This window comes from Phocoena sinus, chromosome 18 (assembly GCF_008692025.1).
Source record: "Phocoena sinus isolate mPhoSin1 chromosome 18, mPhoSin1.pri, whole genome shotgun sequence".
Lineage (NCBI taxonomy): Eukaryota > Metazoa > Chordata > Mammalia > Artiodactyla > Phocoenidae > Phocoena > Phocoena sinus.
Window position 1 is genome coordinate 43,400,857 of NC_045780.1, and position 72,089 is coordinate 43,472,945.

The following is a 72,089-nucleotide window of genomic DNA, read 5'->3' on the forward strand; positions in this document are numbered from 1 at the left end:
AAGGGTAAACAATACACTACTTAATAATGAAGTGATCACTGAAGAAATCAAAGAGGAAATCAAAAAATACCTAGAAACAAATGACAATGGAGACACAACGACCCAAAACCTATGGGATGCAGCAAAAGCAGTTCTAAGGGGGAAGTTTATAGCAATACAAGCCCACCTTAAGAAGCAGGAAACATCTCGAATAAACAACCTAACCTTGCACCTCAAGCAATTAGAGAAAGAAGAACAAAAAAGCCCCAAAGCTAGCAGAAGGAAAGAAATCATAAAAATCAGATCAGAAATAAATGAAAAAGAAATGAAGGAAATGATAGCAAAGATCAATAAAACTAAAAGCTGGTTCTTTCAGAAGATAAACAAAATAGATAAACCACTAGCCAGACTCATCAAGAAAAAAAGGGAGAAGACTCAAATCAATAGAATTAGAAATGAGAAAGGAGAAATAACAATTGACACTGCAGAAATAAAAAAAATCATGAGAGATTACTACAAGCAACTCTATGCCAATAAAATGGACAATCTGGAAGAAATGGACAAATTCTTAGAAATGCACAACCTGCCAAGACTGAATCAGGAAGAAATAGAAAATATGAACAGACCAATCACAAGCACTGAAATTGAAACTGTGATTAAAAATCTTCCAACAAACAAAAGCCCAGGACCAGATGGCTTCACAGGTGAATTCTATCAAACGTTTAGAGAAGAGCTAACACCTATCCTTCTCGAACTCTTCCAAAATATAGCAGAGGGAGGAACACTCCCAAATTCCTTCTACGAGGCCACCATCACCTTGATACCAAAACCAGACAAGGATGTCACAAAGAAAGAAAACTACAGGCCAATATCACTGATGAACATAGATGCAAAAATCCTCAACAAAATACTAGCAAACAGAATCCAACAGCACATTAAAAGGATCATACACCATGATCAAGTGGGGTTTATTCCAGGAATGCAAGGATTCTTCAATATACGCAAATCTATCAATGTGATAAACCATATTAACAAATTGAAGGAGAAAAACCATATGATCATTTCAATAGATGCAGAGAAAGCTTTCGACAAAATTCAACACCCATTTATGATAAAAACCCTCCAGAAAGTAGGCATAGAGGGAACTTTCCTCAACATAATAAAGGCCATATATGACAAGCCCACAGCAAACATCATCCTCAATGGTGAAAAACTGAAAGCATTTCCACTAAGATCAGGAACAAGACAAGGTTGCCCACTCTCACCACTCTTATTCAACATAGTTTTGGAAGTTTTAGCCAGAGCAATCAGAGAAGAAAAGGAAATAAAAGGAATCCAAATCGGAAAAGAAGAAGTAAAGCTGTCACTGTTTGCAGATGACATGATACTATACATAGAGAATCCTAAAGATGCTACCAGAAAACTACTAGAGCTAATCAATGAATTTGGTAAAGTAGCAGGATACAAAATTAATGCACAGAAATCTCTGGCATTCCTATATACTAATGATGAAAAATCTGAAAGTGAAATCAAGAAAGCACTCCCATTTACCATTGCAACAAAAAGAATAAAATATCTAGGAATAAACCTACCTAAGGAGACAAAAGACCTGTATGCAGAAAATTATAAGACACTGATGAAAGAAATTAAAGATGATACAAATAGATGGAGAGATATACCATGTTCTTGGATGGGAAGAATCAACATTGTGAAAATGACTCTACTACCCAAAGCAATCTACAGATTCAATGCAATCCCTATCAAACTACCATTGGCATTTTTCACAGAACTAGAACAAAAAATTTCGCAATTTGTATGGAAACACAAAAGACCCCGAATAGCCAAAGCAATCTTGAGAACGAAAAAAGGAGCTGGAGGAATCAGGCTCCCTGACTTCAGACTATACTACAAAGCAACAGTAATCAAGACAGTATGGTACTGGCACAAAAACAGAAAGATAGATCAGTGGAACAGGATAGAAAGCCCAGAGATAAACCCACGCACATATGGACACCTTATCTTTGATAAAGGAGGCAGGAATGTACAGTGGAGAAAGGACAGCCTCTTCAATAAATGGTGCTGGGAAAACTGGACAGGTACATGTTAAAGTATGAGATTAGATCACTCCCTAACACCATACACAAAAATAAGCTCAAAATGGATTAAAGACCTAAATGTAAGGCCAGAAACTATCAAACTCTTAGAGGAAAACATAGGAAGAACACTCTATGACATAAATCACAGCAAGATCCTTTCTGACCCACCTCCTAGAGTAATGGAAATAAAAATAAAAATAAACAAATGGGACCTAATGAAACTTCAAAGCTTTTGCACAGCAAAGGAAACCATAATCAAGACCAAAAGACAACCTTCAGAATGGGAGAAAACATTTGCAAATGAAGCAACTGACAAAGGATTAATCTCCAAAATTTACAAGCAGCTCATGCAGCTCAATAACAAAAAAACAAACAACCCCATCCAAAAATGGGCAGAAGACCTAAACAGACATTTCTCCAAAGAAGATATACAGAATGCCAACAAACACATGAAAGAATGCTCAACATCATTAATCATTAGAGAAATGCAAATCAAAACTACAATGAGATATCATCTCACACCAGTCAGAATGGCCATCATCAAAAAATCTAGAAACAATAAATGCTGGAGAGGGTGTGGAGAAAAGGGGACACTCTTGCACTGCTGGTGGGAATGTGAATTGGTTCAGCCACTATGGAGAACAGTATGGAGGTTCCTTAAAAAACTACAAATAGAATTACCATATGACCCAGCAATCCCACTACTGGGCATATACCCTGAGAAAACCAAAATTCAAAAAGAGTCATGTACCAAAATGTTCATTGCAGCTCTATTTACAATAGCCCGGAGATGGAAAGAACCTAAGCGCCCATCATCGGACGAATGGATAAAGAAGATGTGGCACATATACACAATGGAATATTACTCAGCCTTAAAAAGAAATGAAATTGAGTTATTTGTAATGAGATGGATAGACCTAGAGTCTGTCATACAGAGTGAAGTAAGTCAGAAAGAAAAAGACAAATACCGTATGCTAACACATATATATGGAATTTAAGGGAAAAAAATGTAATGAAGAACCTAGGGATAAGACAGGAATAGAGGCGCAGACCTACTGGAGAACGGACTTGAGGATATGGGGAGGGGGAAGGGTGAGTTTTGACAGGGCGAGAGAGAGTCATGGACATATACACACTAACAAACTTAGTAAGGTAGATAGCTAGGGGGAAGCAGCCGCAAGGCACAGGAATATTAGCTCGGGGCTTTGGGACAGCCTGGAGGGGTGGGATGGGGAGAGTGGGAGGGAGGGAGACGCAAGAGGGAAGACACATGGGAGCATATGTATATGTATAGCTGATTCACTTTGTTATAAAGCAGAAACTAACACACTATTGTAAAACAATTATACCCCAATAAAGATGTTAAAAATATATATATATATATATTGTTTGCTAATAGACAATGAGATGCAGAGATTATACTAAATGGGCCCAGTATAATCACAAGGATACTTGTAAATATAAGAAGGAGGCAAAAGTGTCAGTACCAATGATTGATACATGCTATATTTCTGAAATTAAAGATGGATGAAGATTCCATGAATGAAGAAATGCAAGAACCTCTAGACACTGGAGAAGGCATAGAAACATATTCTCCCACAGAGATTCCAGAAGGAATTCCGTCCTGACAACATCTTGATTTTAGCCTAGCAAGATTCTTTTCATCTTCTGAATTCCAGAATTGTAGCTAATATATGTACATGTTTTAAGTCACGTCTGTAGGAATTTGTTACATCAGCTATAGGAAACATATTTTTCTAAATTGCCTCTTTACCGGTTCCTTAGAGAAAGTGGAATTTTGTTGAATCTTCTTTTCTTGTGGCTATTAATATTCCCAAATGCCAGCTTCTCTAGCTCCAAGTCTGGAGTATATGAGGCAAAAATAAGACCACTGAACTCTATACTGTGTCATTCCTTATGTCCTGATATCCCCAGCCAGGCTGTTCTCACCACCTTTAAGAGTCTTCTTATGTTTGTTTTACATATAATATCAACAGTTTATAGTTGAAAATGTTGGCATTAATAGAGAAAAGTATATCTACTCCTTCTTTCTAGAAGCAGAAGCCATCCTACAATTAACTATTAATAGTTAACTACTCAAAAGTCAGTAGGTTTCAATCCTGACTACAAATTTTGTCATAATATTACCAACATTTGAGTGTAAAATTTTAAATGAGAGAATGTTTTCAAGAAATCATTAGGGAGAAAAGAGGAGTCTACAAAATATAAAAAAAAAAAAAATAAATTTTACCAAAATGTAATTCTAAATATAAAGAAACATAATAAAACATACTCAAGATAGGTAGACAAAATTAATTAAGTAGGGAGAAGTGGAAAAATATAGCATCATAATGAGAGTTCTTAACATAATTCTCTTGATTATCAAAGATGAAGCCAACAAAATCTCTAATTATAAAAAAGTATTGAGCAATATGGTTAGTAAAATCCAATAAGTAGACCTATACAGAGTTTTGTATTCAACTACTAGAGAATATACATATTTCTCAAGCATACATTGGACACTATAAAATTTGATCACAGTAGTAGGCCTTAGTACAATTATTAGTAAATTAAAAAATAATTATTATGTTGAACATATCATACATAGCTTGATGAAAATGCAATCCAACTGAAGTTAAAAAGAGAAAACATTTTTTTAAAATCCCCATTTATTTGGAAATTAAGTAATACAATGTTATATGTCTATGAATCAAAAATAAATCATAATAGAATTTTTTCAAATATTTAAAACCAAAGAAGATAAAAACAATGCATATAAAACTTGTAGGATGAAGCCAAATCAACATTTTGAGGTGAGTTTATTGTCTTAAATGTTTACTTTAGAAAGAAAGCCTAAATATTAATTATTTACAATTTAAAAAGTTAAAGAACAACACAAAAATTCATGTATAATAAGAATAAGACAAAAAAGAACTGAGATCATTTTTTTATTTTGGCAGCACCCTGCCAGAACTGAGGCTATTTAAATATTAAATTATTTAATTTATATTATTAAATTAAATTATTTAATATTAAATTATTAAAATAACTGAGTTTATTTAAATATTAATTTAAATAACTGGTAATATGCTTCTTAAAGAAATGCCAAGTTCAAATTGCTTTACAGATGAATTCTGCCACGCATTATATATTTAAGCACATATTCTAATCTTATTGAAAATTGTTTGGGAAATATACTATGGAGGAATACTCCAAAATAGTTTACATAAGGCTATTATTATCTGTATTTCCAAAACACATAAAAACTGAAAGAGAAGGAATATTACAATCACATTTCTTTGTAGATGAATTCCAAATAAAATAATAGTCAGCTAATCTGAGTGTATTAAAAAGAAAACCCTTCATGAAAAATTTGAGACTAATTCAGGAATATAAGGACTATTTACTGCTGGAAAATTCAGATTTTTCACTGCATTCAAAAAGGATATGACCTATGCATTCTTTCCCACCTAAAAAAATCATATCTCCCAGGCTGCTAAAGAATATTATGATGATCTTCCATCACAATTTTTATTCTTTTCTTTCTTATTATTTTGTGTTCTGAATTACATAAATTGACTATCCATAATCCTTGTTTTATAACATACATCATAATTTTTCCATGAATGGTCTTGTTTTATCCCTGTGCTGCAATCAATGAAAATTTTGTGGTAGGATTTCATTTACACACACACAAACACACACATCTGCATATAGATTTATCATTTAAATGGTGTTTATTTTTCTTAGTTTCAAGCTTTTTATTCTCTCTTGTTCTTACCATCCATCAACCTTTATTGCCAGAAGAGTTCTCAGGACTCCACAGTTCTGGGAGAGGGAGGCACAAAGTCTTTTTTGCGAGAACTGCCTATCTATCCTCCCTCACTGCAGATGATAGAAACACAGTGTCAGGGTAGGATGGCAGATTCAGCTAGTATTTCTTTTTGAGAACAGGTGGCATGAAACAATCCCCCACATAGTGATAGCATCAGGTAAACTGCAGACTTTTAGAATGTTGTTAGGGGGGTTGAGCAAGTCTGGCTGGATCCTTTCAGAATTTCCCTTCTCCACATCCTATTCTGAGGAATGTTAATGCTTCCATTGGGCACAGTGAGTCCACTCAGGGCACAAGATGCTGTGGAATGGCTCCCAGGATGGCATCCATGACTAGATTACACAGCATTCTTCTGTGCTTTCCCTTAGCTTTTGACGTTGTTAAATTACTGTGAGACAATGCAAAATAGCCATTATAAGTTATGCTTGGAATCTAGTTAGTAATCTAGCATTCACTGTTGGCATTTTAATTTTTATTATGACTAACTAACTATTCATATTAAAGGTTTGTGAGAAGTTTTGCCATCTTTTCCCAGCCAGATAGCTTTTTAAATTGAAAATAATAATGAAATATTTGAAATTACAAAGATGTTAATGAGGTTACCTGAGTTAGCTTTGGTCACAAACCACTATTGTGACCATATTGAGGTTAGACAGCATGAACTCACTGAAATTACAGCCAGGATACTGCTAGGACTTAATTCAAATTGTTTAGCTAATCTTGGGAATAGGAGTAGGCTGATTATGTGATAAGAATTAATGAATGCTCAAAATTGGTGCACAGAAAATTTTGAAGATGTAGCAATGTTGAATTAGGTCATAATAGGGTATAAATACAAAGAAAATAAAGTGACATCAGAAGGCTAGTATAAACTAAGACATGAAGGTAAAGCAAACTGAGTAAAAGTAAAAGAGTGAGATGCACTATGATAGAGAAAGCATATGTAGATTTAGCTATGAATCAGATACCAAAGCCAAGTAACAAATTATTTGAAAATGAATTATGGAGTTCAGGCAAAAACAAAAAAAATATATGGTGAATAAATACTACAAAATGATGATGTGACTTACAGAAGAGGAAAGAATGTTTAATCATTCATTTATTCAAAAAATACTAATTGCACTTCAACAACACACAATACAGTAGGTACAGATGAATGAATGAGCCCTGCTTTCCTGATTAGGACACTAAATGAGAAAAAGAAACAATTACACATACATGTAGTAATAATAAGAATAGGGTGTGTGAGACTCTGTAAAGGAAAGGATATTTTTGTATGAGTAGAGTAGGATAAATTTTCCTAAAGAGGTGATATATAAGCAGGATAAGATAAGGAGAATAAATCAGTCATAACAGCACTTCAGGCAGAAGGTAAAAGCATCTGGAAAGAATATAAATTCTTTAAAACTACTGTGTATGGAGGTTATTAAAAGAAGGGAGAGAGTTAGACAATGTGAAATTGATGAGTTAGGCAGGATTCAGCTCATTTAGTGCTTTGTAGTTCACTTGAAGAAAACAGGATTTTGTCCCATGTGCAACAATAACCCTTGAAAAAATGCAATCAGTAAGTGGCATACAGAGTTTAACACATTAGAGAAAAACTCCTAGTTGCTGTATGAAGAAAACAGAAAAGACAGATCAAAGTGATGAGAAAAATTAGAAAGTTGTTGCATTAATCTCCACTCTATGAAGAAATAGTGAAATAGACTGAGGTAATGACATTGGTGGTATAGTAAAGATATGACTAGGAATAAGATATATTTACAGATAAAATCAACACAATTTGCTTATGGACTAGGCTACAGAGGACATAACAAAGCAATGTTAAAAACAACTTGAAGGGTTTGCGTTGAACAGTATGTATACTAAGTGAAAGAAGTTAGGCAAATAGTAAAGAAGGGCACGATAAAATTTCAAAGGTGTTGCATTTGAGACACAAAGTTGGAAAAGTTCAGATTTCACATGGTACTGTATGTGTCAGCTCAGAGGAGATACCTGCATTGAATTTCAAATGATAATTAACACATTAAAAAAATTCCAAAGCTTATAATGATAAAAGAAGTCTTAGAAAATTCCTAGAGTTCAGTAATCATTTCAAAGGAACCAGGGCAAAAGAATCTTTTTAAATTAGAAATTAGAAGGAGAAACAGCAGCTAGAGGGAAATAAGCAAACAAAAATAATATGGTGTCAAGAAAGTTATTTGGCAAATGGAAGCAGTGATATTAACATTGTGGGTCAAATTATAGGAGCTAATTTGAGCCTGAATCAGTTGAAGAGTAAATGTAAACTGATGTGGTGCTTTAGGCAAAACATCTTTAATGTACTAGCTACAAGGGAATGAGGTCTTTAACCAAAAAAAAAAAAAAAAAAAAACCCACAGAAAACAACAAAATACAAACAATATAATACAAATACAAACAAATACAATATAATACAATATAATACAAATACAAGCAAATACAAACAAAATACAAACCCTCTGTAGGGTTTTACTATAACATATTTGTGTGTTTGTGAAAACATTACACTAGAACAGGGAAAATTTGAATATGTAAGAGAGACAGAAAGAGAAGCTAAAGTACAGTCTATGTTAGGGTAACAGTAAATGATGAGCTGGTAGGTGAAAATTAGACAAGAAATAAATCGTTCATCTTTTTCTTTTTCTTTTTCTTTTTTTTTTTTGCCGTATGCAGGCCTCTCACTGTTGTGGCCTCTCCCGTTGTGGAGCACAGGCTCTGGATGCACAGGCTCAGCAGCCATGGCTCACGGGCCCAGCCACCCGGCGGCATGTGGGGTCTTCCTGGACCGGGGCACGAACCCGTGTCCCCTGCATCAGCAGGCGGACTCTCAACCACTGCGCCACCAGGGAAGCCCAAATCGTTCATCTTTACTCAGTCCTGGGAAGAGTATCAATTGCTGAAGAATGCAGTTTTATTCCTCAATTGTCTTTGAGGAGAAAATTGCAGATAACACAGGGATTTTAAGAACTGTACTTTAAGTTGAACTTGGATATCATGGAACAAAATAAGAGTTTTCATAAAATTAGTAGCTTTTATAAAAGTATACTTCTTGTGCCTTATGCTACAGTTTATTATCATTTAATATAATAAATTTATTAAATAAAATAATGATTAAAATCCATAAAAATACAAGGTTCCCAATTGTGGCAAGAATTTAAACAATACATATATATGTGTATATATATGCATACATTGTATATATATATATATATATATATATATATACATATTCAATCTGAGATACATTGATCACAAAATAACAAAATTTAGTATTTTGAAAGTAATATTTACAAATATCAAATTTTCTAAACATTTCTAATAAAAATAATAATAAATAGTTATCAAAAAGCCTATTTTCTGAATACTGAGGAGATAGTTTAATATTGAAATATTTTTTTAGAAGACAGATTAAATATAAAAAATACTATATGTACTGTTAAACATATTTTAGAATCTTGAAAAATTCCTGCCTTTTAATATGTTGGAGAGAGTATTAAAGAGAATAGATGGATACTATTTATGAAAGTTTGAGAGGATTATAAAATGTGATTTATTGTAAATAATTCATGATGCACTTTGCATTACTAAGAAATGCATTTTTTTTCAAATTCACTCTTTGGATATAAATAGCCATGCATGATAGTCAAACTTTAAGAGATAATTTAATATTTTGTGTATTTTTTTGCATCTGCTTGTCTCTACATAAACAAAACATGTAAAATTTCTCCAGAAATTTTTCATATATTTTCTGTTTTGGTTCCAAAAAAGTTATAACAATCTCTTCAAAGTTTATAGGAATTTAATTTTACTTAGAAATTATTTTATTTTATTATAGAATCAGTTTTGTTGCTTTTGGTAAATTTGTGACTAAATGGAATAAGGCAATGAAAAAAAGATAATCAGGTAAATATTAAAATCAACCAATTCAAATAGGCGATGTTATGATAAATAACTCTCCTTTCAGATCTACATAGACAGTAACACAGACAGAGGATAGAGAGGTGAGTCCAGAAAATTAAAGCTAAGAAATACTGCAATTGAAAAAATATATACGTAAGTAAGGAACAAGATAATTCAAGAGTGATAATATAAACATTTTTTAACTTTAAAATTGTGTCTTGGAGGTGAAAATATCTTGGTCTTTTTTTGAGATAATTTCTATAATGAAAGATCTTTAAAGAAGGACACAATCAGACTGCTGGTTCCCATTGTGTATTATTCTGGATAGCTAAGGTTATGTTGAGGCTTAAAAACAAACAACAGTAACAACAAAACTATACAGTAATTTCATATTATAACAAAATTTTGTTTCTATGTTTTGTTACTATGCAAAGTCAACTGTGACTCCAAACAATTTTCAGGCAGTTCAAAGACACCTGCTTGTGTTTCTACCCTTTTACTAAGAGGCATCTTACATGATTATTCCAGGAGAGAAGGAAAGTCTCACATAGGAAATCAGATCCTTGGCTTGGAAGTTGTTTACATTCACAACCAATTAGCAAGAATTTGTCATGCAGCCCCACCCAGCTGCAAGGGGACAGAGAAATGTACTTTTCTATGTATCCACAAGAGAAAGAGAATCAGATATTGTAAACCACAGAATTCCTTTAACAACCTAAAACATATGGATATGGATATGATGGTTTTCTCTGTATATTCAGTCTCTCTGGGAGTATCATGCTATAGTGCAACTACTAGCATTTATAATTTTTTTCTTAACCTGTCCTGAAAAATCTTACTATGATAATAATGATCTTTAATGTAAAGATCCATTTCTCAACACTGACCCCACCTTAGAAAAATCAGGAATTCAAATGTCATGTATAAACTTTAAAGTTGTGTGATCATGACATGAAAAGTTGCATCCTTTCACTCGCTATCACAAAGTTGAAATTGCATATTTGTCATTTCTATCATTGGATGTGTTGTTTGAACATCCTGATACTGATTACTGAGCACACTATTCCCTGTAGACTTGACCATCTAGAGTTTCTTTTCCCATTCTTTCCCATCTGTCCATCTCTCTTTTATCCACATTCAAATTTCTTTCAAACTATGTCTCAGAATCACTTTTGTATATGCAAAATTAGTGCTACGGATGAGAATGTATGGACTGCTCTGAAAATGAGGGTATTTTTTCTTCTCTTTAAAAATCATCTCACTTCCTTAGAAATCAGTTCTAGGCAACACTGTGTTAGTGTTGGGTAGTTTAAGTTTGTACCTAAATAAAATATTCTTTAAGCAGATCCTGGCATAAAACTATAAAATTTATGTTAGTTATTATTGTTGTTACAAACAAATAGCATTCCATATGCTTTTACTCTTATTCAACCCTTTATCACATGTAAAATTTTGTCAAAATTAAATTGTATTTTTTCTCAAATTTTATTGAGATTTTTATAGTAGCTTATATTTTAAGAGTTTTCAACATCTTATTGTTTCATACTTATGTTAGCACCACTTATTTAGACTTTTTGTAAATGATACCAAATTCATTGATATTCTGTGTTTATTTTACAAATATTTTTCCCATTACTGTCAATTCATATCCTGTAGTCTCTGATTTTTTCCTAAAAGGATTATAGAAATAGCATACTTTCTGACTCCTTGTGTGTCAGTGAATGCCCTTTTCTCATCTTCCCTGAACAGGTCATAACCTGTCATAGAGGGCATGCAAACATTTTCTTCACATAATGCTGATAATCAGCTCTTATCTTCTGGCATTGTGTTGAACAATCTAATGTCAACCTCACCATTTCTTCATTTTGATTGTAGGGTTTCTTCTTTCTCTTTTTTTTAAAGCGCCAGTATCTAATTACAAATTTTTCTTCTTCATTACCTATCATTGTCAACTTATTTGATCTCTTTACTAAAATCTTTGTTCAGATAGAGAACTTTTAATTTAAAAAAATGTCCATATTTCCTTGTTTATGCTAATTATTGTTTGATTACCTCTTCTAACACACTCCTTACCTATTCACTTTTTTCAGGCATTTTGGTTTTTTCTCAGACACTTCAAACACATTCTTGCCTAAAGGTCTTACGTTTACTTTTGCTTTTGTCTGTAACACTCCTCTATTTGATAGTCACATGCCCAGTTTCTGCTCCAGTGTCACTTTCAGATAACACAGATACTTTAACAAAACTAGAAGATCAACATTCATTTACACAAATATTCACACTCCCAATACTCTTTATAACCTTGCCTTTCTTAATTTCACAGAACTTCTCCTATAACGCTCCTGTTATGTGTTTATTTTAATTTTTTGTGTAATTATTCCTGCCATTGCATACACAAGATGAGCTCCTTAAGACTACGTTCATCATTTTTTTCTTCTCAAGTTTATCATGCTATCTCCAACTCTGAGAGAGGATCCTGGAATATATAAATACTTTTAGATGATAAATGAACTGATGAATGGATGTATTAATGAACAACAGATGGGTGAATGAATTATTTCCTCACTTTACACCTGACAGAATACAAATTACACAAGTGTAGGATCTCATCGTTTTTCTTCATATTTGTTCATTTTACTATCATTAAAAAATGCATTTTGGGACTTTCCTGGTGGTCCAGTGACTGGGACTCTGTGCTCCCAGTGCAGGGGACCTGGGTTCAATCCCTGGTCAGGGAACTGGATCCTACATGCTGCAACGAAGATCCCGAGTGCCATAACTGAGACCTGGCGTAGCCAAAAATAAATAAATATTTTTTAATGTATATTTTTCCTTTGGTTATGGAAAATAGCTCCACCTGGCCCTTCTCATTACTTTGTGTGTGTGTGTGTGTGTGTGTGTGTGTGTGTGTGTGGTACACGGGCGTCTCACTGTTGTGGCCTTTCCCATCACGGAGCACAGGCTCTGGACACACAGGTTCAGTGGTCATGGCTCATGGGCCCAGCTGCTCCGTGTCATGTGGGATCTTCCCGGACCAGGGCACGAAACCACGTCCCCCGCATCAGCAGGCGGACTCTCAACCGCTGTGCCACCAGGGAAGCCCTCTCATTAAATTTTATTCTCCAATTTGCTGCTGATTTATGCTAATGCATTTTCATATTTGTCTGTATGTTTTTTATCTATAGGGAATCTATCCATAACTCAAGTTATTGATTATGTAGCCTTATACTTTTACTGTGTTAATGCAATGTCTCCTTGAGCAAATTTGAAAATATGAATTAAAGTGAGATTAGAAATGAATTCAAATGGTAGAGTGAAACCTGATATAATGGATCAATCATTGCTAAAACTTTGGACTTTGTGTTTATGCTCTTTTAGAGGCCCCATCATTACTTTATTCAATAAATCTTTATCTTACAAGAGTATCCTCACAAAGAATCATCATTTACTTAGTGCATCATCAATGTTAATTTGAAAAGTCACAGAGACCACAATCGTCTAATTTCCATTAACTCCAGCACCAGAGATTTTTCTAATCAAATTAGAAAAATTTGATTTGTCTTTTTAATTAAATTTAATGCTAACTGTTAATTTGACTAACTGTTCCACAGTATACAGTAGTCTCCAACCTATGAACTTCTAAATTCAGTAATTTTGTGAGATTTTATCAAGTATTAAAATAGACTTTTCCTTTTTATATGGTACATCATCAGCTGGTTTGAAAGTTCCTGTCTCTGATCTTTCCAGTTTTGTCAAACTGACAAAATGGCCAGATTTTAAATAGAATAAGAATGTAAAATTTTTGTAATAAGAGAAGAAATTTAATATTTACCACATGTCCAGAACATAATAGGTCAAACTTTTAAAGTAGTGGCCATAGATAAAAGAGTAAAAATTTTAACAATTATAACAGCTAATATGTACTGGCCCTTAAATAAGTTACAACATTTATATGTAAAACAAAATTCACGTTTATTTTTTTCATTAAATACTTATGATAATTCCATGGAGAGTATTTTTTTGTTTGTTTGTTTTTGTTTTTTACCTTACAAAAGAGGGTAGTTAGGGTCATGAAATATAAGTAATGGGCACAAAGCACAAAGTAATGATTTTGTATCTGGCAACACCATATTTTGAATTCAGATCTGTCTCCACATAGAACCCATGTTTTATTTACTTCCACTTACCCAATTTTATCTACTATACTGTTCCATATAATCATTCATTTCTTTTACATGAGCAACAATTGTTTCAATATTGATGATATAAAATCTTACTTTTAATGTGAATGTCTTTTTTTTTTAATCATTTTTTTTACATCTTTATTGGAGTATAATTGCTTTACAATGGTGTGTTAGTTTCTGCTTCATAACAAATTGAATCAGTTATACATAAACATATGTTCCCATGTCTCTTCCCAATAGAGTCTACCTCCCTCCCATCCTCCCTATCCCACCCCTCCAGGCGGTCACAAAGCACTGAGCTGATCTCCCTGTGCTATGCGGCTGCTTCCCACTAGCTATCTACCTTATGTTTGGTAGTGTATATATGTCCATGCCTCTCTCTCGCTTTGTCACAGCTTACGCTTCCCATTCCCCATATCCTCAAGCCCATTCTCTAGTAGGTCTGTGTCTTTATTCCTGTCTTACCCCTAGGTTCTTCATGACACTTTTTTGATGAAAGTCTTCTTTTCTCTTATTTGAGTAGAAAAAATATAGAGGGAAAAATGTAGTTCCAAAAAAAGAAATTCAAGTTCTCAAATACTATGAAGGACTACTCAGGAAATGCAAACTAGTATAAGTTTTTCAATTGTTTTTCATATAAATAACAATAATAACAGCAATAATAATAATGATTTTTTCATTTATTGAGAATTTATTGTCATATATTAATCAATTATTCTAGTATATCTCCCTTTCAGCATTTAGTATACCCTTACAAGAAATTTAATATTTTATAGATTAAGAAACGCAGACACAAATGTGTGAGAGATTGTGTGTGTGAGTATTTACATTCACACATTCCCTTTTTCTTACTTATGGAATATACCAAGTTTTCTGCTTCTTAACCTGAATGGTACAAATGAGCTTATATATCTGTGTCAGCACTTTGGTGTACTATGAATAGTCCAGCAGTTAGTGGACTAACAAATTTTGGCAAATGTTTTTCTGTTGTTTTGGCTACAACTAAGAATACATTCTGACATAGGTACATCAGGGATAACGCTGCACTAAACAGATTGTATAAAGTGATAAACAGTGTAATAAAACTATAAAACTCATGTCTAGGATCAACGAAATAATGTACATTACATAGGACATAGAAAATTTTGTCTGACAATATATCAGAAATTACAGGCAGAGCAGTAAAATATTCTAGGGCATAGTTGCACAAAGCTGAAGTGCATTTAAACTAACCACAAATGCTTTAAAAAGTTTATGAAAAATCATGTTACTCTCATAATGATTATTACATGTACAGGTTGTTTTTAATATCATGCTGCACTGTTATACTCTATTTATGAATGTTTTGTTACTTTAAAGTATCCTGCAAAGTTTTTAACATTCAAAGAGGTCAAAGATGATAAAGAAGCTAAAATTTGTCACGGTGTATAATCTACAATATTCCTGATTATCTTTGAAGGGGTTTCAACATCTTAGATGGACAAGAAACTGTCTTAATCCAGTGGTTTATAAATTAACTTTTAATATTATTAAATTTGTGTATTTTTTTTCAAAGCATTGACTTTGCCAAGAACAGTTACCCTCCAGTATCTTGATTTTCAAACTCATATTCCTCACAGAAAACATAAGTAGTTTTCTTATCAATATAGAATGATGACAAAAAATTAATCAAGTCAATAAAACATTAAGTAATAGCTATTACCAAATGATTGAGATAGTCCAATCCCCGGAGACCAGTCATATTTGAAAACACTTGTTATAGCATTCACTTTCTCTTTCCAACTTAGGAGCCAATGCTTAAACCCCTCCTCATCGTCTCATTTGTTAGACTTTTATTTTGGATTCAACCCTGAGTAATCTATTGTCAAACAAATGGAATATTCAGAAAAAAAATATTTTGCAGATATGTTAATAAGTGGAAATAGGTAATGTTCTTTAAAAATCATAGTTTATTAATCACCTGGAATTTATTCAAGTCCTTTATACATCTGACAACAAAATTAGAGTTGTTCATATTATTTTTTTCTCTGAAAAATATGATATGTGCCTTTATAATAATTATTGTTAGTAGTTCCAATCATCTGAAGTTAATATAATTTCATGTATTAGTTTCCTAAAAGCTACATCTCTAAAATTAGAAATTATTTCTTTCATGAAGAAAGCGAATTTCAACAACATAATTTAACATTTTGAAATATAAAATATTAAATAATTTGGTATTATATTGGAGAAAATAGCTAACATTTGGGTAGATGTTATAATATGAGCAGTTTAATGTATCGGTTGAAATCTCAGGATTTGAATTCAAACAGATCTTGGTTTAATGTGAAGCCATATTATTTTCAATTTCCACACTTCATTCTATTCATTAATTAAATGGGAATAACTCTCCTACAATGTGAATTATTATAATAACTCACATGTATAATATGTTATTATACATTATTTGATCGTACACACATATATCCTACACAATATTCATTTATGTATTAGTTTCTTGTTACTGCTGCAGAAATTATCACAAACTTAGTGGCTTAAAACAAGACAAATTTATTATTTTATAATTCTGGTTGTCAGAAGTCCAAAATGGCTTTCACTGGGCTAAAATCAAGGTGTTGACAAGACTGTGTTTCTTTCTGGAAGCTTTAGAGAACAATCGATGTTCTTGCTTTAACTTCTAGAGGCCACCTGCATTCCCTGTCTTGTGGGTCTCTTTCATCTTTAAAATCAGCAATAGCAGGTAAAGTCTTTCTCACATTACATCACTCTGATACTGACAACACCTCTCTTGCATCCCTCTTTCATTTGTAAGGACTCTTGCAATTACACTGTGCCCATGTGGAATCCAAGTTAAACGATTATATGATCCAACTTAGATGATTAGCAACCTTAATTTTATCTGCAACCTTAGTATCTGTGATACTGTAATGACATTTTTTAATCACAGTAATGGAGCTACAAACCCCAGCATCAAACCACAATAGAATCTGTTGCTCTCATATCTGGGAGAGTTGTCAAAACAGCTCTGCTCCTCTTGGTTAAGCTCATTCAAATGCTATTAGTAAGCTATTTCTGGTCTAATCTGAAATGACTTTAGCTGGAACATTCTGGACATGTCTATTTACATGTTTTTATTCTCCATCAGACTACCTAGGGAGATTGTCACAAAAATTCCTGATAAGAAGGAGTGAGAGCAAGCCCAGTCAGATGTATGTCTATTAGTCTTCTGTTTAGGTCCTATTTACTAACATCTCATTGATAAAAAAGTGACAAGACTGAATATAAGATCAGATTAACTACAAAGTTATATGGTGAATGGTGAGAGGAAAGAAAGAATGAGGAATTAGGGCCATTTTTGCAATCTACGACTAAGGCATTTAGCTATATTAAAGACTTTTAACTTAGAAAGGTAGCATATTTAATGCAATATACATATCAGGCAATTCTAGGAAATAGGGAATCAATTGGGTTAAGAAAAAGTCATTTTAGTTAATATTACTTTATTTGGATGATTAAAACATCACTTTATTGTGTTTGATCTTTTCAAAGAACCGGTTGATTTTCTTTATTTTATGTTTCATTTATTTCTGCAGTAAACTATTATGTTTTTCCTTCTTGTTTTAGGTTTAGTTTGTTATTTATCCAATGTATTAAGGTGAAAGATGAGGTTGTTCTTTTTAAATCTCTCTCTTTCTCTCTCTCTCTCTCTTTCTCTCTCTCTCTACATAGATGTTCACAGCTATAATTTTCTCTCTAAGCATTGATTTTATACTGTATTCCATAATGCTCTCCATAAATTTTAGTATGTTATGCTTTTATCTTCATTCCTTCACTCATTTCAAAGTATTTTCTAACTTGGCTTCTTCTTTGACTCATTGGTTATTTAGGATTATTTTTAGAATCTCTAGTTATATGTGAATTTTCCCAATTTCCTTCCATTATTGATTTCCAGTTTCATTCTATTTAGGCTAGAGAATATACTTTCTATAATTCCAATCTTTCTTATGTTTTCTGAGTTTTTTTGGTCTAATATACACTCTATCCTAGAAAATGTTCTATGTACACTTGCAAAAGAATATGTATTCTACAGTTGTTAGTTGAAATGTTCTATTGACTTCAGTGAGGTCCAGTTGCTTATAGTGTTGTTCATGGCTCATTTCTTTGTTGTTCTTTCTTTTGCTAGTTATTAAATTATTGAAAGTGTGGTATTGAAGTCAACAACTTATATTATTGAATTGTCTACTTTTCCCTTTAATTCTGTCATCTTTTGTCTCATATATTTTGGGGCTCTGTTGTTAGGTATACATATGTTTATAACTGTTATGTTTTATGGATGGATTGATGCTTTTTATAATAATTATAAGATGTCACTTGTCTCTAGCAACAACAGTTATCTTAAAGTTTAGGGGTTCTCCTATTCATCTACCCACTGCAGGTTTTTTTTTGGTTACTGTTTGCATGATAGATTTTTACCCATCTTTTTACTTTCAAACTACTTTTTCCTTCAAATCTCAGGTGTGTATCCTGTAGACAGCATGTAAATGGATGATGTTTCCTCATCCTTTTGGCCCATCTCTGCATTTAATTGGCATATTTAATCAAATTACTTTAATACAATTACAACATAAGATCTTTTTTGCCATTTTGCTACTTGTTTCCTTTATGTTTTACATGTTTTTCTTCCTCTATTGCTCCATTGTAGTCTTCACTTGACTTCATTTCAAATTTTTGGTTAATTTCCAGTTTTCTGAAAATCTTACAAAATTTTTGTAAGTGTATATGCTACTTCTATAAGTGAAATTTTTTGGAGGTCCTTACTCCACCATTTTTTATAATGTCATTTGCATCATTAGATTTTGTTTTTTACTCTCTACTGCAACACTTTCTACAGTATAAATGCATAATGATATTTTTCTGTCTTATGAGATAAATACTCTTGAACCCATTATCCTGACAGCTGTTCTTCAAATACTTTTAACAGCTCCTCAGAATTTCTTTCCATTCTTGCTCTTCTCTATCGTTCTCCTACGATCTTCTCTGAAATCAGGTATTCTCTTTCAGCACTCCACCAAAATGGCACCTGTCATGGTCATCTGAACTGCATGCTATTATATAAAATATTTATATTTTGGAACATATTTTACACATTATACTTAGTTCTTATCTTACTTAGCTACTCAGTAAAATTTGGTGAAAAGCAGCACTTTCTGCTCCTAGATAAAAATTTTAGTTTGTCTTCTGGGACACTCCAGTCTGGTGGTTTTCCTTGTGCTACATTTATCACTCCTTGTAGATATTATCTAATTGTTCTCTCTCTTTGCCCCAGTGATTGTTACTGAAAAACACTGAGGATCAGTCCTTAATCTTCACTATGTATACCCTCTCTTAATGATGACATTCTCTCATGTTATGTATATGCTGACAACCCGCAAATTATATACCCAGCACAGGTTTTTCTCTCATATTTAGATAAATAACTGTTCTATCTGCACTTTTCCTCATTTTACATAATGGTAACTATATCCTTCAAGTGACTCAGATCTTTCTTTTCTTGACATGGTTTCATAGAGGCTGACAGAAGACACAGACTCCAGAGTCAAATAAAAATAACTTTATTATTCATAGCACAGCAAAGAGCATGAACTTCATGTTGACTTTTGTTGTTTTGTTCCCCAAGTGTATTCAGGGAAATATGGATAAAAGACTAGAAGGGTGATGAAATCACAATGATTTTGTATCACAACTGAGGAACCCAAAGCTTTTATACAGTTCTACAAGGAAGAATGCCTTGCCTTCGTCTGGAAGGAAAATATTTTTACTATAGTTTCCAGGAAATGAGTCTATTTTCTCCCCAAAAAAGAGGAATTTTTTAATTGTTCTTCAAAAGTAGAATGCATAAGTTATGGTTTATTCATACAATAGAATATTATACATGTATGCAAATAAATAAACTGTAAGTGTAAGCAACATATAATGAAACATTTTTAATGTTGAAGAAATGACCATGACACAGGAAATTATGAGTTTATTAATTATCTATTCACTTTGGGTTAAAACAGGCAAAACCTCAAGCTGTTTACCATCCAAATATGTATAAATAAATAGTCCAGAACAAAAGCAGGTGCAAGATATATATATATATGCCAGGTAGAATTTTCTCCCAACTGAGTGAATGTACAACTATTTTATTCATCTTTATAATGGGTTTCATGTGTTTTTTTTGCATTGATTTATAATGGTTTCTGGTAAGCTATGGATTATGTATTTGGAAAACTTTTGTCTATATATTTTTTGGTTCCTTTTATGCCCTGCTCTCAAAGACTATATTCTTGAAGATAATCTAAATGAAAACCTTAGATCATAATCTACCTATTGGGAAGGACATATATTTTAATATTCAGAGCCCTAGATTTAAATCCTGTTATTGTATAATTTATGGCATATGTTTACAAACCCTAAACATTATTTGATGAATAAAACTAACAATACACGTTTACCAATATTCTTGTTAGGATAAAAGGAGATAGACTTTACAAATGCCCAACTTAAAAACAGTGTTTTAATTACAATTACATTCTAGTAAACTTTAATTATTTTCACATCTGTAGTTAATTGGTTTGCAATGGAAGTTTCCTAACATATACCAGCAAATTGCTAAGTGCAAATCCTAGCATAAATGACAGCAAAACAGACAAAGCAAAAATCAAAGAAGTCACAAAAAAAGAAAACTACAAGTCAATATCACTGATGAACATAGATGGAAAAATCCTCAACAAAGTCCTAGCAAACAGAATACAACAGCACATTAAAGGGATCATACACCATGATGAAGTGGGGTTTATCCCAGGAATGCAGGGATTCTTCAATATATGCAAATCAATGTGATACACCATATTAACAAGTTGAAGGACAAAATCATATGATAATCTCAATGGATGAAGAAAAAGCTTTTTTCAAAATTCAGCACTCATTTTTGATAAAAACTGTCCTGAAAGTGGGCATAGAGGGAACTTACCTCAACATAATAAAGGCCGTATATGACAAAACCACAGCTAACATCATTCTCGATGGTGAAAAACTGAAAACATTTCCTCTAAGATCAAGAACAAGATACAGTTGCCCACTTTCACCACTATTATTCAACATAGTTTAGGAAGTTTTACCCACAGCAATCAAAGAAGAAAAAGAAATAAAAGGAATTCAAATCAGAATAGTAGTCAAACTGTCACTGTTTTCAGGTGACATGATACTATACATAGAGAATCCTAAACAAACTACCAGAAAACTACTAGAGCTAATCAATGAATTGGTAAAGTAGCAGAATATAAAATTAATGCACAGAAATCTCTTACATTCCTATACACTGACAATGAAAAATCTCAAAGAGCAATTAAGGAAATACTCCCATTTACCATTGCAACAAAAGAACAAAGCACATATGAATAAACCTATCTAAGGAGAAAAAAACTCCTGTATGCAGAAAACTATGACACTGATGAAAGAAATCAAAGGTGTCACAAACAGATGGAGAGATATACCATGTTCTTTGATTGGAAGAATCAATATTGTGAAAATGATTATGCTACCCAAAGCAATCTACAGATTCAATGTAATCCCTACCAAATTACCAATGTCATTTTTCATAAAACTAGAAAAAAAATTTTCATAGTTTGTATGGAAACACAAAAGACCCCGAATAGTCAAAGTAATCTTGAGAAAGAAAAATGGAGCTGGAGAAATCAGGCTCCCTGGCTTCAGACTATACTACAAAGCTACAGTAATTAAGACAGTATGATACTGGCATTAAAACAAAAATATAGATCAATGGAACAGGATAGAAAGCCCTGAGATGAACCCATGCACATATGCTCACCTTATCTTTGATAAAGGAGGCAAAAATATACAGTGGAGAAAAGATAGCCTCTTCAATAAGTGGTGCTGGGAAAACTGGACAGGTACATGTAAAAGTATGAGATTAGATCACTCCCTAACACCATACACAAAAATAAGCTCAAAATGGATTAAAGACCTAAACGTAAGGCCAGAAACTATCAAACTCTTAGAGGAAAGCACAGGCAGAACACTCTATGACATAAATCACAGCAAGATCCTTTTTGACCCATGTCCTAGAGAAATGGAAATAAAAACAAAAATAAACAATGGGACCTAATGAAACTTAAAAGCTTTTGCATGGCAAAACAAACAAACAAACAAACAAAACAAAAGAAAACAAAAACATAAACAAGATGAAAAGACAACCCTCAGAATGGGAGAAAATATTTACAAGCAAAGCAACTAAGCATTAATCTCCAAAATATACAAGCAGCTCATGCAGCTCAATATCAATAAAAATAAACAATCCAATCCAAAAATGGGCAGAAGACCTAAATGGACATTTCTCCAAAGAAAATATACAGATGGCCAAGAGGCACAGGAATGGATGTTCAAAATCATTAATTATTAGAAAAATGCAAATCAAAACCACAATGAGGTATCAGCTCACACCAGTCAGAATGGCCATGAACAAAAAATCTAAAAACAATAAATGCTGGAGAGGGTGTGGAGAAAAGGGAACCCTCTTGCACTGTTGGTGGGAATGTAAATTGATACAGCCACTATGGAGAACAGTATAAAGGTTCCTTAAAAATCTAAAAATAGAACCACCATATGACCCAGCAATCCCACTACTGGGCATATATCCTGAGAAAACCATAATTCAAAAAGAGTCGTGTAGCACAATATTCATTTCAGCACTATTTACAATAGCCAGCACATGACTATGTGTCCATCAATAGATGAATGGATAAAGAAGATGTGGCACATATATACAATGGAATATTACTGAGCAATGAAAAACATGAGATTGAGAGTTTTGCAGTGAGGTGGATTTACCTAGAGTCTGTCATACGAGTGAAGTAAGTCAGAAAGAGAAAAACTAATACCATATGCTAACACATAGGTATGGAATATAAAATATATATATATATATATATATATGGTTCTGATGAACCTAGGGGCAGGACAGGAATAAAGATGCAGACATAGAGAATGGACTTGAGGACACTGGGTTGTGGGAGGGTAAGTTGGAGCGAAGTGACAGGGTAGTATTGACATATACACATTATCATATGTAAAATAGATAGCTAGTGGGAAGCAGCTGCATAGCACAGGGAGATCATCTGGGTGCTTTGTGACCACCTGGAAGGGTGGGATAGGGAGGGTGAGAGGGAGGTTCAAGAGGGAGGGGATGTGGGGATGAATGTGTACATATAGCTGACTCACTTTGTTATACAGCAGAAACTAGCACAATATTTTAAAGAAATTATACTTCAAGATGTTTAAAAAAGATAAATAAATAAATAAACAAACAAACCTATCTTATGACCAAGCAATTATGCTGATTTTTTGTTTTGTTTTCTCAAGGACAATGAAAACCTATGTACAAAAAGTATCATGCAAAAAGTAGCATTGCAACTTTATTCACAATAGAAAAAACTGGGGGAAAATATCAAATATCCTTTAGGGAAGATAAGAAAGCACATTGTGCTATGTTCATGCAATGGGATGTTTTGCAGCAATTGAATGGAACCAATGCTTTTACTCACAATAGTATATTCAATAGAAGAAAGCCAAATACAAGAGTACTCCTTATGTGATTCCATTAATATGAAGTTGAATATAGTAGACCACACTAATCTATGACAGTAGAACTCATAACAGTGTATGTTTCTCAGGGTTCAGCAAGAAATGGCTAGAAATGGTGTACAAGAGCTTTCAGAGTTGATGGAAATGCTCTACATGATCATGAGGGGTTAGTGGTTATTTAGTTGTATTTATTTGTCAAAATTCATCAAGCTGTACACTTTAATACATATATTTTATCACACATATATTACACATAACTTGAAAAAAATTTAGATAGACAAAGAAAGAAGATTTTCCAGGGATGGATATTTTGTCACTGACATTGTTCACAATTCTCAGAACATGGTTATAAGAAAAAGCAGGACAATTTTAGTTAGCTTTATTGTTGTTTTTAAACTCTTTAGAAACAATTTACTTTCCGTTACCTGCTCCTTGGGCAGATTTCCCCCTTTCTCCTGTACTGCGTACATCACTGCCAATTCCCCACTTCTTGAAATGGTCAAAAAATAACTTCATAATATGTCTCCACTCTGACCTCATAGCCCCACATCCAACTGATTCCTCAATGTTGTGAAGGACAAAACATTCCAGTTGGGATTAAATCCATCCTTTTTCTAGCAGTGAGAACCATCTTGGTTTAGGATGGATCATCCAGAATGATCACAGTCCTCATTAGCATAGTGATCCAGTCAGAATGAAGAACAGAATTTGTGTGGGAGAGAATTAGCTTTAACTTGCTTAGGGTTGTGGGGTCTACAGACACGAGGCCTAGAAATGCCTAAGCCATTATTTTGCTGTCTGGTAAAGTAATCTGGAATCAAGTGAGAAGAGAGGAAAATATAGTCAAAATAGCCACAGAATAGTGCTTTTAAATTAATGAATTTAATTCAAAAGGATTTTTCATGAATTCAGATTTTTTTTAAAAAAGGATTTTTTTTTCAAGTTCTTCAAAACTGACTGAAATAATATTTTATTTAAAGGCTTGGTTGTTCTAAATTTTGTGTTTGGTTATGAAATGTTAAAAGGTAATACTTAGTATATAAATGCCATACCAAAAAAGATTTGCCTTAGCTTTGTTGATTTCTATTTTCATCTAGTTAATGGAACTTATCTAGCTATACTTTTTACATTTCTACAATTTTTATGTTTTTATCATTTATAGTTATCTCCTTTGCATTTTTTCCTTGACTCATGAACAACCCACTCTTACAATTATATCTTTATTTCATAATTAATTCTGTGGTTCCTTGGTGCAGAGGTACATAACAAGAAATAATAGTGTTTGCCTCTTATTTTACTTGTGTTCTTATCTCTGGATGCTTATACACAATTACAAATTTAACTAAAAGAGTTGAAGTTTTACCTCCAGTGATCAGCTTGATTTTGTGTGCTGATCACAAGTTGGAGGTCAACATCCAGCTTGCTGACATTTTCATTAAAAAGGGAAAAAAAGAAAATGAAAAAACTTTCAGCTTAAATGGAGACACCATGACTCATCAACAATATTTTGCACCAAGATCCCAATAAATTTTCCTGTTTTAGCCTATGGATCAACACACTATTATGACTATGATTATGATTGATGCATACTCTTTTATACATACTCTGAGAGCCCTAAAAAGCCATTATACATTTCTATTGTGGCCATATGACTGTGAATACTGACTCAAACCAGAGATACTCAATAAAGTTTCTGGATATTTTCCTCAAACATTATCATTTTCTAAAGAAAAACATGTTTTCCATATTCACCCACATGTTTAATAAAGCTACTAGTCCCAAATCCCAATTTATTTATTTTTCTTCATTTAACTCAAAATAAAATAATATCTTTATGTACCTAAATCTATAAGTCAAAAGATGATTCAATTATTTGGATAATTATTTTGAGACTAAATCATAAGTTCATTTTTATATATCTGCATATATTTATTAAAAATATTTAATTTAAAGCCTACATACATATGCTCCAATTTTATGTTTTCAATGTTCAGAGAGTAACATAGGGTAATTGTATCTAACTACAGAGCCTATGTTTTATATTCTTGTATTTTCCTTCTTATTTATACCTATCACCATTGGTCAGCCCTTATTTACTTCCATCTCCATCCCATAACACTCTTATTAGCTAAATAAATATCCTCAAACTCAAACCTCCATCATTCTAAATTTGTGAGTTTTTCATTCCATAATTGTGCTGTTGAGTGGAAAAATAATCTTTTTAAATAAATGGCCATCTACCACTGGACACTTATAGCAACCATACTATACTTCTTACTCAGCTATTTAATTTCTTTTGTACAGTGGTACACTTCCTTAATCATCTCCTTTCCAAGTTCCAGTTCCATTCAAAAGTTGATTTCACAAGTCACTTCCAAAACACATAGTCTTTATGTATTATACTGAAGTTCACCATAGTTTTAGAACATCTGAATGGGCTAACATTCTTCTCATATTCTCTAAAGTCTCTATGAAAGATAAATCATTTCAATTGGTTTTGACTCAAATGCCCTCTTCCCATCCTAGTAACCATCCTAGTAGCTTCACTCAATGAGTTTTCCGATTAATATCTAGCATGTGCAAACATATTCTTTACTCCTTTTTTTCCAATACAGTTTAAATTTGCAAAGCTTTCCCACTTTAAACAACAAAAATGTTGTCTTCCATTCAAAATTAAGATTACTGAGAAAATATCTCATTTAATAATCAACTAACAAAGATGGATTCTACTATATCTACTCTGCTCCTTAAAGTAACTCTTGCCAAAATCACCAATCTCCTTGGTGCTAAATTTAACAGAAAGTCTTTAGGTCTACTCTTACTTAAATTTCTGTTGCATTTGACAAATTTAATCAAATCTACATCTTTGAGTAGATTATTCCATTGGATGAATGAAGAATAATATTTCTCCAATATTTTGTTTAAATATGATGTTAACTATTTGAAGTATGTCTCCCACAAAATCTGTTGAATTTCTATTGTCTCCTATTTATGAATATAGTTTTATTTAGGAATAAGATCTTTCCAGATAATCAAGTTGAAGTCATTGTGGTAAGTCCCAGTAAAATATGATTGGTATTTTTAAAAAGGGGGAAATGTGGACACAGACACAGACATGCACAATGGTAAGATGATGTAAGACAAACATGTGACAACAGAAAGGCAGAGATTGATCCAATAATATGCAAGCCAAGAATTGCTGATCACCACCAGAGGTAGGATGAGACACTGAAAGAAGGATTCTACTTCCTTGTAGAGTTTCAAAGGGAATATGGCCCTGTTCACACCTTGAGTTCAGATTTCTGAAATCCCCAGAACTATGAGACATACATTTCTGTTTTGTTAAGCATTCAGTTTGTTTCCTAGCAAAAGATGGTGTTTCTTTGACATCTGTCCTTGGCTTTCTTCTGTTCTGAATCTTTCTATTCTCCAGTTGTCATCCTATCAATTACAGTGCCTATAATTACCATCTATACTGGGAAAAAATCTTTATATGACATTCAAGTCTTTTATTGTTCCAGACTTGTTTTAGAGGTTCATTACTTGACCTGTGCCCCATGTACTCCACATTCTATGCATGCTAGTCTTTTGCCCAAGGACTAAGAGAATTGTATCTTACATCAGAAACCAGCTCTAAAAGCTAGTTGTCTTTGGGGAAACCACTAAACTTTCAAGTATAAGTTTCCAGATCTGCAAAATGAAGTTAGAAAAGTATCCAACAATGCTGTCCTATCAGTCCTCTTACTTGCTCCTTTCATTTGCAGAGCATAACTAGGATTTTCCAATTCTGAGAACTGGGTGTATTGAAAAAAGATCAACCCTCTAAATGAAGGTAGAAAAAATTTATTACATGCACTACCATGTATTTTTATTTCTTAATTGCTCCCTCATCTTGCACTTCATAAAGATCCAGATGAAAATGACTAATTAGAGAAATAAAGTGTTGATAGAAGCACAAATTTCCAAATAGCTGATTATTTTTGACCTCTAGCAATAATTTTTACATGTAACCATTTAAAATAGGTTTGATTTATGATTTAATCATTCCCAATGAATATTAAAAATTGAAAACTTAGTATGTATCTATTTTGATGCATTTAATAGATTTCTACTGAGACACAATTCAATATTTATCATCAAATATGTTAATACAGTTTCTGAATATGACATATTTTTTCCTAATTGTTCAAAAACTTCATATTCTCTCTTGATATATTTAAACTACTCAGAATTTTGTTGTTGATTATATTTTGTTTGTTTGTTTTTGCACTAGTATTTGTCCTCAGTATTGTTGGATCAGTAAATATTCAGTTTTTGAAACCCATGCACAGAGTTAAGTGGTTTAATTGTTGAACTATTTCCAAGAATTTTAGTTGGAGCTTAGAAGTATATACATATAGGACAAAATAAAAATGCATTAATAGAAATGATAAAGCTTACTGGTTCCACCTAGTGGCAATGCAAAGCAAATTAAAATTATCACTAAAATTATATTAAAAGGTTATAAAACCTTTTAAAAGTTTACTTATATGACCTTTCTATAAAGGTGGATATTCAATGTTGAAAATAATACCCACTATTTTAAAAACGTATATAAATGAATTTTGGGTTTCTATAACAATTCTTTTCTAGTAAAATAAAGTTTTTTATTATTTTAGAAGAGCTGTCTGAGCAATAAAAAACTAACTGAAATAGTATCTCTTGGTAATTATAAAGGTTTTTATGGTTTACGTTTTTCTACTAATTAAGAATATGTTTTCCCTTCTATGTCTATTAAATGCCATTCATTCAACTGCTGGCACCTAAGTAAATAGCCAAAAAATGATCAAACACAAAAATACGTAAGTCTGGAAGATAATATAATACTTCTTATACAGAAATTCATCTTTATTATGAGCTAATAAAATATATGAAGTACTTTCAATAGCTAATCATTTTATTAGCAAAAGCCCTGTATTTTCTACAAAACAATGTTTAAGCAGATGAAATATTAGCAAAAGACCTGTATTTTCTACAAAACAATGTTCAAGCAATAAATATAATGATTTAAATAAATCATGTTTCCTTTAAATTGAATAATCAGTTATGGTAACCTCCCTAATTGATTTATCATCATAAAATATGATAAAATAATGATATATGAATAAATTCCAGTATAAATATATATGAATAAAATCCAGTACAAATTTAAATTTTTTCCAGTATAAATATCATTAGAACACCTGTCATAGAAAATTATTTTTCTTCTGCTTTAAAAGTACCTTTGGGATTCTTATGAAAGCTATTCATGTGTTAACAACTAAATACATTTTTATTGTCTCTTTAATGTCTGCAAAACATCAAACTGTACATTACATGTTTTACCATAGAGAAATCTTTCCAGTTTAGTTATGATAGACTAAGTTTTATATGATATGTGAAAATATCCGATCTATATATAAAATATTTTGCTAAGAAAAAGAACCTTACCATATATTGTTAACTAATATTTTAGATATTTTAAGAGAAGAAAATAAAAGTAGAACTCAACTGAATATTCTTTTTTTCAGATAGAAATCATATGCTACAACAAGCAAAAGTAATAAAATCTTCAGTTTGTCAAATTTCAATATTGCTTCTTTAATTAATTTTACATATAAAAGCAAAACACTTAAAAAACATTCTGTGGTTGCAATTTACTTTACCATTTTTACCTTTACAGCTTGCTGTAGATAAGCAACCAACATCCTTTTACAGCTATCACACTGTGAGGATTTAATGTTGCTGCTATTGAACATCAGAGGAGAAATAATGGGTGAAAATATCATTATCATTTATTCTCATCATAATTTTATATTAAATAACATTTAATCATGAAGGGTCCAAGCAAAGGTACGTAATATGTCATTTGGACTTATAAGAATACTAATCCATACACTTAATTAATATATTATGGATTGCTTATATTTCATTATATATGTATAATTGATGTTCATTTTAAAATCATATTGTGTAATCCTATTACTTGATGACAAGGAAAATTAGAAATCTAAGTATCATGACTAAGGAACTTTCAATATGGCAGAGGAGTAAGAGGTGGAGATCACCTTCCTCCACACAAATACATCAAAAATACATCAATATGTTTAACAACTCCTACAAAACACCTACTGAAGGCAGGCAGAACACCTCAGACTTCCAAAAAGGCAAGAAACTCCCCACCTATCTGGGTAGGGCAAAAGAAAAAAGAAAAACCAGAGACAAAAGAATAAGGACAAGACCTGCACCTCTGGGAGGGAATCGTGAAGGAAGAAAAGTTTCCACACACTAGGAAGGCCCTTCACTGGTGGATATGGAGTAGTGTGGGGGGAAGCTTCAGAGCCATAGAGGAGAGTGCAGCAACAGTGGTGCAGAGAGCAAAGTGGAGATTCCCGCACAGAGGATCAGTGTCAACCAACACTTACCAGCCTAAGAGGCTTGTCTACTCACTCGCTGGGGAGGATCAGGGCTGGGAGCTGAGGCTCAGGCTTCAGAGGTCAGATCCCAAAGAGAGGACTGGGGTGGGCTGCATGAACACAGAGTGAAGGGGGCTAGTGAACCACAACTAGCCAGGAATGAGTCCAGGAAAAAGTCTGGAAATGCCTAAGAGGCAAGAGACGATTGTTTCAGGATGTGCAAGGAGAGGGGATTAAGAGCACCAACTAAACGAGCTCCAGAGATGGGTGCGAGCAGTAGCTTTCAGTGTGGACATCAGAGACAGGCATGAAACACTAAGACTCCTGCTGCAGCCACCAAGAATCCTGTGTGCAGACACAGGTCACCATCCACACTTACCATCTCAGGAGTCTCTGCAGCCGGCCACTGCCAGGGTCCCGTGATACAGGGAAAACTTCCCCAGGAGAACACATGGCATGACTCAGGCTGTTGCAACTTCATGCTGGCCTCTGCAGCTGAAGGCTCACCCCGCATACCGTACACCTCACCCTCCCTGGACTGAGTGAGCCAGAGCCACAGAATCAGCCACTCCTTTAACCCCCTCCTGTCTAGGTGGGAAATAGATGCCCTCAGGCGACTTATAGAGAGAGGACAAAGTTTAAATTTGGAGCCAAATCCAAAGCTGAACCCCAGGAGCTGAGCGAACAAAGAAGAGAAAAGGACATTTCTCCCAACAGCCTCACGAGCAGCAGATTAAATCTCCACAGTCAACTTGATGTACCCTGCATCTCTGGAATACTTGAATAGAAAATGAATCATCCAAAAATTGAGGCAGTGGACTTTGGGAGCAACTGTAGACTTGGGGTTTGCTTTCTGCATCTAATTTGTTTCTAGTTTTATGTTTATCTTAGTTTAGTATTTGGAGCTTATTAACATTGGTAGATTTGTTTATTGATTTGGGTCCTCTCTTCTTTATATATATATATATATATATATATATATATATATATATATATACTTGTTTTTGTTGTTGTTTTTCCTATTTCTCTTTTCTGGAGTGTGTATGTGTATACTTCTTTGTGCGATTTTGTCTGTATAGCTTTGCTTTTACCATTACTCCTAGGGTTCTCTCTGTCCGTATTTTTATTTTTTTCTTTTTAGAATAGGTTTTAGTGTTTGTTATTGTAGGTAGATTTTTTTTGGGGGGGGGGGTTGGTTGCTCTTTTCTTTCTTTTATGTTTATTCTATTTTTTATTACTTTTTAATTTTTAATTATTTTAATAACTTTAGTTTAGTTTCTTTCTTTCTTTCCTTTTTTCTCCCTTTTCTTTTGAGCCGTGTGTCTGACAGGGTCTACATGTTCTGGATGGGTGTCATGCCTGTGCTTGTGAGGTTGGAGAGCCGAGTTCAGGATATTTGTTCACAAGAGACCTCCCAGCTCCATGTAATATCAAATGGCAAAATATCTCCAACAAATCTCCTTCTCAATGCTAAGACCCAGCTACACTCAATGACAAGCAAGCTACAGTGCTGCACACCCTAAGTCAAACTAGTAAGACAGGAAGACAACCACACCCATTAGCAGAGATGTTGCCTAAAACCATAATAAGCTCACAGACACCCCAAATACACCACTGGTTTTGGTCATGCCCACCAGAAAGACAAGATATGGCCTCATTCACCAAATCACAATCAACAGTTCCCTTAACTAGGTACCCTATACAACAAGTGAACCAGCCTTACCAACTGGAGGCAGAAACCAACAACAATGGGAACTATGAAACTGCAGCCTGTGAAAAGGAGACCCCAAACACAGTAAGTTAAGCAAAATGAGAAGGCAGAGAAATACACAGCAGTTGAAGGACCAAGGTAAAAACCCACCAGGCAAAACAAATGAGGAAATAGGCAGTCTACCTGAAAAAGAATTCAGAGTAATGAAAGTAAAGATGATCCAAAATCTTGGAACTAGAATGGAGAAAATATAAGAAAATTTTAACAAGGACCTAGAAAAACTAAAGAGTAAGCAAACAATGATGAACAACACAATAAGTGAAATTAAAAATTCTCTAGAAGGAATCAATAGCAGAATGACTGAGGCAGAAGAATGGATAAGTGAGATGGAAGATAAAATAGTGGAAATAATTACCACAGAGAAGAATTAAAATAAATAAATAAATGAGGACAGTCTCAAAGAGCTCTGGAAAAACATTAAAGGCACCAACATTCAAATTATAGGGGTCCCAGAAGAAGAAGAGAAAAAGGAAAGGGACTGAGAAAATATTTGAAGAGATTATAGTTGAAAATTTCACTAATATGGGAGAGGAAATAGTCAATAAATCTCAGGAAACACAGAGAGTCCCATACAGGATAAATCCAAGGAGAAGCATGCCAAGATACATATTAATCAAGCTATCAAAAATTAAATACAAACAAAACATATTAAAAGCAGCAAGGGAAAAGCAACAGATAACATAAAAGGGAATCCTTAGAAAGTTAACAGCTGATATTTCAGCAGAAACACTACAAGCCAGAAGGGAGTGTCAGGACTTATTTAAAGTGATGAAAGGGAAAAACCTACAACAAAGATTAATTTACCAGCAAGATCTCATTAAGATTCAACAGAGAAAGTAAACACTTTACAGACAAACAAAAGCTAAGAGAATTCAGCACCACCAAACCACCTTACAACAAAGGCTAAAGGAATGTCTCTAGGCAAAAGACACAAGAGAAGGAAAAAACCTACAATAACAAACCCAAAACAATCAAGAAAATGGGACTAGGAACATACATATTGATAATTATGCTAAAGGTAAATGATTAAATGCTCCCACCAAAGACACAGACTGGCTGAATGGATACAAAAACAAGACCCATATATAGACTGTCTAAAAGAGACCCACTTCAGACCTAGAGACACATATAGACTGAAAGTGAGGGGAAGGAAAAAGATATTCCATGCAAATGGAAACCAAAAGAAAGCTGGAGTAGTAATTCACATATCAGACAAAATAGACTCTAAAATAAAGACTATTAGAAAAGACAAAGAAGAAAAATACATAATGATCAAGGGATCAATCCAAGAAAAAGATATAACAATTGTAAATATTTATGCACCCAACATAGGAGCACCTCAATACATCAAGCAAACACTAAGAGCCATAAAAGGGGAAATCGACAGTAACACATTCATAGTAGGGGACTTTAACACCCCACTTTCACCCATGGACAGATCATCCAAATGAAAATAAATAAGGAAACACAAGCTTTAAATGTTACATTAGGGGGGGACCTTGAAGATGGCGGAAGAGTAAGATGTGGAGATCGCCTTCCTCCCCACGGATACACCAGAAATACATCCACACGTGGAACAACACCTACAGAACTCCTACTGAAGGCTGGCAGAAGACCTCAGACCTCCCAAAAGGCAAGAAACTCCCCACGTAACTGGGTAGGGCAAAAGAAAAAACAGAGACAAAAGAATAAGGACGGCACCTGCACCAGTGGGAGGGAGCTATGAAGGAGGAAAAGTTTCCACACACTAGGAAGCCCCTCCGCGGGCGGAGACTGCGGGAGGCAGAGGGGGGAGTTTCGGGACCGCGGAGTAGTGCACAGCGACGGGTGCGGAGGGCAAAGCGGGGAGATTCCTGCACAGACGGTCGGTGCCGACCAGCACTCACCAACCCGAGAGGCTTGTCTGCTCTCCCGCCGGGGCGGGCGGGGCTGCAAGCTGAGGCTCGGGTTTCGGTTTTGGACGGAGCTCAGGGAGAGGACTGGGGTTGGCTGCTTGAACATAGCCTGAAGGGGTTAGTGCACCACGACTAGCCGGGAGGGAGTTCGGGGAAAAGCCTGCACCGGCCGAAGGGGCAAGAGACTTTTTCTTCCCTCTTTGTTTCCTGGTGCGTGAGGAGAGGGGTTTAAGAGCGCTGCTTAAAGGAACTCCAGAGACGGGCGCGAGCCGCGGCTAAAAGCGCGAACCCCAGAGACGGGCGCGAGCCGCGGCTGAAAGCGCAAACCCCAGAGACGGGCACGAGCCGCGGCTAAAACCGCGGACCCAAGAGCCGGGCGGGAGACGCTAAGGCTGCTGCTGCCGCCACCAAGGGGCCTGTGTGCGAGCACAGGTCACTCTCCACACCCCTCTTCCGCGGAGCCTGTGCAGCCCGCCACTGCCAGGTTCCCGGGATCCAGGGACAACTTCCCCGGGACAACGCACAGCGGGTCTCAGGCTGGTGCAACGTCACGCCGGCCTCTGCCGCAACGTCACGCTGCCTCTGCCGCCGCAGGCCGGCCCCGCAAACAGTGCCCCTCCTTCCCCCATCCCCCAACCCCCGGCCTGAGTGAGCCGGAGGCCCCGAATCAGTGGCTCCTTTAACCCAGTCCTGTCTGAGTGAAAAAACAGACGCCCTCCAGCGACCTACACGCAGAGGCAGGGCCAAATCCAAAGCTGAGCTCCTGTGAGCTGTGAGAACAAAGAAGAGAAAGGGAAATCTCTCCCAGCAGCCACAGAAGCAGCGGATTAAAGCTCCACAATCAACTTGATATACCCTGCATCTGTGGAATACCTGAATAGACAAGGAATGATCCCAAATTGAAGAGGTGGAATTTAGGAGCGAGATCTATGATTTTTTTCCCTTTTCCTCTTTTTGTGAATGTGTACGTGTATGCTTCTGTGTGAGATCTTGTCTGTATACTCTTGCTTCCACCATTTGTCCTAGGGCTCTATCCGTCCATGACTTTTTTTTTAAAATTCTTTTTCTTAATAATTAAGTTTAATTGTAATAACTTTATTATACTTTACCTTCGTTCTTTCTTTCCTTCCTTCCTTCCCTCCTTTAGACAACGAATCACCCCAAATTGAGGAGGTGGTCTCAGGGAGCAGGATTTATGATTTTTCCCCCTTTACCTCTTTTTGTGAAGGTGTATGTGTATGCTTCTGTGTAAGATTTTCTCGTATAGCTTTGCTTCCAACATTTGTCCTAAGGTTCTATCCGTCCCTTTTTTTTTCTAAATATTTTTTAATTCAATAACTATATTATACTTTATTTTATTTTTACTGTATCATCTTTCTTTCTGTCTTTTTTCCTTCTTTCCCTCCTTCCTTCCTTCCTCCCTCCCTCCCTCCCTCCTTTCTTTCCTTCTTTGCTTGTTTCTTCCTTCCTTCCTTTCCTCCTTTCCTTCTTTCTTTACTCATACTTCTACTAATTCTCCCTACTTTTTCTCCCTTTTATTCTGAGCTGTGTGGATGAAAGGCTCTTGGTGCTCCAGCCAGGAGTCAGGGCTCTGCCTCTGAGGTAGGAGAGCCAACTTCAGGACACTGGTCAACAAGAGACCTCCCAGCTCCACATAATATTAAACGGTGGAAATATCCCAGAAACCTCCATCTTAACACCAGCACCCAGCTTCACTCAACGACCAGCAAGCCACAGTGCTGGACAACCTATGCCAAACAACTAGCAAAACAGGAACACAACCCCACCCATTAGCAGAGAGGCTGCCTAAAATCATAATAAGGCCACAGACACCCCAAAACACACCACCAGACGTGAACCTGCCCACTAGAGAGACAAGATCCAGCCTCATCCAGCACAACACAGGCACTAGTCCCCTCCACCAGGAAGCCTACACAACCCACTGAAACAACCTTAGCCACTGGAGACAGACATCAAAAACAACGGGAACTACGAACGTGCAGCCGGCAAAAAGGAGACCCCAAACACAGTAAGATAAGCAAAACGAGAAGACAGAAAAACACACAGCAGATGAAGGAGCAAGATAAAAACCCACCAGACCTAACAAATGAAGAGGAAATAGGCAATCTACCTGAAAAAGAATTCAGATTAATGATAGTAAGGATGATCCGAAATCTTGGAAGTAGAATGGACAAAATGCAAGAAACAGTTAACAAGGACCTACAAGAACTAAAGATGAAACAAGCAACGATGAACAATGCAATAAATGAAATTAAAATCACTCTAGATAGGATCAATAGCAGAATAACTGAGGCAGAAGAACGGATAAGTGACCTGGAAGATAAAGTAGTGGAAATAACTACTGCAGAGCAGAATAAAGAAAAAAGAATGAAAAGAACTGAGGACAGTCTCAGAGACCTCTGGGACAACATGAAACGCACCAACATTCGAATTATAGGGGTTCCAGAAGAAGAAGAAAGAAAGAAAGGGACTGAGAAAATATTTGAAGAGATTATAGTTGAAAACTTCCCTAATATGGGAAAGGAAATAGTTAATCAAGTCCAGGAAGCACAGAGGGTCCCATACAGGATAAATACAAGGAGAAACACGCCAAGACACATATTAATCAAACTGTCAAAAATTAAATACAAAGAAAGCATATTAAAAGCAGCAAGGGAAAAACAACAAATAACACACAAGGGAATCCCCATAAGGTTAACAGCTGATCTCTCAGCAGAAACCCTACAAGCCAGAAGGGAGTGGCAGGACATACTGAAAGTGATGAAGGAGAATAGCCTGCAACCAAGACTACTCTACCCAGCAAGGATCTCATTCACATTTGATGGAGAAATTAAAACCTTTACAGACAAGCAAAAGCTGAGAGAGTTCAGCACCACCAAACCAGCTTTACAACAAATGCTAAAGGAACTTCTCTAGACACGAAACACAAGAGAAGGAAATGACCTATAGTAGCGAACCCAAAACAATATATAAAATGGAAATAGGAACATACATATCGATAATTACCTTAAATGTAAATGGACTAAATGCTCCCACCAAAAGACACAGATTGGCTGAATGGATACAAAAACAAGACCCTTATATATGCTGTCTACAAGAGACCCACCTCAGAACTAGAGACACATACAGACTGAAAGTAAGGGGATGGAAAAAGATATTCCATGCAAATGGAAACCAAAAGAAAGCTGGAGTAGCAATTCTCTTATCAGACAAAATAGACTTTAAAATAAGGACTATTAAAAGGGACAAAGAAGGACACTACATAATGATCAAGGGATCGATACAAGAAGAAGATATAACAATTGTAAATATTTATGCACCCAACATAGGAGCACCTCAATACATAAGGCAAATACTAACAACCATAAAAGGGGAGATCAACAGTAACACATTCATAGTAGGGGACTTTAACACCCCACTTTCACCCATGGACAGATCATCCAAAATGAAAATAAATAAGGAAACACAAGCTTTAAATGATACATTAAACAAGATGGACTTAATTGATATTTATAGGACACTCCATCCAAAAACAACAGAATACACATTTTTCTCAAGTGCTCATGGAACATTCTCCAGGATAGATCATATCTTGGGTCACAAATCAAGCCTTGGTAAATTTAAGAAAACTGAAATTGTATCAAGTATCTTTTCCGACCACAACGCCATGAGACTAGATATCAATTACAGGAAAAGATCTGTAAAAAATACAAACACATGGAGGCTAAACAATACACTACTTAATAATGAAGTGATCACTGAAGAAATCAAAGAGGAAATAAAAAAATACCTAGGAAACAAATGACAATGGAGACACAACGACCCAAAACCTATGGGATGCAGCAAAAGCAGTTCTAAGGGGGAAGTTTATAGCAATACAAGCCCACCTTAAGAAGCAGGAAACATCTCGAATAAACAACCTAACTTTGCACCTCAAGCAATTAGAGAAAGAAGAACAAAAAAACCCCAAAGCTAGCAGAAGGAAAGAAATCATAAAAATCAGATCAGAAATAAATGAAAAAGAAATGAAGGAAACAATAGCAAAGATCAATAAAACTAAAAGCTGGTTTTTTGAGAAGATAAACAAAATAGATAAACCACTAGCCAGACTCATCAAGAAAAAAAGGGAGAAGACTCAAATCAATAGAATTAGAAATGAAAAAGGAGAAGTAACAACTGACACTGCAGAAATAAAAAAAAATCCTAAGAGATTACTACAAGCAACTCTATGCCAATAAAATGGACAATCTGGAAGAAATGGACAAATTCTTAGAAATGCACAACCTGCCAAGACTGAATCAGGAAGAAATAGAAAATATGAACAGACCAATCACAAGCACTGAAATTGAAACTGTGATTAAAAATCTTCCAACAAACAAAAGCCCAGGACCAGATGGCTTCACAGGTGAATTCTATCAAACGTTTAGAGAAGAGCTAACACCTATCCTTCTCGAACTCTTCCAAAATATAGCAGAGGGAGGAACACTCCCAAATTCCTTCTACGAGGCCACCATCACCTTGATACCAAAACCAGACAAGGATGTCACAAAGAAAGAAAACTACAGGCCAATATCACTGATGAACATAGATGCAAAAATCCTCAACAAAATACTAGCAAACAGAATCCAACAGCACATTAAAAGGATCATACACCATGATCAAGTGGGGTTTATTCCAGGAATGCAAGGATTCTTCAATATACGCAAATCTATCAATGTGATAAACCATATTAACAAATTGAAGGAGAAAAACCATATGATCATCTCAATAGATGCAGAGAAAGCTTTCGACAAAATTCAACACCCATTTATGATAAAAACCCTCCAGAAAGTAGGCATAGAGGGAACTTTCCTAAACATAATAAAAGCCATATATGACAAGCCCACAGCAAACATCATCCTCAATGGTGAAAAACTGAAAGCATTTCCACTAAGATCAGGAACAAGACAAGGTTGCCCACTCTCACCACTCTTATTCAACATAGTTTTGGAAGTTTTAGCCACAGCAATCACAGAAGAAAAGGAAATAAAAGGAATCCAAATCGGAAAAGAAGAAGTAAAGCTGTCACTGTTTGCAGATGACATGATACTATACAATTTGTATGGAAACACAAAAGACCCCGAATAGCCAAAGCAATCTTGAGAACGAAAAAAGGAGCTGGAGGAATAAGGCTCCCTGACTTCAGACTATATTACAAAGCAACAGTAATCAAGACAGTATGGTACTGGCACAAAAACAGAAAGATAGATCAGTGGAACAGGATAGAAAGCCCAGAGATAAACCCACGCACATATGGACACCTTATCTTTGATAAAGGAGGCAGGAATGTACAGTGGAGAAAGGACAGCCTCTTCAATAAATGGTGCTGGGAAAACTGGACAGGTACATGTTAAAGTATGAGATTAGATCACTCCCTAACACCATACACAAAAATAAGCTCAAAATGGATTAAAGACCTAAATGTAAGGCCAGAAACTATCAAACTCTTAGAGGAAAACATAGGAAGAACACTATGACATAAATCACAGCAAGATCCTTTCTGACCCACCTCCTAGAGTAATGGAAATAAAAACAAAAATAAACAAATGGGACCTAATGAAACTTCAAAGCTTTTGCACAGCAAAGGAAACCATAACCAAGACCAAAAGACAACCCTCAGAATGGGAGAAAACATTTGCAAATGAAGCAACTGACAAAGGATTAATCTCCAAAATTTACAAGCAGCTCATGCAGCTCAATAACAAAAAAACAAACAACCCCATCCAAAAATGGGCAGAAGACCTAAATAGACATTTCTCCAAAGAAGATATACAGAATGACAACAAACACATGAAAGAATGCTCAACATCATTAATCATTAGAGAAATGCAAATCAAAACTACAATGAGATATCATCTCACACCAGTCAGAATGGCCATCATCAAAAAATCTAGAAACAATAAATGCTGGAGAGGGTGTGGAGAAAAGGGGACACTCTTGCACTGCTGGTGGGAATGTGAATTGGTTCAGCCACTGTGGAGAACAGTATGGAGGTTCCTTAAAAAACTACAAATAGAATTACCATATGACCCAGCAATCCCACTACTTGGCATATACCCTGAGAAAACCAAAATTCAAAAAGAGTCATGTACCAAAATGTTCATTGCAGCTCTATTTACAATAGCCAGGACATGGAAACAACCTAAGCGCCCATCATCGGATGAATGGATAAAGAAGATGTGGCACATATACACAATGGAATATTACTCAGCCTTAAAAAGAAATGAAATTGAGCTATTTGTAATGAGATGGATAGACCTAGAGTCTGTCATACAGAGTGAAGTAAGTCAGAAAGAAAAAGACAAATACCGTATGCTAACACATATATATGGAATTTAAGGGAAAAAAATGTCATGACGAACCTAGGGGTAAGATAGGAATAAAGACGCAGACCTACTGGAGAACGGACTTGAGGATATGGGGAGGGGGAAGGGTGAGTTTTGACAGGGCGAGAGAGAGTCATGGACATATACACACTAACAAACGTAGTAAGGTAGATAGCTGGGGGGAAGCAGCCGCAAGGCACAGGGATATTAGCTCGGTGCTTTGTGACAGCCTGGAAGTGTGGGATGGGGAGAGTGGGAGGGAGGGAGACGCAAGAGGGAAGACATATGGGAACATATGTATATGTATAGCTGATTCACTTTGTTATAAAGCAGAAACTAACACACCATTGTAAAGCAATTATACCCCAATAAAGATGTTTAAAAAAAAAAAAAAAAGATTCATAAGGATGACTTAAAGATATAGGCAATAAAGTCTCATGAGAAATTAAAAAAAAAAAAAAAAAAAGGTTACATTAAACAAGATGGACTTAGTTGATAGTTATAGGACATTCCATCCAAAAACAACAGAGTACACATTTTTCTCAAGTGCTCATGGAACATTCTCCAGGATAGATCATATCTTGGGTCACAAATGAAGCCTTGATAAATTTAAGAAAATTGAAATTGTATCAAGTATCTTTTCCAACCACAACGCTATGAGACTAGATATAAATTACAGGAAAAGATTGGTAAAAAATACAAACACTTAGAGGGTAAACAATACACTACTTAATAAAGAAGTGATCTCTGAAGAAATCAAAGAGGAAATGAAAAAAAACCTAGAAGCAAATGACAGTGTAGACACGACATCCCAAAACCTATGGGATGCAGCAAATTCAGTTCTAAGAGGGAAGTTTATAGCAATACAATGCTACCTCAAGAAACAGGAAACATCTAGAACAAACAACCTAACCTTGCACCTAAAGCAATTAGAGAAAGAAGAACAAAAAAAACCCAAAGTTAGCAGAAGGAAAGAAATCATAAAGATCACATCAGAAATAAATGAAAAAGAAATGAAGGAAATGATAGCAAAGATCAATATAATAAAAGCTGGTTCTTTAAGAAGATAAACAAAATTGATAATTCATTAGCCAGACTCATCAAGAAAAAAAGGGAGAAGACTCAAATCAATAGAATTCGAAATGAAAAAGGAGAAGTAAAAACTGACACTGCAGAAATACAAAACATCATGAGAGATTACTACAAGCGACTCTATGCCAATAAAATGGACAACCTGGAAGAAATGGACAAATTCTTAGAAATGCACAACCTGGCAATACTGAATCAGGAAGAAACAGAAAATATGAACAGACCAATCACAAGCACTGAAATTGAAAATGTGATTAAAAATCTTCCAACAAACAAAAGCCCAGGACCAGATGGCTTCACAGGCGAATTCTATCAAAGATTCAGAGAAGAGATAATAATTATCCTTCTCAAACTCTTCCAAAATATAGCAGATGGAGGAACACGCCGAAATGCATTCTACGAGGCTACCATCACCCTGATGCCAAAACCAGAGAAAGATGTCAGAAAGAAAAAAAATTACAGGCCAGTATCACTGATGAACATAGATGTAAAAGTCCTCACCAAATACTAGCAAACAGAATCCAACAGCACATTGAAAGGATCATACACCATGATCAAGTGGGGTTTATTCCAGGAATGCAGAGTCTTCAATATATGCAAATCAATCAACGTGATACACCATATTAATAAATTTAAGGAGAAAAACCTATCATCATCTGAATAGTTGCAGAGAAAGCTTTCAACAACATTCAACACCCATTTATGATTAAAACCCTGCAGAAAGTAGGCATAGAGGGAACTTTCCTCAACATAGAAAAGACCATATATGACAAACCCACAGCCAACATCGTCCTCAATGCTGAAAAACTGAAAGCATTTCCACTAAGATCAGGAAAAAGACAAGGTTTCCCACTCTCACTACTCTTATTCAACATAGTTTTGGAAGTTTTAGCCAGAGCAATCAGAGAAGAAAAGGAATATAAGGAATCCAAATCAGAAAAGAAAAAGTAAAGCTGTCACTGTTTGCAGATTACATGATACTATACATAGAGAATCCTAAAGATGCTACCAGAAAACTACTAGAGCTAATCAATGAATTTGGTAAAGTAGCAGGATACAAAATTAATGCACAGAAATCTCTGGCATTCCTATACACTAATGATGAAAAATATGAAAGTGAAATCAAGAAAACACTCCCATTTACCATTGAAACAAAAAGAATAAAATATCTAGGAATAAACCTACCTAAGGAGATGAAAGACCTGTATGCAGCCAATTATAAGACACTGATGAAAGAAATTAAAGATGATACAAATAGACGCAGAGATATACCATGTTCTTGGATGGGAAGAATCAACAGTGTGAAAATGACTCTACTACCCAAAACAATCTACAGATTCAATGCAATTCCTATCAAACTACCACTGGCATTTTCACAGAACTGGAAACAAAATATTTCACATTTGTTTGGAAACACAAAAGACCCCGAATAGCCAAAGCATCTTGAGAATGAAAAACAGAGCTGGAGGAATCAGGCTCCCTGCTTCAGACTATATGACAAAGCTACAGTAATCACACAGTATGATACTGGCAAAAAAAAAACAAAAGATAGATCAATGGAACACTACAGAAAGCCCAGAAAATACATCCATGCACATATGATCCACTTATCTTTCATAAAGGAGGCAGGAATATACAGTGGAGAAAGGACAGCCTCTTCAATAAATGGTGCTGGGAAAACTGGACAAGGTGCATATAAAAGTATGAGATTAGAACACTCCCCTTACACCACATACAAAAAATAAGCTCAAAATGGATTAAAGACCTAAAGGTAAGGCCAGAAACTATCAAACTCTTAGAGGAATGTCTAGGTAGAACACTCTATGACATAAATCACAGCAAGATCCTTTATGACCCACCTCCTAGAGAAATGGAAAATAAAAATAAAAATAAACAAATAGGGACCTAATGAAACTTCAAAAGCTTTTGCACAGGAAAGGAAACCATAAACAATACCAAAAGACAACCCTCAGAATTGGATAAAATATTTGCAAATGAGGCAACTAACAAAGATTAATCTCCAAAATTTATAAGTAGCTCATGCAGCTCAATAAAAGAAAAACAAACAACCCATTCCTAAAATGGACAGAAGACCTAAATAAACATTTCTCCAAAGAAGATATACAGATTGCCAACAAACACATGAAAGAATGCTCAACATCATTAATCATTAGAGAAATGCAAATCAAAAACTACAATGAGATATCATCTCACACCAGTCAGAATGGCCATCATCAAAAAATCTAGAAACAATAAATGCTGGAGAGGGTGTGGAGAAAAGGGAACACTCTTGCACTGCTGGTGGGAATGTGAATTGGTTCAAGCCACTATGGAGAACAGTATGGAGGTTCCTTAAAAAACTACAAATAGAACTACCCATATGACCCAGCAATCCCACTACTGGGCATATACCCTGAGAAAACCATAATCCAAAAAGAATCTTGTACCAAAATGTTCATTGCAGCTCTATTTACAATAGCCAGAAGATGGAAAACAACCTAAGTGTCCATCACTGGATGAATGGACAAAGAAGCTATGGCACATATATAAGCCATAAAAAGAAACGAAATTGAGTTATTTGTAGTGAGATGGATGGACCTAGAATCTGTCACACGGAGTGAAGTAAGTCAGAAAGAGAAAGACAAATACCGTATGCTAACACATATATATGGAATATAAGAAAAAAAATGTCATGAAGAACCTAGGGTTAGGACGAGAGTAAAGACACAGACTTACTAGAGAATGCACTTGAGGATATGGGGAGGGGAAGGGTAAGGCTATGACAAAGCGGGAGCGTGCATGGACATATATACACTACCAAACGTAAAATAGATAGCTAGTGGGAAGCAGTTCGCATAGCACAGGGAGATAAGTGTCGGTGATTTGTGACCACTTGGATTGGTGGGATATGGAGTGTGGGAGGGAGGGAGACGCAAGAGGGAGGAGATATGGGAATATATATGTATAACTGTTTCACTTTGTTATAAAGCAGAAGCTAACACACCATTGTAAAGCAATTATACTCCAATAAAGGTGTAAAAAAAAGAAAAAAAAAGCTTCTAGATAGCCAAAGTAACTATTAAGAAATTTAAAAGGCAAACTACTGAATGGGAGAAAATACTTTCAAATCATATATCTAATAAGTGTAAATATTTCAAAATGTGTCAAAAACTCATACAACTCAGTAGAAATAATCAACAATCCAATTAAAAATGAACAGAAGATCTAAATAGACAGTTTTCCAAAGAAGACATACAGATAGCCAACAAGTACATAAAAAGATGCTCTACATTATTAATCAGGAGGGAAATTAAATTCAAAACCACAATGAGATATCACTTTATACCCATTAGAATGGCTATTATTAAAGAGAAAAAGAGCAAGTGCTGGCAGCTGTGGAGGAAGGGAACCCTGATGTCCTGTTGGTGAGAATGTAAATTGGTGCAGTCACTATGGAAAACAGTATGAAAAGTTTCCCCAAAAAATTGAAAAATAAGTTACCGTGTGATCCAGCATTTCTACTTCTGATTATTTACCCAAAGAAAAAGAAAACAATAACTGTATAAGATGTGTGCACTCCTATGTTCATTACAGCACTATTTACAATAACCAAGACATGGAAACATCCTTAGCATTTATTGAGGAGTGAATGAATATAGAAAATTGTGGTATGTATGTATATATATATATGTATAGTGTATATATATGCACACACAGTGGAATGAAATCTTGCCATTTGTGACAACATGGATGGACCACAAGGACATTGTGCTAGGTGAAATATGTCAGAGAAAGACAAATACTGTATATTCTGTTATATATGGAGATCTAAGAAAACAAAACAAAACAAAAAATACAAGCTTATAGTTACAGAGAACAGATTGGTGGTTACCACAAGCAACAGTTAAGGGATAGAAGAATTGGGTAAAGGGGATCAAAAGGTTAAAAAAGAGAAAGAAAGAACTTCTTTGAGAATATTTTTGGTGAACTTTTGACCTAAATTCTGAGAACCATTTTTCCTTTTGGATGTCAAGCAATTCCCTCCTTCAGGGGGCTGGGAGATACTTCATTATTCATTATTTTTCTTAGCATGACATCCAAGGAAAAGGTTTTGGAATGGGGAGGAACTTGGAAATGTTGTATTAGAAAAAGGAAGAGAAACACAAATTAAGAAAAGATGCTCAAGATATGGAATTTAATTTCAAATGAAAAGTACACTCAGTGTTCAGTGTTTTCTCTTGTGAAGTTGGGATGAAAAGAGGATTAAATGAGATAATAAAATCTAATAGTTTTTTATAAAAATCGAACCATTAATAGAATTTTATGAAAAAGGGACTTATAGGAAAAATAGAATATGGTGGAACATTCAACACGTGAATATAGTCTAGTAAGGAACACTGTTCTAAAAAACCTAATAAAAAACTTTAAACATCTTAAATCTCTAAAAATTTAAAAATAAGTTTAAAAACTTTAATGAAATGGGACACATGTAAAAACTTAAATGACCAAATTTTTGATTCAAGAAAAACTAGTAATTTGCATGTGAAATATTGGTAAGAGAAAATCAGTTAACTTACCAAAGGAAACAAATACACACAAGACAAGTGGATGGGTTCAGTTTCACCTGGGAGGTTTTCTTCCTAGCAATTAGGAAATACCATATAGATATTACCTATTTTTTTCTAGAGCAAGGAAAAATACTTAAAATTTACAATTAGTTTGAAAGTGTAAAAATAAAATATGCACTAAATCCTGGCAAATACAGTTTGAATAATGAGAAACTGCTGACACTTAGAACAATGTATTAGAATTCTCAAATAAGATTTAATTGTGTGACCCAAATAAGATTTAATGTTAGCAAACAGAAACATAGTCTAGCATATCAGTATGTGAAATGTACCATTATTTTGATGGATTCTCAAAAATATTTGATAAAATCTTATTTTCTTGATTTTTTTTAGTTTTAAAAGCACTACTTACGTAATTTATTCTTTATATTTCTCCCAAATTAACTCCAAATATTCACACAAACTTATCAGAAACAATATATATTGTCTTGCCAACCTTGGCTTTAACAACATACTTTTTAAAATTTCTTTCTTTCTTCCTTTCTTTCTTTCTTTCTTCTTTCTTTCTTTCCTTCTTTCTTTCTTTCTTGCTTTTTTTCTTGCATAACTGGAGGTGCTGTAGTAACTGGGAAATGATCATTTTAAATCCATAAACAACCAGACAAAATAATAAATTTCAAAGTGAACCAGAAATATAACTTTAAAAAGAAGTCATACAAATACTAGAAGAAAAATATGTTTATACAAACCCCAATTTAAAATCTGCAAAATAAATGAACAGATTATTTTATATTATGTAAAAATGGTCCTTAAACACATGAAAATATATTTAATTTCAGTTACTATAAGAGAAATGCAAATCACTACTACACTAAGATGACATTTCTTAACTCTCAAATTGGCAGAAATTAATACATTTGACAACACATTTAATTAATGAAGCTGTGGGGAAATGGTATTCTTATGAATTGCCAGTGGGCATGTAAACTGGAACAGCTCATAACAAGGAAAATTCAGAAATATCAATAATCTATGTAAATATTTAACTCTTGACCCAACAATCCCAATTATAATAATTCAACCTGAAGTTACACCTTGAAACATAACATATATATTTAATGTTATGCATTACAGCGTTTTTTACAGTGTATTGGTAAGACTCTAAAAGTTCATGTATAGAAGACTGGTTGACTATAGACATTATTATTACCCTCACAATTGTTATATGCAGTTACATATGCAGTTTTATAAAAGAATAAGAAAGATCTCTGTGAACTGACACAATACAATTTGTTGTGTAAAAAAAGAAAATGAGAAAGCAAAGCTGGGCTTCCCTGGTGGTGCAGTGGTTGAGCGTGTGCCTGCCGATGCAGGGGACAGGGGTTCCTGCCCTGGTCCGGGAAGATCCCACATGCCGCGGAGCGGCTAGGCTCGTGAGCCATGGCCCGCTGAGCCTGCGTGTCCAGAGCCTGTGCTCCGCAACGGGAGAGGCAACAGCAGTGAGAGGCCCGCGTACCGCAAAAAAAAAAAAAAAAAAAAAAAAAAAAAGCTATAGTATAGTAGCTTTATCCATAAGAAATAGGGGAAAATATAAAAAACAGATTTGCATTTTCTTAAAAACGTATATATAATCAAACAGAAACTTCTGAGATTTGTTTTAGTCTACAGAGAGTGAGTGAAAATACAATGAAATGAGCAAGGAAAGTTAGTGATAATTCTCTAATTTGTATAGATAGTTTTGATCTTTTAAACTATTTTACAAAATCAAAAATTAAAACAGTAAGAATGGGTAAAAACTAAAAGAGAAAACAAACTATAGGCACTATTTTAACTAATAACCTAAGCATAACTGCGTTTCAGATAAATAGCATAACCATAACAAAATGGGTAAAAATCCCAAGTAACTTTAAAATACAGGTACTTTGATATTACAGCTTCAAGCTAAAGAAATAAGAAAAAAGAAAAGCAACTATTAAACTCCAGTTAACAGATGTTTTCCACAATAGTATGGAATAGCAATTCTGAACCTACTCTCTCTATATTGTAGGACTGAGAATAATAAATATATTGTAGAAAATGGAAGCCAGGTATCTCACTGTTGGTAAAGGAAGTGACAAAGAAGGAAAGGAAATGGACCCTGAATAGTTGCATCATAACTGAAGGTGACAGAATGGACTCAAAGTTTTATAAGTAGATTACAAAGATATTGGCACAGATGAAAGTAATAGAGAGAGATAAAAATGGCAGAGAATTACAAACAAACATAGAGAGAAGCATATACACAGATAGATATAAAAATTTCTAGGCATTGTCAACAGAGAGTGTCTAGAATCACGAAGAACACCTATGTCAATACATGGCTGATTTCAGGGCTGGGCAAGAAAAGAGTAAGATAAGTCTAGGATAGAAACTATCTAAGGGACAAAAATTAAATGATATGGACAGATCAAAGACACAGGATCCAGCTATTATTTAGACATTTTGAACATTAATAATAAAATATATTATAACCAGGCTAGCCTGACCTATGAATGAACCCAAAAAGGCCTAGAATGAGATAAATATGATACTTAGTTTAAAATAAAACAAGTGATTTCGACCCACTAGACTGTGATTTAAACTCACAAGTGCCAAATGTCCCTAATCCATATTAATATTCTGATAGCCTTTACCATATCTCTCATGGGTTTATTAATATATCAATCCCACCTAATATCTGCATTACTATGCTTAGAAGGTATAGTACTATCATTATTCATTCTAGCAGCCCTCACAATCCTAAACTCACACTTCACCCTGGCCAACATAGTACCAATTATCCTTTTAGTATTTGCAGCCTGCGAAGCAGCTATCAGACTGGCCCTACTAGTCATAATCTCCAATACGTATGGTACTGACTACGTACAAAACCTTAACCTCCTTCAATGCTAAAATTTATCATTCCTACCATTATACTAATATCTTTAACTTGACTATCAAAAATAACTTTATCTGAATTAATACCACAACTCACAGCTTACTAATCAGCTTTACAAGCCTGCTCCTACTTAACCAATTTAACGACAACAGTCTCAACTACTCCTTGACATTTTTCTCTGACTCCCTTTCTACACCCTTAATATTAACAATGTGACTTCTTCCATTAATATTAATAGCAAGCCAATAACACCTCCTGAAAGAACCACTTACCCGAAAAAAACTCTACATTACAATACTAATTATATTACAAACCCTTTTAATTATAACCTTCACTGCTATAGAATTAATCATATTTTACATCACATTTGAAGCTACACTAATTCCCACCCTCATCATCATTACCCGTTGAGGCAACCAAACAGAACGACTTAATGCAGGACTCTACTTCTTATTCTATACACTCATAGGGTCTCTCCCCTTACTAGTAGCACTAACATACTTACAAAATACACTAGGTTCCCTAAATTTCCTATTATTACAATACTGAGCCCAACCACTACCTACTTCCTGATCTAATACTCTCATATGATTAGCTTGCATAATAGCTTTCCTAGTAAAAATACCTCTTTACGGCCTACATCTTTGATTACCTAAAACACATGTAGAAGCCCCCATTGCAGGCTCAATAGTCCTTGCAGCTGTATTATTAAAACTCGGAGGCTATGGCATGCTACGAATCACATCAATCCTTAACCCCTTAACAGAACACATAGCCTACCCCTTCCTTGTACTATCCCTATGAGGAATAATCATAACCAGCTCTATCTGTTTATGCCAAACAGACCTAAAATCACTAATCGCATACTCCTCAATTAGCCACATAGCACTCGTCATCGCAGCTATCCTCATCCAAACCCCTTGAAGCTACATAGGAGCTACCACTTTAACAATCGCCCGTGGCCTTACATCCTCTATATTATTCTGTCTAGCAAATTCAAACTATGAGCGAGTTCATAGCCGAACCATAATCCTAGCATGAGGCCTACAAATTTTTCTCCCACTAATAACCACCTGATGACTACTAGCATGCCTAACAAACCTCGCCCTACCCCCTACTATCAACCTGATTGGAGAACTACTCATGATCATATCAACCTTCTCGTGATCAAACCTCACCATCATCCTCATGGGAACAAATATTGTAATCTACTCCCTATACATACTAATCATAACACAACGCAGCAAGTATACACACCATATTAACAACCTTACCCCCTCTTTTACACAAGAACACACCTTAATAGCCCTGCACATTATCCCCTTACTACTCCTGTCACTAAACCCTAAAATCATCCTAGGACCTCTCTATTGTAAATATAGTTTAAAAAGAACATTAGTCTGTGAAGCTAAAAACAGAAGACAAAACTTCTTACTTACCGAAAAAGTATTGCAAGAACTGCTAATTCATGTCCCCCACACCTAACAGCATGGCTTTTTCAAGCTTTTAAAGGATAGTAGTTATCCATTGGTCTTAGGAATCCAAAAATTGGTGCAACTCCAAATAAAAGTAATAAACTTATTCACTTCCTCCACTTTATTACACTACTCATACTGATTGCCCCTGTCATAGCATCTAGTACAAACCTCTACAAAAACAACAAGTACCAATATTATGTAAAGAATATAACCCTCTTTGCCTTCATCATCAGCCTGACTCCAATAACAATGTTCATCCATACCAACCAAGAAACACTCATTTCAAACTGACACTGAAATACCATCCATACACTTAAACTAACTCTCAGCTTTAAAATAGACTACTTCTCACTTATATTTATACCCGTAGCATTATTCATTACATGATCTATCATAGAATTTTCAATATGATATATACACTCTGATCCTCACATCAACCAATTCTTCAAATACCTACTTATTTTCCTCATTACCATGCTTATTCTCGTCACAGCTAATAACCTCTTCCAACTATTTATTGGATGAGAAGGGGTAAGAATCATCCTTCTTATTAATTGGCTGATGATTCGGATGGACAGATGCCAATACAGCTGCCCTTCAAGCAATCCTATACAATCGCATCGGAGATATCGGATTCCTCCTATCCATAGCCTGATTCTTATCTAACACAAATGCATGAGATCTACAACAAATCTTTATACTCAACCAAAATCCCCCAAACCTCCCCCTCATAGGACTCACATTAGCCGCAGCTGGAAAATCAGCCCAATTTGGATTACACCCTTGACTACCCTCAGCAATAGAAGGTCCCACCCCAGTCTCAGCCCTACTCCACTCAAGCACAATAGTCGTAGCAGAGATCTTCCTTCTTATCCATTTCTACCCTCTAATAGAAAACAACAAACTCATTCAAACAACAGTACTTTTTCTAGGCGCCCTTACCACTCTATTCACAGCTATTTGCTCCTTAACCTAAAATGATATTAAAAAAAATCATTGCTTTCTCCACCTCCAGTCAACTTGGCCTAATAATAGTAACTATAGGCCTCAACAAACCTCACCTAGCATTTCTGCACATTTGTACACACGCTTTCTTTAAAGCTATATTATTCCTATGTTCCGGCTCCATCATTCACAATCTAAATAACGAACAAGACATACGAAAAATAGGAGGACTATACAAAATCCTTCCCTTCACTACAACCACACTTATCACTGGCTGCTTCGCACTAACAGGAATATCATTCCTCACAGGATTCTACTCTAAAGACCTCATCATCAAAGCTGCCACTTCGTCTTATACCAACGCCTGAGCCCTACTACTAACACTAATCACCACCTCCCTAACAGCTATTTACAGCATTCGCATTATTTTCTTTACTAGAACAACCTCGCTTCCCGCCTCTCATAAGCATTAATGAAACTAACCCCATACTGATTAACCCTATTAAATGCCTATTAATCGGGAGCATATTCGCCAGATTCATCCTCTCTAACAGTATACCCCCAATAACTACCCCCTTAATAACTATACCTTTACACCTAAAACTAACAGCTCTTATAGTAACAATCTTAGGCTTTATTCTCGCATTCGAAATCAATACCTATTCAAAAAGCCTAAAATACCCATACCCATCAAACTCTACTAAATTCTCCACCCTACTAGGTTACTTTGCCACAATTATACATCGCCTACCCCCTCACCTAGTCCTAACAATAAGCCAGAAACTCGCAACTTCCTTACTAGACCTAACCTGAACAGAAACCATCCTACCAAAAACCATAGCCTTCATTCAACTAAAGGCCTCCACACTAACTTCAAGCCAAAAGGGCCTTATCAAACTATACTTCCTATCCTTCCTCATCACCATAACCCTTACTATATTATTGTTTAATTACCCCGAGTAATCTCCATAATAACCACACCACCAATAAACAATGATCACCCAGTAACAATAACCAATCAAGTACCATAACTGTACAAAGCAGCAATCCCTATAGCTTCTTCACTAAAAAACCCGGAGTCTCCTGTATCATAAATAACTCAATCCCCTAACCCATTAAACTCAAACACAATATTCACTTTTTCACCTCCTAAAACATACAGCACCACTAAAAATTCTACCATCAGACCTAAAAGAAATCCCCCTAACACAACTTTATTAGAAACCCAAACCTTAGGATACTGCTCAGTAGCTATAGCTGTTATATAACCAAATACAACTAATATTCCTCCTAAATAAATCAAAAATACTATCAAACCTAAAAACGAACCCCCGAAACTAAAAACAATTCCACATCCCATAGCACCACCCACAATCAACCCTAAACCCCCGTAAATAGGTGAAGGCTTTGAAGAAACTCCCACAAGACTAATTACAAAAATAGTGCTTATAATAAAAACAATATATATCATCATTATTCTCACATGGACTCCAACCACGACCAATGACACGAAAAATCATCGTTGTAATTCAACTACAAGAACCTTAATGACCAACATCCGAAAAACAACCCACTAATAAAAATTCTCAATAACACGTTTATTGACCTTCCCACTCCAACAAACATTTCCTCATGATGAAACTTTGGCTCCCTACTGGGCCTCTGCCTAATCATACAAATCTTAACAGGCTTATTCCTAGCAATACACTATATGCCAGACACCTCAACTGTTTTTTCATCAGTCTCACGTATCTGTCGAGACGTTAACTACGGCTGAGTCATCCGATACCTACGCGCAAACGGAGCCTCCATATTCTTCATTTGCCTCTACGCCCACATCGGACGTGGCCTATACTACAGTTCTTATATGTTCCGAGAAACATGAAATATCAGCGTACTTCTACTACTAATAGTTATAGCCACCGCATTCGTAGGCTATGTCCTACCCTGAGGACAGATATCATTCTGAGGCGCAACCGTTATCACTAATCTCCTATCAGCAATCCCTTATATTGGTAATACCTTAGTAGAATGAATTTGAGATGGATTCTCTGTAGATAAAGCAACACTAACACGTTTCTTCGCTTTCCACTTTATCCTCGCATTCATCATTACAGCATTAGTAGCTGTTCACTTATTATTCCTCCACGAAACGGGATCCAACAACCCAACAGGAATTCCATCCAACATAGATATAATCCCATTCCACCCTTACTACACAATCAAAGATATCCTAGGCGCTTTACTATTAATCCTGACTCGACTAGCACTAACCCTATTCACACCCGACCTATTAGGAGACCCTGATAACTACACCCCAGCAAATCCACTAAGCACCCTTGCACACATCAAACCAGAATGATATTTCCTATTTGCATATGCAATCTTACGATCAATCCCTAATAAATTAGGAGGAGTACTAGCACTACTACTTTCTATCCTCATCCTATTATTCATTCCAATACTTCAAACATCCAAACAACGAAGTATAATATTCCGACCCTTTAGCCAACTCTTATTCTGAACTCTAATTGCAGACCTCCTAACCTTAAAATGAATCGGAGGCCAACCCGTAGAGCACCCATACATTATCGTAGGCCAATTAGCATCTATCCTATATTTCCTCCTAACCTTAATGCTAATACCAACAATCAGCCTTATTGAAAATAAACTCTTAAAATGAAGAGTCTTTGTAGTATAATAAAATACCCCGGTCTTGTAAACGGGAAAAGGAGAATCTCATTCCTCCCTAAGACTCAAGGAAGAGACATTAAACCTCACCACCAACACCCAAAGCTGGAATTCTACATAAACTATTCCTTGAAAAAGCTTATTGTAGAGTTACCAGAACATTATAGTACTATGTCAGTATTGAAGGTAATTTATTTCAAAACATTTTACTGTAGATATCACATACACATATATGTATACATGTTAATATCTTAGTCTCTCCTTGTAAATATTCATATGTACATGCTATGTATTATTGTGCATTCATTTATTTTCCATACGGTAAGTTAAAGCTCGTATTAAATCTTATTAATTTTACAAATTACATAATATTCATGCTCTTACATATTACATGTTTTTAAATAATTTCATTTCCATTATATACTATGGCCGCTCCATTAGATCATGAGCTTAATCACCATGCCGCGTAAAACCAGCAACCCGCTCGGCAGGGATCCCTTTTCTCGCACCGGGCCCATACTCTGTGGGGGTAGCTAACGGTGATCTTTATAAGACATCTGGTTCTTACTTCAGGACCATTTTAACTTAAAATTGTCCACTCGTTCCCCTTAAATAAGACATCTCGATGGGTTAATGACTAATCAGCCCATGCTCACACCTAACTGAGATTTCATACATTTGGTATTTTTTATTTTTGTGGGGGGCCTGCACCGACTCAGCTATGGCCTTAAAAGGCCCTGTCACAGTCAGATAAATTGTAGCTGGACCTGTGTGTATTTTTGATTGGACTAGCACAACCAACATGTGCAGTTAAATTAATGGTCACAGGACATAGTACTCCACTATTCCCCCCGGGCTCAAAAAACTCTATCTCATAGGGGTCCAAACCCCCCTTACCCCCTACAAAACTGATCATCTGCTTTAATATTCACCACCCCCCTAGACTGCTTCGTCCCTAGATCTACGAATACTTTTTTTCATAAATCAATAATAAATCTGACACAAGCCCCATAATGAAATCATACAAATAATTTTCTACTCCACGGGTTAATGTAGCTTAAATTTTCAAAAAGCAAGACGCTGAAAATGTCTAATGGGCTTTACCACCCCATCAACACAAAGGTTTGGTCCTAGCCTTTCTATTAGTTCTTAGCAGCCTTACACATGCAAGCATCCGCATCCCAGTGAGAATGCCCTTCAAATCATAAAGACTAAAAGGAGCGGGTATCAAGCGCACTGCACTAGTAGCTCACAACACCTTGCTTAGCCACACCCCCACGGGATACAGCAGTGATAAAATTGGGCCATGAACGAAAGTTTGACCTAGCCATGCTAACTAGGGTTGGTAAATTTCGTGCCAGCCACCACGGTCATACGATTGACCCAAATTAATAGACATCCAGTGTAAAGAGTGTCAAGGAGTAGTGCAAAATAAAGTCAAACCTTAATTAAGCTATAAAAAGCCATAATTAAAATTAAGTTAAACCACGAAAGTAACTTTACCATAAACTGAGTACACGACAACTAAGACCCAAACTGGGATTAGATACCCCACTATGCTTAGTCGTAAACTTAAATAGTCCTAAAACAAGACTATTCGCCAGAGTACTATCAGCAACAGCCCCAAACTCAAAGGACTTGGGGGTGCTTCATATCCCTCTAGAGGAGCCTGTTCTGTAAACGATAAACCACGATCAACCATACCAATCCTTGCTACTTCAGTCTATATACCGCCATCTTCAGCAAACCCTAAAAAAGGAACGAAAGTAAGCACAACTATCGCACATGAAAACATTAGGTCAAGGTGTAACCTATGGATTGGGAAGAAATGGGCTACATTTTCTACAGTAAGAACACCCCTTAAATTCACACGAAAGTTTTTATGAAACCTAAAAACTAAAGGAGGATTTAGCAGTAAATTAAGAATAGACAACAGCAGGAGGCTTTCCTGAGAGCGAGGCTACCTATACTCTCTGGCTATTTCAGGGTCAGGAGAGATACCTCTTTTGGAGGCCTTGGACCATAGTCAATTTGGCCTGTCCTACCCGCTTCCCACAATCTGGTTGGTAGCCTGTGATGTGAATCCAAGAATGAGAGAGGGTCGGGGGGGACCTTGAAGATGGCGGAAGAGTAAGACGCGGAGATCACCTTCCTCCCCACAGATACACCAGAAATACATCTACACGTGGAACAACTCCTACAGAACACCTACTGAAGGCTGGCAGAAGACCTCAGACCTCCCAAAAGGCAAGAAACTCCCCACGTACCTGGGTAGGGCAAAAGAAAAAAAGAAAAAACAGAGACAAAAGAATAGGGACGGCACTTGCACCAGTGAGAGGGAGCTGTGAAGGAGGAAAAGTTTCCACACAGTAGGAAGCCCCTTCGCGGGCGGAGACTACAGGAGGCGGAGGGGGGAGCTTCGGGACCGAGGAGGAGTGCACAGCAACGGGTGCGGAGGGCAAAGCAGGGAGATTCCCGCGCAGAGGATCGGTGCCGACCGGCACTCACCAGCCCGAGAGGCTTGTCTGCTCACCCGCTGGGGCGGGCGGGGCTGCGAGCTGAGGCTTGGGTTTCGGTTTCGGACGGAGCACAGGGAGAGGACTGGGGTTGGTGGCTTGAACATAGCCTGAAGGGGTTAGTGCACCATGGCTAGCCGGGAGGGAGTCCCGGGAAAAGTCTGCACCTGCCAAAGAGGCAAGAGACATTTTCTTCCCTCTTTGTTTCCTGGTGCACGTGGAGAGGGGTTTAAGAGCACTGCTTAAAGGAACTCCAGAGACGGGCGTGGGCCACGGCTAAAAGCGTGAACCCCAGAGACGGGCGAGAGCCGCAGCTAAAAGCACGGACCCCAGAGACGGGCGGGAGATGCTAAGGCTGCTGCTGCTGCCACCAAGGGGCCTGTATGCGAGCACAGGTCACTCTCCACACCCTTCTGCCGCAGAGCCTGTGCAGCCCGCCACTGCCAGGTTCCCGGGATCCAGGGATAACTTCCCAGGGAGAACACACGGCAGGCCTCAGGCTGGAGCAACGTCACGCTGGCCTCTGCCGCTGCAGGCCCGCCCCGCATGCAGTGCCCCCCGCCCCACGGCCTGAGTGCGCCAGAGTCCCCGAAGCAACGGCTCCTTTAACCCCGTCCTCTCTGAGCAAAAAACAGACGCCCTCCAGCAACCTACATGCAGAGGCAGGGCCAAATCCAAAGCTGAGCTCCTGTGAGCTGTGAGAACAAAGAAGAGAAAGGGAAATCTCTCCCAGCAGCCTCAGAAGCAGCGGATTAAAGCTCCACAATCAACTTGATATACCCTGCATCTGTGGAATACCTGAATAGACAAGGAATGATCCCAAATTGAGGAGATGGACTTTAGGAGCGAGATCTATGTTTTTTTTTTCCTTTTCCTCTTTTTGTGAATGTGTATGTGTATGCTTCTGTGTGAGATCTTGTCTGTATAGTCTTACTTCCACCATTTGTCCTAGGGTTCTATCCGTCTGTGGTTTTTCTAAAAAAAATTTTTCTTAATAATTAATTTTAATAACTTTATTATACTTTACCTTCGTTCTTTCTTTCTTTCCTTCCTTCCTTCCCTCCTTTAGACAACGAATCACCCCAAATTGAGGAGGTGGCTCTGAGAGCAAGATTTATGATTTTTCCCCCTTTACCTCTTTTTGTGAGGGTGTATGTGTACGCTTCTGTGTAAGATTTTCTCTGTATAGCTTTGCTTCCAACATTTGTCCTAAGGTTCTATCCGTCCCTTTTCTTTTTTTCTAAATAAGTATTTTTTAATTCAATAACTTTATTAAACTTTATTTTATTTTTACGGTATCTTCTTTCTTTCTGTCTTTTTTCCTTCTTTCCCTCCTTCCTTCCTTCCTTCTTCCCTCCCTCCCTCCCTCCTTTCTTTCCTTCTTTCCTTCTTTGCTTCTCTCTTCCTTCCTTCCTTCCCTCCATTCCCTCTTTCCTCATACTTCTACCAATTCTCTCTACTTTTTCTCCCTTTTATTCTGAGCCGTGTGGATAAAAGGCTCTTGGTGCTCCAGCCAGGAGTCAGAGCACTGCCTCTGAGGTAGGAGAGCCAACTTCAGGACACTGGTCAACAAGAGACCTCCCAGCTCCACATAATATTAAATGGCGAAAATCTCCCAGAGACCTCCATCTTAACACCAGCACCCAGCTTCACTCAATGACCAGCAAGCCACAGTGCTGGACAACCTATGCCAAACAACTAGCAAAACATGAACAAAACCCCACCCATTAGCAGAGAGGCTGCCTAAAATCATAATAAGGCCACAGACACCCCAAAACACACCACCAGACGTGAACCTGCCCACTAGAGAGACAAGATCCAGCCTCATCCAGCACAACACAGGCACTAGTCCCCTCCACCAGGAAGCCTACACAACCCACTGAAACAACCTTAGCCACTGGAGACAGACATCAAAAATAGCGGCTACTACGAACCTGAAGCCGGCAAAAAGGAGACCCCAAACACACTAAGATAAGCAAAATGAGAAGACAGAAAAACACACAGCAGATAAAGGAGCAAGATAAAAATGCACCAGACATAACAATTGAAGAGGAAATAGGCAGTCTACCTGAAAAAGAATGCAGAATAATGATAGTAAGAATGATCCGAAATCTTGGAAACAGAATGGACAAAATGCAAGAAACAGTTAACAATGACCTAGAAGAAATAAAGATGAAACAAGCAATGATGAACAACACAATAAATGAAATTAAAAGTACTCTAGATGGAATCAATAGCAGAATAACTGAGGCAGAAGAACGGATAAGTGACCTGGAAGATAAAAGAGTGGAAATAACTACTGCAGAGCAGAATAAAGAAAAAAGAATGAAAAGAACTGAGAACAGTCTCAGAGACCTCTGGGACAACATTAAACGCACCAACATTCGAATTATAGGGGTTCCAGAAGAAGAAGACAAAAAGAAAGGGACTGAGACATAGCCATCACAGCTCTACTCAACCTATATTTCTATATACGCCTCACCTATTCCACAGCATTAACCCTATTCCCCTCTACCAATAACATGAAAATAAAATGACAATTTCACTCCACAAAACAAATAACCCTTTTACCAACAGCAATCGTATTATCCACAATACTCCTACCTCTTACACCAGCATTCTTTATTCTACTATAGGGGTTTAGGTTAAATCAGACCAAGAGCCTTCAAAGCCCTAAGCAAGTATAATTTTACTTAACCCCTGCCTAATAAACATTGCAAGACCATATCTCACATCAATTGAATGCAAATCAAACACTTTAATTAAGCTAAATCCTCACTAGATTGGAGGGGTACATCTCCCACGAACTTTTAGTTAACAGCTAAATACCCTAATCAACTGGCTTCAATCTACTTCTCCCGCTGCGAGAAAAAAAAGGCGGGAGAAGTCCCGCCAGGATTGAAGCTGCTTCTTTGAATTTGCAATTCAAAATGATTACTCACCACAGGACCTGGCAAAAAGAGGACTCTACCCCTGTCTTTAGATTTACAGTCTAATGCCTACTCAGCCATTTTACCTATGTTCATAAACTGATGACTATTCTCTACAAATCACAAAGACATTGGTACTCTATATCTACTATTTGGTGCCTGGGCAGGAATAGTAGGTACTGATCTAAGCTTGTTGATTCGTGCTGAATTAGGTCAACCTGGCTCACTTATCAGAGATGACCAAATTTACAACGTACTAGTAACAGCCCACGCCTTTGTGATAATTTTCTTTATAGTGATACTTATCATAATTAGAGGATTCGGAAACTGACTAGTCCCCTTAATAATTGGAGCCCCTGACATGGCCTTCCCTCGTCTAAACAACATAAGCTTCTGACTGCTTCCCCCTTCCTTCCTGCTACTGATAGCATCCTCAATAATTGAAGCCGGCACAGGTACAGGCTGAACTGTATATCCCCCTCTAGCCGGAAATCTAGCACATACAGGAGCCTCAGTAGACCTTACTATTTTCTCTCTACATTTAGCCGGCATGTCTTCAATCCTTGGGGCTATTAACTTCATTACAACTATTATTAATATAAAACCACCCGCTATGACCCAATACCAAACACCTCTCTTCGTATGATCAGTCCTAGTTACAGCAGTCTTACTCTTATTATCACTACCTGTCCTAGCAGCTGGAATTACCATACTATTAACTGATCGAAACCTAAATACAACCTTTTTCGACCCCGCAGGAGGAGGCGACCCCATCCTATATCAACACCTATTCTGATTTTTTGGTCACCCTGAAGTATACATTCTAATTCTGCCTGGCTTCGGAATAATCTCACATATCGTAACCTATTATTCAGGGAAAAAAGAGCCTTTTGGGTATATGGGAATAGTGTGAGCTATGGTTTCTATTGGTTTCCTGGGTTTTATTGTATGAGCTCATCGCATATTTACAGTCAGAATAAACGTAGATACACGAGCATACTTTACATCAGCCACTATAATTATTGTCATTCCTACAGGAGTAAAAGTCTTCAGTTGGCTGGCAACACTTCACGGAGGAAATATCAAATGATCTCCTGCTCTAATATGAGCCTTAGGCTTTATTTTCCTATTCACAGTAGGAGGTTTTACTGGTATCATCCTAGCTAACTCATCCCTAGCTATTCTCCACGACACCTACTATGTAGTTGCCCACTTTCACTATGTGCTTTCAATAGGAGCTGTTTTCGCCATCATAGGAGGTTTCCTTCACTGATTCCCACTATTTTCAGGCTATACACTCAACCCAGCATGAATAAAAATTCAATTCGTAATTATATTCGTAGGTGTAAATATAACATTCTTTCCACAACACTTCCTCAGCCTATCTGGAATACCTCGTCGATATTCTGACTATCCAGATGCCTACACAACATGAAATACCATTTCATCAATAGGCTTTTTCATCTCACTGACAGCAGTCATGCTGATAATTTTCATTATCTGAGAGGCATTCACATCTAAACGGGAAGTATTAGCAGTAGATCTCACCTCCACAAACCTTGAATGACTAAACGGATGTCCTCCACCATACCATACATTTGAAGAACCAGTGTATGTTAACCCAAAATGTTCAAGAAAGGAAGGAATCGAACCCCCTCTAATCGGTTTCAAGCCAACATCGTAACCATTATGTCTTTCTTTATGAGTGAGGTATTAGTAAAATCTTACGTAACTTTGTCAAAGTTAAATCACAAGTGAAAATCCTGTATATCTCCATGGCATATCCTTTTCAACTAGGCTTACAAGACGCAACATCACCTGTTATAGAAGAACTCCTACAATTTCATGACCATGCATTAATAATTGTCTTCCTAATTAGCTCCCTAGTCCTCTATATTATTACCCTAATGCTTACAACCAAGCTAACACATACCAGTACAATAGATGTCCAAGAAGTAGAGACCATTTGGACTGTCCTCCCAGCCATTATCTTAATTATAATTGCCCTACCTTCTCTACGAATTCTTTACATAATAGACGAAATTAACAACCCCTCTCTTACTGTAACAACAATAGGACATCAATGATATTGAAGTTATGAATATACTGACTATGAAGACCTAAATTTTGATTCCTACATGATTCCAACCTCGGACCTAAAACCAGGAGAACTACGATTACTAGAAGTAGATAATCGGATGGTTCTACCCATACAAATAACAATCCGAATACTAGTTTCCTCAGAAGATGTATTACACTCATGAGCTGTCCCTTCCCTAGGCTTAAAAACAGATGCAATTCCTGGACGTCTAAACCAAACAACCCTAATATCAACATGACGTGGTCTATTCTATGGACAATGTTCAGAAATCTGCGGCTCAAATCACAGCTTTATACCAACCGTTCTCAAATTAGTACCCTTAGAGAACTTTGAAAAATGATCTACATCCATATAATAATCTCATTAAGAAACTAAACTAGCGTTAACCTTTTAAGTTAAAGATTGAGAGTTATACACTCCCCTTAATGATACGCCACAACTAGATACATCCACATGACTTCTTACCATTCTCTCTATGGTTTTTACCCTCTTCACATTACTTCAACTAAAAATCTCAAAGCATTTCTACTCTCCTTACCCCAAACCAATGCATGCCAAATTACAAAAACAACAAACCCCTTGAAACTACACACGAACGAAAATCTATTTACCCCTTTTATAGTTCCAATAATACTAGGTATTCCTATCACTACTCTAATTATCATATTCCCCACCATACTATGCCCAACACCAAATCGATTAATCAGCAACCATACAGTTGCTATTAAGCAATGATTAACCAAGCTCACATCAAAACAACTGATAGTTATGCATAACCTCAAAGGACAAACCTGATCTCTTATACTTATTTCAATTTTCCTGTTTATTGCTTCCACAAATCTTGGAATAATACCCCACTCATTTACACCCACCACTCAACTCTCAATAAACTTAGGTATGGCTATCTCCCTATGAGCTGGCACTATTGTTACAGGTTTCCGTAACAAGACAAAGATATCTCTAGCTCACATTTTACCACTGGGCACACCCACTTTCCTAATCCCTATACTAGTGATAATTGAAACTATCAGTCTATTTATTCAACCTTCAGCCCTTTAGCCAACATCACAGCAGGTTACCTATTACTACATTTAATTGGAAGTGCAACTCTTGCATTAATAGATATTAGTCTATTCACAGCCCTCATCACATTCACTATCCTTACTCTATTAATTATCCTCGAATTCGCCGTAACCTTAATCCAAGCCTACGTATTCAGCTTACTAGTAAGCCTATACTTGCAAGACAATACATAATGACCCACCAAACCCACTCATATCATATAGTAAACCCCAGTCCTTGACCCCTTACAGGAGCTCTCTCAGCATTTCTTATAACATCAGGCCTAATCATATGATTCCATTTCATCTCAATAATCCTACTAACTTTAAGCTTATTGACAAATACCCTAACAATATACCAATGATGACGAGACATTGTTCGAGAAAGCACTTTCCAAGGCCACCACACACCAACTGTTCAAAAGGGACTTCGATATGGTATAATCTTATTTATCCTATCAGAAGTCCTATTTTTTACAGGCTTCTTCTGAGCCTTCTATCATTCAAGTCTTGCCCCTACTCCTGAATTAGGTGGTTCCTGACCACCAACAGGTATCCACCCTCTAAATCCACTAGAAGTTCTGCTTCTCAATACCTCTGTATTATTAGCTTCCGGTGTATCTATCACTTGAGCCCGTCATAGTCTCATAGAAGGCAACAGCAAACATACACTCCAAGCTCTCCTCATCACAATCATACTCGGCCTCTATTTCACCCTACTTCAAGCATCAGAATACTATGAAGCCTCATTCACAATCTCAGATGGAAGCTACGGATCTACATTCTTTGTAGCCACAGGCTTCCACGGATTACACGTCATCATCGGATCCACCTTCCTTATTGTCTGCTTCATGCGCTAATTAACATTTCACTTCACATCAAACCACCACTTTGGCTTCGAAGACGCTGCTTGATACTGACACTTCGTAGACGTTGTATGATTATTCCTCTTTGTGTCTATCTATTGATGAGGTTCATAGTCCTTTTAGTATTAACAAGTACAACTGACTTCTAATCAGTTAGTTTTGGTACACCCCGAAAAAGAACAATAAACTTTCTACTAACGTTACTGACAAACACAACCCTAGCCTTACTACTTATACTTATCGCTTTTTGACTCCCCCAACTAAACGTCTATGCAGAAAAAACCAGCCCTTACGAATGTGGCTTTGACCCAATAGGATCTGCTCGCCTACATTTCTCCATAAAATTTTTCCTAGTAGCAATTACTTTTCTCCTTTTCGACCTAGAAATTGCTCTCCTACTCCCCTTACCTTGAGCAATCCAAACAAATAACCTAAAATTACCTAAATAACTAACTCATTAAAAATAGGAATCCATTTTCCATAGTTATGTAAATAAATGAATAATAAAATCTAAAAATGACAATGGCACATCTGTAGAGTAAAATGCCAAAAAAATATAGAAGTAATACTAAGTAAATAAAATCTCTATTTCATTCATAGAAAAATCTCTGTTTCATTTCCTTCACAAAAATGACCTATTAGTATCACTGGTTAAACTTGAATACTATTAAGATATTCACATATTCTTCAGTATTGATCACTAAGTACTTATTGATTACAAAGGAAAAACAGTAATTTTACAATGCAGAAACCTGAAGAAATCACTTTAACCTGATATACCTACCAAAAATGCAAAACCTCAATGTAATTTTGAGAAAGCATCAGACAAAATCAAATTATGGGATGCTCTTCAAAATAACTGACCAGGACTCTTCAAAAATATAAAAGTCATGAAAGGTAAAGGAATCAGAAAAAATCATCTCCAGTTTAAAGCCAAATAAAAGACATGTCAACTAAAATCAATGTGTGATCATTTATCAGATTCATACTTGGAAAAAAGGGATCTAAGTAACATTATTTGGGTAATTCATATAAATGAATTAAAACTATGGAATATCTAATAGCATGAAGCCAATCTTAAACTTTCACATTTTAATAATTCTACTGTAGTTATGTAACAGAATGTGTTTTAAGAAATGTACACTGAGGCTTCCCTGGTGGCGCAGTGGTTGGGAGTCTGCCTGCCGATGCAGGGGACGTGGGTTATTGCCCCAGTCTGGGGAGACCCCACGTGCCACGGAGTGGCTGGGCCTGTGGGCTGTGGTCACTGGGCCTGCACGTGCAGAGCCTGTGCTCCACGGAAGGAGGGGCCGCAGCGGTGAGAGGCCCACGTACCGCAAAAAATAAAATAAAAGAAAAGAAATGTACACTGAGGTTGCTTCCATGTCCTGGCTATTGTAAATAGAGCTGCAATGAACATTTTGGTACAGGACTCTTCATTTTTTTTTTTTTTTTTTTTTTTTGCATGTGGGATCTTCCTGGACTGGGGCATGAACCCGTGTCCTCTGCATCGGCAGGTGGACTCTCAACCACTGCGCCACCAGGAAAACACCATGACTCTTTTTGAATTATGGTTTTCTCAGGATATATGCCCAGTAGTGGGATTGCTGGGTCATATGGTAATTCTATTATTAGTTTTTTAAGAAACCTCCATACTAGAGTCTGTCATACAGAGTGAAGTAAGTCAGAAAGAGAAAAACAAATACAGTATGCTAACACATATATATGGAATCTAAGGAAAAATAAAAAAAGGTCATGAAGAACCTAGGGGTAAGATGGGAATAAAGACACAGACCTACTAGAGAATGGACTTGAGGATATGGGGAGGGGGAAGGGTAAGCTGTGACAAAGTGAGAGAATGGCATGGACATATATACACTACCGAACATAAAATAGATAGCTAGTGGGAAGCAGCTGCATATCACAGGGAGATCAGCTCGGTGGTTTGTGACCACCTAGAGGGGTGGGAGGGAGGGAGATGCAAGAGGGAGGAGATATGGGAACATATGCATATGTATAGCTGATTCACTTTTTTACAAAGCAGAAGCTAACACACCATTGTAAAGCAATTATACTCCAATAAAGATGTTAAAAAAAAAAAAAGAAATGTACACTGAGGTATTTTGTTTAGGGATAAGGGGTCAAGATATCTCAAATATAAAATATACCTATTATATGTATTATGTGATACATATATTATATTATATATAATGATATATATTATATATAAGCAAAGTATATATATATATATATGTATATGTATATGAGAATAATAGAGGTAAAGCTGAAAATAAAGGGGTCAGACTTAACTATGGGTAAATTTAAGCAAAAGTATACCAAAGTCCTTTGTATTATTCCTCCAAATTATCTATCTTTGAAAATATTTAAACATTAAAAAAAAATCACTTCTATAAAACTTCCATAGACATTTGTGTAAACTCTGAATGTTTTACATAAATTTCCAAAGAAAATAGATACAACATTTTGTTGCAGATTTTTAATAAGAACAGTGAACAATTTAGAGAAAATATGGCATATCCTCATTAAGGGAAAAGTAAAGTGTTTAACAAGAGTACGCCATTGTATGGAAAATTGTTACAATACATTATAATATATTATTAATGACAAAAAACTTACTAAACAATATGTACAATGTGACATATATATATACATATAAGAACATATCTATATTCTCATAGTGATTTATGTTTTTTTATTTTACAATTTTCATGCAATTATTTTTATATTCAGAAAAATTATCATTCTTAATTTACTTTAAAAATCTAACGTAAATATATACAGGATTCTTTTTGTCATATCTTTGTTCATATAATATTCATATAATGAAATTATAGTGTGCAATTAGTATGAAAAGAGGCACTTTGAAAAAACAGTATCTAAAGCATATAATATTATATATGTATACAGCATCAAATACCATAATACAAACATGATAGATTGCTCTAGGGTAGTTTAGAAGAAATGATGATAATATTCCAACATTTGAGCATCGGATTTATGTACCCAGATTAACAATTTTAACTGAAATGTGTAGGCTTAAATTTAGATGACTTAAAGAACTTTAAAAGTAGAGGCTGTAATATTTAAGGTCAGCTGAAAGAATTGTCAATTTTTCTGGAATAATAAAGAATAGGTCTCTCTGTGAAATTAGAGTACAGCAAAAACAAGGTGTGAGTGCGAAGGCATTTGTCAATGTTGGCCACTGTTCAATCTAAAACCATTCCAGGAGTGGTCGGTAAATAAGTAGTAAAGTAATAGAAGACATCATTTTAAAGTACTTATTATGTGCAACACAGTTTACATGATACTTCAACCTGAATAGCTCCTATTAGCTAAATTTGTTTGTTCCATTTCAAAAATTAGCTGTATTTAAATTTTTATTCATGTGTGTATTGTCTGCTTTCTTCATATGACCTTGCAAAACCACTACTGAAAAGATTCTCCTCAGAGTTGCTTTATTGAAGGTATGAAGTGAAGGAATGTAAGTAGGGAATAGACTGGCTATAATTTGTCTCTTCTACTCTCAACTCATTTTGTCAGTTCTAAAAAGAGTGCCACAGATACCTTAAGCTTGGCAAGCAGATGAAGTTTAACTATTTCTTCTTTTTAAATTAATTAATGTATTTATTTGGCTGCACCAGGTGTTAGTTATGGCACACAGGATCTTCATTATAGCATGAAGGATATTTTGTTGTGGCATGCGGGATCTAGTTCCCTGACCAGGTATCAAACCCAAGTCCCCTGCATTGGGAGCATGGAGTCTTAACCATTGGACCACCAGGGAAGTCCCTGAAGTTTAACTATTTCTATGTTAATTTTCATTTTATAAATTTAACTGTTTTCTTAATTTATCTGGAATCATGACATAACAGTAGAAGTTACTTTTAAAAATCTGCACTATTGGGGCTTCCCTGGTGGGGCAGTGGTTAAGAATCCACCTGCCAATGTAGGGGACACGGGTTCAAACCCTAGTCTGGGAAGATCTCACATGTCGCGGAGCAACTAAGCCCGCGTGCCACAACTACTGAAGTTTGCGTGCCTAGAGCCCATGCTCCACAACAAGAGGAGCCACCGCAATGAGAAGCCCATGCACCACAACGAAGAGTAGCCTCTGCTCGCTGCAACCAGAGAAAAGCCTGTGCGCAGCAAGGAAGACCCAACGCAGCCAAAAAAAACCCTCCACTGTTGATCTAATCTCATTAAACATGTAAATCTGGAACCATAAATGAATTTAAAGAAAAGAGAACATTCACTTTATAAGGGAGACTCCAATAGACAACAGTGATTTAGTTTTTCCTGAGCTCTCTTTACTTGGAATGATCCAAGGTAAGGACATTATTGTTGGTATTCATTAAAATCATGTATTCAACTGTAATATGTTAAAAGTTTTAGTGTGTTTTTCTTTTTAATGTAAGTACAGCCAATTTTTACTTCCAGAACTGATTATAATACTTCTTTAAAAATCCATGGCAGGAAATTTATACTCACAAATTTAGCATTGAAATAATTGGTGAAACTTAGGAAAATATCTCTCACATTTCATATATTAAATTGTTCATGCTTGTTTTCAGTGTACTTTTTAGAAAAAAGATGCATGTTAAGCCTCTAAGATAGATAGGCATAGTGAGTTCCTTCATCTCAGTACCCATTCTGATGAATAATATCAAATATTTCTTCACAGATCACTTAAGGGTTTTCTTTGAACTAACCTAGTAGTATTGTAAGGTTTGTGCTTTGTGGCTGCTAACTGTTGTCTCTGCGTTATTAGGGAATCAGACCCTGAGGTGGATATTAGCAAGTAAGTGTTTATTAGGGAGGATGCTTGGGATGCCCCTCTGAGGACAGCACAGTAAAGAAACAGGATTGGGCAGAGAGTAGACCACTCCTTTAAGGCCTCAAAATTGACCCTATGTTCTGCAACTAAGGGATGGCATCTTAGAATTTCTGTTTTAACTTGAGGCAAGGAGGCCTTGTTCTTATACCCCTGTATCAAACAATCATTTGATACAGACTTCTCCAGGAAGGGAGTGTTGACTACACTGTAAAAACTCCTTTCTTTTCTGTAACATAGTATAATGATCTCAAGGTTAAGGTCTTTTATTGGGAAATGACAGACTTGAGAAAGAAGACAATATTATGAGGGTTTTCTAAAACTACATACAATTCAGTAGAATGATCTTTAAAATATTAACAGCTTATGGTGTAATTTATCATTTTACACATATAACAATTTCAGTCTCACTTTCGGCTAAATCCAATGCATTGAAGAAAATAAATAGATGTCAAGTGTCATCTCATTACAAAGGAAAGTGTTAGAATCACCAGGGCATGGTAAGAGATTGAAAAATTCTTTCCACCTATGTTAATTATCAGCTTTCACATGACTATATGTGTCTGACTATAGAAAAAATGATGGTTGAAGATTTGAGGAAAGTGCCCATAGTTTAAAGAGTCACAGTGTATTTTTCACCACCCTTCAACGAAAGTTAAGAATGATGCTACTCCTTCAAGCCCATGAGAAGGACCACATGGAGACTTCAGATATGGGAATATAAAATATATATATATAAATATAACTCCTGTGTTAGGTATACTAAAGTAGAAAGTTTATGTTTGGAGTTTTTGTCTCTGTGACAGAACAAAGACAGGTAGTTGCATAGGTGGTGAATAACACCTAATCAAATGTAGGACAAAATTTTGTGTATCCCAGACACCAAGCATGAATTCAAATGTAAGGAGTCAACTTATAGATATACAAAAGTGGATTCCACTGAAGAACATCATCTGGGGAACAAGAGTACCCAACAGCATTTTGGGCAGGGTAGATCACCAAAAACAGTGGCTACGGGGAAAGTTGATCATGTATCCTCACTTTGAACCTCTATAACTTATTTACATTCAAATAAGATAAAAACTTTAAAAAATATTTTGTTATCTCTGTGTTATTAATATGGTTGACCAGTATGAAAACACTGAAGGTTCCAATAATAATCCTAAGAACATTGCTAATTTTTCTGAGTGTAATCCATTAAATTATCTATAATACTTACCTGGTATTCAGACAGGAGAACCTTTACATGCAGGGTTTTTAGTTTTATAGATAATGACTCTGCAGAATACCAAGCATTGGCCACCTACCTAGAAATCCCATAAAGTGAAATCTATAGTCATGTGGTTACAAAAAACCTCACAAACATGTCCAAAAAATTTTGACATCCTGAAAAATCCCTATTTCAAAGAGATTTGGACTATGAAATAAAATTTCTAAGATAAAATCACTTTACATTCCAGAGGAAGGCCTGAAAGACCCTAGGTAATAATTCATCCTAGGCAGAAAGTGAAAAACAGTTGTCAAAAGTGAAATGATAGGGAGTTTGGGATTGACATGTACACACTGCTATATTTAAAATAGATAAGGCTTCCCTGGTGGCGCAGTGGTTAAGAATCTGCCTGCCATTGCAGGGGACACGGGTTCAAGCCCTGGTCCGGGAAGATCCCACATGCCATGGAGCAACTAAGCCCATGCACCACAACTACTAATCCTGTTCTCTACAGCCTGTGAGCCACAGCTACTGAGCCCACGTGCCACAACTACTGAAGCCCGTGTGCCTAGAGCCCATGTTCCACAGCAAAGGGAAGCCAGCACTATGAGAAGCCTGCACACCCGCAATGAAGAGTAGCCCCCACTCACCCCAACTAGAGAAAGTCCCCGAGCAGCAACAAAGACGTAACACAGCCAAAAATAAACTAAATAAAATTTTAAAAAAGAGTGATAAAATAGATAACAAACAATGACGTACTGTATAGCACAGGGAACTCTGCTCAATATTACGTAACAACCTACATGGGAAAATATTTGAAAAAGAATAGATATATGTATATGTTTAACTGAATTATATTGGTGTACACCTGAAATTAACACAACATTGTTAATCAAGTATACTCCAATAAAAAAATAAAATGTTGAAAAAAGGAAGTGTTTTTCAAATGAAATAGAAAAAAAGTGAAATGATAGGCCCCTGAAATAATAGTATCAAACTACATAGATAGTTTTGTGTACCAAGGCTCTTCCCATGAAATTCTTATTAAAACAAAACACAGACAACCACTAAAATTTCCTCCTCTATTATTTTCTGACTTATTTAAAACAATCATGAAATCTAAATAAAACAACCTTAATTTTAATAACCAAAACATGTAAGTGTCTTAGATATTTTCTTACAAGGAAAAATAGCTGAAAGTGTTATTCAGATGATATTGGTTAAAAAATAGGTTAAAATTGATGAAGTTATTAAATTTTCAAAAGTTATAAATTGTCCTGCAAAGCTTCACTGGCTGCAAATTAGCCTGTGCTACAGCCATCTGCTAACAATCTATAGATCATTTTATTATTTATGAATCTTCAGGACACTATAGGTCATCTTACACTCATTTATTTGCTACACACATTGTGTTAGTATGCCTATGCTGAAAAATTGTTATTATTTACTCCCTGTGAGACAAGCAAACAACAAAGTGCTGATTTTGGTCCCAGACATCCAGTATGTGAGACTGTACATACATCTTGCAGTCAGTGAAATAAATGAGCCTTTAAATTGCCTGCAAAGCTTTAAGAATTGAAATTTGTATGTCTAGTTATCAAACAGAAAGTTCAGAACACCTGCCAATATAAAACATAATTATGACAAACTATTACATTTTACCTTTAACTTTTCAGTTTTAATAGGGCAGCTTCATTATAAAATATTCTACAAAACCTCCCAAGTCAGCGAAGACAAAACAATTGTGATTCGTGTGTGTATGTGCATACATGTGTGTGTATAATGGCATTACCATTTAAATACTGGGTCAGCAGCAGCAGGTGAATAAATAGTTATAAACAAATAACCAGAGCATAAGAATTTACTATGAGCACAAAGTCAATTCTCAACAGATTTGCAGACTTCGATAGGTGTATAGGTATCTTGCTGGATTTACAACTTCTTCACAAATTCTTCAAAATATCAATAATACTGAGGATGAACAGTCTCTATTTTATTTTAGTATTTTTAAGTTAATTTTTATTGGAGTATAGTTGCTTTACAATGTTGTGTTAGCTTCTGATGTACAGCAAAGAGAATCAGTTATACATATATCCCCTCTTTTTTAGATTTCCTTCCCATTTAGGTCACCATGGAGCACTGAGTAGAGTTCCCTGTGCTATACAGTAGATTCTCATTAGTTATCTATTTTATACATAGTAGTGTATGTATGTCAATCTCAATCTCCCAGTTCATCTCACCTCCCTCCCCTCTTTGGTATCAATAAGTTTGTTCTCTACATCTGTGTCTCTATTTCTGCTTTGTGAATAAGTTCATCTGTACCATTTTTATAGATTCCATGTATAAGTGATATTATATGATATTCGTTTTTCTCTTTCTGACTTAATTCACTCTGTATGACAGTCTCTAGGTCCATTCACGTCTCAGCAAATGACACTATTTCATTCCTTTTTATGGCTGAGTAATATTACTTTGTATATATGTACCACATCTTTAATCATTAGAGATTTTGACAGTTTGAAGGACTAATATTATCAATTCCTTTACATGCCCTTTACAGATAAGCATTCTTTAAGGGTTATGAGACTTGTCTAAGAGAACAAAGCCAGTTAGTGACAAAAGGAGGGGTCCTCTATAACTCTGATTTCTAAGTAGGATAGTATAATAATAATATCATTAATAACAATAATAACAGCAGCCATAGAAGACATGTTAATTA

The 72,089-nt window shown here is 35.8% G+C and overlaps 1 long non-coding RNA gene and 3 pseudogenes across 1 annotated transcript; 3 read left to right on the forward strand and 1 right to left on the reverse strand.

The window, feature by feature from the left end:
* Positions 1–26,151: 26,151 nt before the first annotated feature.
* Positions 26,152–49,676, reverse strand: LOC116743037. The gene is made up of 3 exons (XR_004346662.1): positions 48,993–49,676; positions 29,855–29,861; positions 26,152–26,182 (listed from the first exon to the last, which is right to left on the reverse strand). It is a non-coding gene; the product is annotated as an uncharacterized LOC116743037 (long non-coding RNA).
* Positions 49,677–49,808: 132 nt separating this feature from the next.
* LOC116742958 lies at positions 49,809–52,302 on the forward strand (annotated as a pseudogene).
* An 8,688-nt stretch (positions 52,303–60,990) lies between these two features.
* On the forward strand, positions 60,991–61,726 carry LOC116743036 (annotated as a pseudogene).
* A 108-nt stretch (positions 61,727–61,834) lies between these two features.
* LOC116742959 lies at positions 61,835–62,694 on the forward strand (annotated as a pseudogene).
* The last annotated feature ends 9,395 nt before the right edge of the window (positions 62,695–72,089 follow it).